Source organism: Aquarana catesbeiana, linkage group LG04 (genome assembly GCF_042186555.1).
Source record: "Aquarana catesbeiana isolate 2022-GZ linkage group LG04, ASM4218655v1, whole genome shotgun sequence".
Classification (NCBI taxonomy): domain Eukaryota; kingdom Metazoa; phylum Chordata; class Amphibia; order Anura; family Ranidae; genus Aquarana; species Aquarana catesbeiana.
Genome location: NC_133327.1, coordinates 225159538 through 225231626, shown reverse-complemented (window position 1 = coordinate 225231626; position 72089 = coordinate 225159538).

Sequence of the window (72089 nt, the reverse complement as noted above, 5' to 3'; positions counted from 1 at the left end):
GGGTTCCCTTGTTAAAGGGGGCTTCCAGATTCTGATAAGCCCCCCGCCCGCAGACTCCCACAACCACCGGCCAGGGTTGTGGGGATGAGGCCCTTGTCCTCATCAACATGGGGACAAGGTGTTTTGGGGGGCTACCCCAAAGCACCCTCCCAATGTTGAGGGCATGTGGCCTGGTCCGGTTCAGGGGGTGGGGGCGCTCTCTAGTCCCCCCTCTTTTCCTGCGGCCTGCCAGGTTACGTACTCGGATAAGGGTCTGGTATGGATTTTTGGGGGGGCCCCACGCCATTTTTTTTTTAAATTTTGGCGTGGGGTTCCCCTTAAATCAGGTCTGGTATGGAATTTAGGGGGACCCCCACGTCATTTTTTAAAAAATTTTGGCCGGGGTTCCCCTTAATATCCATACCAGACCTGAAGGGCCTGGTATGGAATTTAGGAGGACCCCCCACATCATTTTTTTAAAAATTTTGGTTTGGGGTTCCCCTGTGGGGAATTCCCATGCCGTTTTTATCAATGAACTTCTATGTGTATTGTCGGACCTGCAATGCAATAGCCGCAAGTAGTTTTAAATGACTTTTTTTCCTTTGAAATGTCATTTTGCTGTCAGACTGTTCTAAACACGGGAAACATGAGCCCCTTTACAGGCATACTATAGACATCCCCCAGGTACAAAATTTAAAGGGATATTACACTTTAATTGTTTGACTTTAAGCATTATTAAAATCACTGCTCCCGAAAAAACGTCCGTTTTTAAAACTTTGTTTTGCATTGATCCATGTCCCCTGGGGCAGGACCCAGGTCCCCAAAAACTTTTTATGACAATGACTTGCATATAAGCCTTTAAAATTAGCACTTTTGATTATTCATGTTCATGTCCCATAGACTTTTAACGGTGTTCGCGTGTTCGAACAAACTTTTTTCCTGTTTGCATGTTCTGGTGCGAACCGAACAGGGGGGTGTTCGGCTCATCCCTAGTGCCTAACCTTAGCTCTATTAGTCCAAGATTATTCTACATAGAGAGAAAAGATTTGACATAGAGAGAAAAGATTCGACATTATAGAGACAATAGCAAAAAAGGTCGAATGTGCCTGACCTAACTCTATTAGTCCAAGATTATTTGACATAGAGAGAAAAGATTCGACATGAAGATTCAAAGAAGCAGTCGACGTGAGCGAACATTTATGGTCAAATGCTCCACCCATAGGCTATAGAAGAATTCTAATGTTGGTTGAGTAGTAATAATAATTAATAAATATAATTATTACTAGTGTCATACAACATTAGAATTCTACTATAGCTTGTAGGTGGAACAATTGACCGGAAATGTACGATTGCGGCGTCGTACACTGTAGCTGCTCCGTCGAATCTTCTTAGAACCTTCGACAGACACCATAAGCCTTTAATGACAGATTCGAACTTAATTATTTTGGATTTTCGGACGAATGCATTTTTTAATGAAACGAAATAATTAAAAACGACTTTCGGGAGTAACTAAGTAAATGTATTTTTTGGACGAAATTCCGAAACGAAATATTTCAGTGTGCACATGTCTAGTCACTACTGCTCTGCATACTCACTGGGACATTGCCTTTTTTGAGCAGTATCTGTCTGAAAAAATGGTCCCCAGGAGCCTGAGGTGGGAGGCATCCCCCCCAAAGTGACATCCTAGATGTCACAAATGGTCCCAATACTTTAATAAGGTGGGGCTCAGTTTGTTGCAGTTTATGCTGACCATTAAAAAACAAAAACTTTTGAAAATAGATGAGGAAATCAATTCCCTTAGGGATAAGCTTAACCCATCTAGAGCTAATGAAGACTATATTAAAAGGTCAGAAATTTTAAAGAAACATTTATAAAAGGAGGAGGCAGATCAGAAAGTAAAGAAAAAGAAAAAGTACCTAAGGGACATAGATGATTACAGGAATAATAAAGTGTTTAAGTGGCAGAGTAAAGAGGTGACAGTGGGAGTGAATCATCCTAATGGTGAAACAGCTGTTACTATGTCAACGGCATCAGTCCATCCACCTAATACACCTAAACCTCCACACTCCCTCTATCCATCAAATTCTCAACCGGTTAATTCTCAAACCTGAGGATTTTTTAGAGGTAGGGGTGGGAGAAGATGGTAAACGCCCTAACCCACCGAACGTATACCCCGTGAGTACCCATAATAGATATGACCCCTTGGAGGGTGATAAAGGGTATTTTGCTGAAGGTAGATATATGACTGAGGACCCTAGAAATTGAGATTCTCAACCTTATCAAAGGGGTGTTTATTCCCCAAGGATGCATCAATGAAATAACGGGTGGCAACAACCGAACTGCTTACCTGGACCTATGGGTCCTGATAGGCTGAACAATTACAATAGGAGGGGGCAACATTTTTTTCCTGGGGCTCCAAATCTAAAAAGAACAATAGATCCAAAAGAATTGTAGCGCTGGTAGATTTGCGATCTACCATATGTTAGGTAAATTTAGTAACTTGTTCTTTAGGAAGGTTAAGTTTGCCTCTGTTCCAGCTTGGCTGACGTTGTGTGTGTTTCCAGACTGACCGGTGGGTGTCGCTGTTATCACTAGTCAGTGTTGGAAAGGCAAAGTGTCGAAGTGTATGGATGCTCTTCTGTCCCGGAGACAAATCAGTGGAGGTGGTCCTCCGATTTGCATTCTGGGCGAGGGTATTTATGGGACAGACGCCATATTGTGGGGTTCATTTTACAGCCACCTGCTGGCCCTCCTGGCACGACAGGTATGTGTTAGAGAGCAATCTCGTGGTCCTCCCTCCCCGGAGGCCCATGTCGCTGCAGCGCATGGGTGGGCCCAGAAGCTTGTCTGGGGCCTTCCACAGCAGCCGAGGAATGGTCCTGAGCTGTCTATCCCGAGTGAAGAAGCTGGACAACCAAGGAGATCCCAGGGGAGGACCCTTCATGGAAGGATCACGCAGCGTGCTGGTCTGGAGAGGGGCCTGGTGACTCGGTTGGAGGACGTATCCTAGAGTAACTATACAGCATAGTGTTGCCGGCTTGGCTTAAAGGTTCAAGCACTGTGACTGACGGTACAGGTTTATCCCAAACAAGTCTGTGACAGAGACTTTTGTTCGTGCTACGTACTGGCTGCTAGGCAAGTGAGAGAGGCCTATCCAGGCGAGCAAAGAGTGTGTCCCACGAGGGGAGCGCATTCTATTGTAATATCCAAATTCTACCAGGACATTTGTCAAGAATCTTACAAGAAGATATTTGAGTTTCTTCTGCAGTTTCCCTTCTGCCTCTTTCCTGCTACTTCCTTAGTAAATTGTTTAATAAAGCATTGAAAACGTACTCAAGTGTTGGTGCGTGTATCGTCCAGAGATAAACTCAACGGAACCCTAGACCCGGTGTCGGTAAAACAGAGGGAAGCAGAGTGAAGGTAACAAGCTCGCTTAAACCAGCAGCTCTATCAAGAGTTAGTGCTACAGGAAGAAGGTGGGTCTAAAAGGTGCCAGCCTCTTTAATTTGAGTACAGCCACAATTTCAGTAGAAGAAAAACGTGCTGAACCATGGCCTCAAATTGGCCCCTTTTTGACCACTAAATAGATTTCAAACCTTTATTGATCTTCACAGATTTGTCCATAAGATCAATATTAAAAGGTATATGATCACCCTTTAGGTCTACTGGGATGGCATTCTCATTGTCTAATGCATCTTTGTTCAATCCACCAGGGATTCTAGCCCCATCCCTGAAGGTTTTTAGGGAGTTGGTGAGCAATGATTTAGAACAATTACACATTAGAAATGGTAGAAGTGATTATATGTTCAGAAAAGGACTTGATTGTCTAAAAAAGTGGAATGACATTGTGGTCCGACCCGCTGACAAGGGTTTAGGAATTATGATCTTAGATAGGGCAGCCTATCAGACAGAGATGCTTAGATTATTATCGGATGATGAGACCTATATTCCATTTAAGGGAAATCCTACTATCAAATTTAAGAAAGAACTAGTAAGTTTGGTTGATGAGGGTTTTAGCAGAAATGTGGTTTCCAAAAAACTATTTTTGATTCCTGTAGCTCCTAGGGTGCCTGTGATCTATTACCTTCCAAAGGTTCACAAGGATCCAGTGCACCCTCCTGGAAGGCCTATTGTGAGTGGTATCGAATCTATCTCCTCTAGAGTCAGTAGATATATAAACCACTTCTTGCAGCCCTTGGTAGCCCATACTCCTTCTTTCTTAGAGATTCCACTCAGGTTTTAAACATCCTAAAAACCGTCAAATGGAAGGAGAGTTACATACTGGCTACGGCAGATGTAACGTCTCTCTATACCATCATCTCGCATCAACATGGCATTGAGGCTGTGGATCATTTTCTCAGCTCAAGTGACCTGTTGGACGTTCAGAGAGAATTTTTATTAAGGTTCATGGATTTTGCAATGGGCCATAATTTTTTTGGTTCAGAGGCACTTATTATTTACAGAATAGAGGTGTGGTCATGAGGGCTAAGTTTGCCCCGAGCATGGCCAATCTCTTTATGGCCAAGTGGGAGGAGGATGTTGTCTATCAAAGGCTTAGACCGGAGTTGATATTCTGGAAAAGGTATGCAGACCACATCCTCCTCCTATGGGATGGCGACTTTGAATCGCTTGACCTGTAAATGGCCGAACTGAATACCAGTGATAAAGGTATAATCTTAAAACATTAGGCTAGTAAGTCAGAAATTCACTTTTTGGATATTAACATCAAGGCTGTGGATGGTGATATCTCTACATCCACCCATTTCAAAGAAACCGACAGAAATGGTTTTATTAACACCAACAGCTGTCACCATGCAGCTCGGTTAAGGTCAGTGCTCAAAAGCCAATTCTTAAGACTCCAGAGGAATTGCACCAATAGGAGTGACTTTCTCTGGGAGGCTTTCATCTCTCAAGTTGAAATTCCTTGAGAAGGGTTATCAGCTATCAGAATTAGAGGATGCTATCAAAAGTGCTGAGAGGGTTGGAGATGACCTGCTGACCCCTAAGATTAGGGATCAGGATGACTCTTTTAAGTTTGCCCTCTTTACTACCTTGTCAGAACATTTGGGGTTAAAAGAACTTATATTCATATATATATATATATATATATATATATATATATAGGCCTTTATATTGTATATTTTTCAAATGAACATGAGAGGAGCCATTTTGGCTCTAAAGTGGAATCAGAGTTCATAGCCCATGAATAGGCAAAAGTTGCTTTATGTCTTGAGACTGTGTAAAAATACCAGTATCCCAGGTTATATATATTTTGTCTTTGACACTTATAGATAAGGGGAGTTGATACAAACTTACATAGCCTGCAAAACTAAATAGTATTTTCAGAATAAACCATGTAACAAAAAGGGCTTATCCACAAATGATATATTTTAAATAATAATGTTTCTTTTATACATCTTTACAATGTATCTTTATTAGGTAACATTATATAAACCTGTTTACTACATATATATTATTAATAGGGTGCAAATATGGTATCTTATTTAGGAAACCATTCATGAATAACTGGTCGGCTTATCGTAACAAAAGATAACGGACGTGCAGAATCCGAAGACCAAAAGATCTGACATAAACAAATGCTTTATTTTCGTTTTCGTTTCAACAACAGTTTGATATAGATAGGAGATTCAACATGACGCTGACAATAGCGATCTGTGTCCATCGAACCTGTGGTCGAGTGTGCCTAATAGGGATGAGCTTCGAGTTCGAGTCAAACTCATGTTCGACTTGAACATCAGCTGTTCGCAAGTTCGCCGAACAGCGAACAATTTGGGGTGTTCGCGGCAAATTCGAATGCCGCGGAACACCCTTTAAATGTCTATGGGAGAAATCAAAAGTGCTAATTTTAAAGGCTTATATGCAAGTTATTGTCATTAAAAGTGTTTGGGGACCTGGGTCCTGCCCCAGGGGACATGGATCAATGCAAAAAAAAGTTTTAAAAACGGCCGTTTTTTCAGGAGCAGTGATTTTAATAATGCTTAAAGTGAAACAATAAAAGTGTAATATTCCTTTAAATTTCGTAGCTGGGGGGTGTCTATAGTATGCCTGTAAAGGGGTGCATGTTTCCCGTGTTTAGAACAGTCTGACAGCAAAATGACATTTCAAAGGAAAAAAAGTCATTTAAAACTACTCGCGGCTATTGCATTGCCGGTCCGACAATACACATAGAAGTTCATTGATAAAAACAGCATGGGAATTCCCCACAGGGGAACCCCGAACCAAAATTTAAAAAAAAATTACGTGGGGGTCCCCCTAAATTCCATACCAGGCCCTTCAGGTCTGGTATGGATATTAAGGGGAACCCCGGCCAAAATAAAAAAAAAAGACGTGGGGGTTCCCCCTAAATATCATACCAGGCCCTTCAGGTCTGGTATGGATATTAAGGGGAACCCCGGCCAAAATTTTTTTTAAAAATGACGTGGGGGTCCCCCTAAATTCCATACCAGACCATTCAGGTCTGATACGGATATTAAGGGGAATCCCGCGCCAAAATGAAAAAAAAATGGCTTGGGGTCCCCCCAAAAATCCATACCAGACCCTTATACAAGCACGCAACCTGGCAGGCCACAGGAGAAGAGGGGGGGACGAGAGAGCGCCCCCCCCTCCTGAACCGTACCAGTCCACATGCCCTCAACATTGGGAGGGTGCTTTGGGGAAGCCCCCCAAAACACCTTGTCCCCATGTTGATGAGGACAAGGCCCTCATCCCCACAGCCCTGGCCGGTGGTTGTGGGGGTCTGCGGGCGGGGGGCTTATCGGAATCTGGAAGCCCCCTTTAACAAGGGGACTCCCAGATCCCAGCCCTCCCCCATGTGAAATGGTAAGAGGGTACAAAAGTACCCCTACCATTTCACTAAAAAACTGTCAAATATGTTAAAAATGACAAGAGACATTTTTTGACAATTCCTTTATTTAAATGCTTCTTCTTTCTTATTTATTCTATCTTCCTTCATCTTCTTCTTCTTCTTCTGGTTCTTCTGGCTCTTCTGGTTCTTCCTCCAGTGTTCTCGTCCAGCATCTCCTCTGCGGCGTCTTCTATCTTCTTCTCCTCGGGCCGTTCCGCACCCATGGCATGGGGGGAGGCTCCCGCTCTTCTCTTCATCTTCTTCTCTTCTTCATCTTCTTCTCTTCTTCATCTTCTTCTCCGGGCTGCTCCGCATCCATGCCCGCATGGTGGGAGGCTCCCGCTGTATGACATGTCTCCTCTCCTGACGGTTCTTAAATAATGGGGGGCGGGTCCACATGGTGACCCCGCCCCCTCTGACGCACGGGGCATGACGGGACTTCCCTGTGGCATTCCCCGTGACATCACAGGGAAGTCTTGTCAAGTCACCGTGCGTCAGAGGTGGGCGGGGTCACCGGGTGGCCCGCCCCCCGTTATTTAAGAACCGTCAGAAGAGGAGACGCGTCACACAGTGGGAGCCTCCCACCTTGCCAGCATGGATGCGGAGTGGCCTGGAGAAGAAGATGAAGAAGAGAAGAAGATGAAGAAGATGAAGAAGAGAAGAAGATGAAGAGAAGAGCGGGAGCCTCCCCCCATGCCATGGGTGCGGAGTGTCCCGAGGAGAAGATAGAAGACGCCGCGGAGGAGATGCTGGACGATAACACCGGAGGAAGAACCAGAAGAACCAGAAGAATCAGAAGAATAAGAAGATGAAGGAGGATAGAAGAAAGAAGAAAGAAGAAGCATTTAAATAAAGGAATTGTCAAAAAATGTCTCTTGTCATTTTTAATATTTTTGACAGGTTTTTAGTGAAATGGTAGGGGTACCCTTACCATTTCACACAGGGGGGGCTGGGATCTGGGGGTTCCCTTGTTAAAGGGGGCTTCCAGATTCTGATAAGCCCCCCGCCCGCAGACCCCCACAACCACCGGCCAGGGTTGTGGGGATGAGGCCCTTGTCCTCATCAACATGGGGACAAGGTGTTTTGGGGGGCTACCCCAAAGCACCCTCCCAATGTTGAGGGCATGTGGCCTGGTCCGGTTCAGGGGGTGGAGGCGCTCTCTAGTCCCCCCTCTTTTCCTGCGGCCTGCCAGGTTACGTACTCGGATAAGGGTCTGGTATGGATTTTTGGGGGGGCCCCACGCCATTTTTTTTTTAAATTTTGGCGTGGGGTTCCCCTTAAATCAGGTCTGGTATGGAATTTAGGGGGACCCCCACGTCATTTTTTAAAAAATTTTGGCCGGGGTTCCCCTTAATATCCATACCAGACCTGAAGGGCCTGGTATGGAATTTAGGAGGACCCCCCACATCATTTTTTTAAAAATTTTGGTTCGGGGTTCCCCTGTGGGGAATTCCCATGCCGTTTTTATCAATGAACTTCTATGTGTATTGTCGGACCTGCAATGCAATAGCCGCAAGTAGTTTTAAATGACTTTTTTTCCTTTGAAATGTCATTTTGCTGTCAGACTGTTCTAAACACGGGAAACATGAGCCCCTTTACAGGCATACTATAGACATCCCCCAGGTACAAAATTTAAAGGGATATTACACTTTAATTGTTTGACTTTAAGCATTATTAAAATCACTGCTCCCGAAAAAACGTCCGTTTTTAAAACTTTGTTTTGCATTGATCCATGTCCCCTGGGGCAGGACCCAGGTCCCCAAAAACTTTTTATGACAATGACTTGCATATAAGCCTTTAAAATTAGCACTTTTGATTATTCATGTTCATGTCCCATAGACTTTTAACGGTGTTCGCGTGTTCGAACAAACTTTTTTCCTGTTTGCATGTTCTGGTGCGAACCGAACAGGGGGGTGTTCGGCTCATCCCTAGTGCCTAACCTTAGCTCTATTAGTCCAAGATTATTCTACATAGAGAGAAAAGATTTGACATAGAGAGAAAAGATTCAACATTATAGAGACAATAGCAAAAAAGGTCGAATGTGCCTGACCTAACTCTATTAGTCCAAGATTATTTGACATAGAGAGAAAAGATTCGACATGAAGATTCAAAGAAGCAGTCGACGTGAGCGAACATTTATGGTCAAATGCTCCACCCATAGGCTATAGAAGAATTCTAATGTTGGTTGAGTAGTAATAATAATTAATAAATATAATTATTACTAGTGTCATACAACATTAGAATTCTACTATAGCTTGTAGGTGGAACAATTGACCGGAAATGTACGATTGCGGCGTCGTACACTGTAGCTGCTCCGTCGAATCTTCTTAGAACCTTCGACAGACACCATAAGCCTTTAATGACAGATTCGAACTTAATTATTTTGGATTTTCGGACGAATGCATTTTTTAATGAAACGAAATAATTAAAAACGACTTTCGGGAGTAACTAAGTAAATGTATTTTTTGGACGAAATTCCGAAACGAAATATTTCAGTGTGCACATGTCTAGTCACTACTGCTCTGCATACTCACTGGGACATTGCTCCACCCATAGGCTATAGAAGAATTCTAATGTTGGTTGAGTAGTAATAATAATTAATAAATATAATTATTACTAGTGTCATACAACATTAGAATTCTACTATAGCTTGTAGGTGGAACAATTGACCGGAAATGTACGATTGCGGCGTCGTACACTGTAGCTGCTCCGTCGAATCTTCTTAGAACCTTCGACAGACACCATAAGCCTTTAATGACAGATTCGAACTTAATTATTTTGGATTTTCGGACGAATGCATTTTTTAATGAAACGAAATAATTAAAAACGACTTTCGGGAGTAACTAAGTAAATGTATTTTTTGGACGAAATTCCGAAACGAAATATTTCAGTGTGCACATGTCTAGTCACTACTGCTCTGCATACTCACTGGGACATTGCCTTTTTTGAGCAGTATCTGTCTGAAAAAATGGTCCCCAGGAGCCTGAGGTGGGAGGCATCCCCCCAAAGTGACATCCTAGATGTCACAAATGGTCCCAATACTTTAATAAGGTGGGGCTCAGTTTGTTGCAGTTTATGCTGACCGTTAAAAAACAAAAACTTTTGAAAATAGATGAGGAAATCAATTCCCTTAGGGATAAGCTTAACCCATCTAGAGCTAATGAAGACTATATTAAAAGGTCAGAAATTTTAAAGAAACATTTATAAAAGGAGGAGGCAGATCAGAAAGTAAAGAAAAAGAAAAAGTACCTAAGGGACATAGATGATTACAGGAATAATAAAGTGTTTAAGTGGCAGAGTAAAGAGGTGACAGTGGGAGTGAATCATCCTAATGGTGAAACAGCTGTTACTATGTCAACGGCATCAGTCCATCCACCTAATACACCTAAACCTCCACACTCCCTCTATCCATCAAATTCTCAACCGGTTAATTCTCAAACCTGAGGATTTTTTAGAGGTAGGGGTGGGAGAAGATGGTAAACGCCCTAACCCACCGAACGTATACCCCGTGAGTACCCATAATAGATATGACCCCTTGGAGGGTGATAAAGGGTATTTTGCTGAAGGTAGATATATGACTGAGGACCCTAGAAATTGAGATTCTCAACCTTATCAAAGGGGTGTTTATTCCCCAAGGATGCATCAATGAAATAACGGGTGGCAACAACCGAACTGCTTACCTGGACCTATGGGTCCTGATAGGCTGAACAATTACAATAGGAGGGGGCAACATTTTTTTCCTGGGGCTCCAAATCTAAAAAGAACAATAGATCCAAAAGAATTGTAGCGCTGGTAGATTTGCGATCTACCATATGTTAGGTAAATTTAGTAACTTGTTCTTTAGGAAGGTTAAGTTTGCCTCTGTTCCAGCTTGGCTGACGTTGTGTGTGTTTCCAGACTGACCGGTGGGTGTCGCTGTTATCACTAGTCAGTGTTGGAAAGGCAAAGTGTCGAAGTGTATGGATGCTCTTCTGTCCCGGAGACAAATCAGTGGAGGTGGTCCTCCGATTTGCATTCTGGGCGAGGGTATTTATGGGACAGACGCCATATTGTGGGGTTCATTTTACAGCCACCTGCTGGCCCTCCTGGCACGACAGGTATGTGTTAGAGAGCAATCTCGTGGTCCTCCCTCCCCGGAGGCCCATGTCGCTGCAGCGCATGGGTGGGCCCAGAAGCTTGTCTGGGGCCTTCCACAGCAGCCGAGGAATGGTCCTGAGCTGTCTATCCCGAGTGAAGAAGCTGGACAACCAAGGAGATCCCAGGGGAGGACCCTTCATGGAAGGATCACGCAGCGTGCTGGTCTGGAGAGGGGCCTGGTGACTCGGTTGGAGGACGTATCCTAGAGTAACTATACAGCATAGTGTTACCGGCTTGGCTTAAAGGTTCAAGCACTGTGACTGACGGTACAGGTTTATCCCAAACAAGTCTGTGACAGAGACTTTTGTTCGTGCTACGTACTGGCTGCTAGGCAAGTGAGAGAGGCCTATCCAGGCGAGCAAAGAGTGTGTCCCACGAGGGGAGCGCATTCTATTGTAATATCCAAATTCTACCAGGACATTTGTCAAGAATCTTACAAGAAGATATTTGAGTTTCTTCTGCAGTTTCCCTTCTGCCTCTTTCCTGCTACTTCCTTAGTAAATTGTTTAATAAAGCATTGAAAACGTACTCAAGTGTTGGTGCGTGTATCGTCCAGAGATAAACTCAACGGAACCCTAGACCCGGTGTCGGTAAAACAGAGGGAAGCAGAGTGAAGGTAACAAGCTCGCTTAAACCAGCAGCTCTATCGAGAGTTAGTGCTACAGGAAGAAGGTGGGTCTAAAAGGTGCCAGCCTCTTTAATTTGAGTACAGCCACAATTTCAGTAGAAGAAAAACGTGCTGAACCATGGCCTCAAATTGGCCCCTTTTTGACCACTAAATAGATTTCAAACCTTTATTGATCTTCACAGATTTGTCCATAAGATCAATATTAAAAGGTATATGATCACCCTTTAGGTCTACTGGGATGGCATTCTCATTGTCTAATGCATCTTTGTTCAATCCACCAGGGATTCTAGCCCCATCCCTGAAGGTTTTTAGGGAGTTGGTGAGCAATGATTTAGAACAATTACACATTAGAAATGGTAGAAGTGATTATATGTTCAGAAAAGGACTTGATTGTCTAAAAAAGTGGAATGACATTGTGGTCCGACCCGCTGACAAGGGTTTAGGAATTATGATCTTAGATAGGGCAGCCTATCAGACAGAGATGCTTAGATTATTATCGGATGATGAGACCTATATTCCATTTAAGGGAAATCCTACTATCAAATTTAAGAAAGAACTAGTAAGTTTGGTTGATGAGGGTTTTAGCAGAAATGTGGTTTCCAAAAAACTATTTTTGATTCCTGTAGCTCCTAGGGTGCCTGTGATCTATTACCTTCCAAAGGTTCACAAGGATCCAGTGCACCCTCCTGGAAGGCCTATTGTGAGTGGTATCGAATCTATCTCCTCTAGAGTCAGTAGATATATAAACCACTTCTTGCAGCCCTTGGTAGCCCATACTCCTTCTTTCTTAGAGATTCCACTCAGGTTTTAAACATCCTAAAAACCGTCAAATGGAAGGAGAGTTACATACTGGCTACGGCAGATGTAACGTCTCTCTATACCATCATCTCGCATCAACATGGCATTGAGGCTGTGGATCATTTTCTCAGCTCAAGTGACCTGTTGGACGTTCAGAGAGAATTTTTATTAAGGTTCATGGATTTTGCAATGGGCCATACTTTTTTTGGTTCAGAGGCACTTATTATTTACAGAATAGAGGTGTGGTCATGAGGGCTAAGTTTGCCCCGAGCATGGCCAATCTCTTTATGGCCAAGTGGGAGGAGGATGTCGTCTATCAAAGGCTTAGACCGGAGTTGATATTCTGGAAAAGGTATGCAGACCACATCCTCCTCCTATGGGATGGCGACTTTGAATCGCTTGACCTGTAAATGGCCGAACTGAATACCAGTGATAAAGGTATAATCTTAAAACATTAGGCTAGTAAGTCAGAAATTCACTTTTTGGATATTAACATCAAGGCTGTGGATGGTGATATCTCTACATCCACCCATTTCAAAGAAACCGACAGAAATGGTTTTATTAACACCAACAGCTGTCACCATGCAGCTCGGTTAAGGTCAGTGCTCAAAAGCCAATTCTTAAGACTCCAGAGGAATTGCACCAATAGGAGTGACTTTCTCTGGGAGGCTTTCATCTCTCAAGTTGAAATTCCTTGAGAAGGGTTATCAGCTATCAGAATTAGAGGATGCTATCAAAAGTGCTGAGAGGGTTGGAGATGACCTGCTGACCCCTAAGATTAGGGATCAGGATGACTCTTTTAAGTTTGCCCTCTTTACTACCTTGTCAGAACATTTGGGGTTAAAAGAACTTATATTCATATATATATATATATATATATATATATATATATATATATATATATATATATATGTATATATATATAGGCCTTTATATTGTATATTTTTCAAATGAACATGAGAGGAGCCATTTTGGCTCTAAAGTGGAATCAGAGTTCATAGCCCATGAATAGGCAAAAGTTGCTTTATGTCTTGAGACTGTGTAAAAATACCAGTATCCCAGGTTATATATATTTTGTCTTTGACACTTATAGATAAGGGGAGTTGATACAAACTTACATAGCCTGCAAAACTAAATAGTATTTTCAGAATAAACCATGTAACAAAAAGGGCTTATCCACAAATGATATATTTTAAATAATAATGTTTCTTTTATACATCTTTACAATGTATCTTTATTAGGTAACATTATATAAACCTGTTTACTACATATATATTATTAATAGGGTGCAAATATGGTATCTTATTTAGGAAACCATTCATGAATAACTGGTCGGCTTATCGTAAGAATCCTGACTACACTTTCATGGCATTTACAACCCCAGTTAATTGTGTGGGGTATATTTTCTCATACACATATATTTTAAGAAGCGCCAGGATGACTGGGGATATTGACACTTGATTGTCAACTGTGACAGACCTAGCCGGGAAAGAGACTTTTGGAGGGGACTGTATGCTAGCCTCTTGCCGATCGATCGGGGGCCCTTGCATTTGGGGGAACGGTGCTCTTTGTGAGCTGTATGCCTGGGGACCCTTGAGGTGGTATTACTGTGGATTCGGGTCCTGGTCCCCCAGGACACACAGACTCTGGGGACCATGGATTTGCCATATTGGAATAGTGGCTGATTCATAATGCTGGGACAGATACTGTTAGGAGATGCTGATGTAAATTCCAACACCTGTCTGTCTATTGTCTGCTAAAATGTGTATTGTAAATAAGTCTACTATGGGATCTAAGAGTCATTAGATCCCCATTGTTATTTGTGTTAATTAACTCTGCTATTGTGTGAAGAAGAGTCTATGTTGATTGTGATAATGTTGAATGGATTTTCTGAACTACAAGACGGCCAGTCTGGCCTAACGGTCATGTCTGAGTCATCTAGGCTGTCTAAAGGGATTAGTTAGTTAGCTCATGTTAATTAGGTTAATTAGGTTACAGTTGTATTGTTAGAGTAATATGAGCAGGAGGTCTGCACCTCCACTTTTAGTGTATAAAAGCCTGTGTTTTGCAATAAAATGAGATTCCTGTTTGAACTTACATACAGCCTGCCTGGTGTTTGTTCTGAGCTATCACAACTGGGTTAGAACGGCACATAGCTGAAGTTCTAATCCCGGAGCATTGGATGACCGAACCATCAGACGTTGCAATCTGATTCAACAGCTGCAGAGGAGTGTCGGGAGAGTGCAACCGAGCAAGCAAGGGGCTCGTTACATCAACTATTAGACAATTAATGGAGTTTTGCTAAGCCAAGGTCAGAAGGTCATGTTTATCACATTAAAAGTAATTTCTGATCTAACACTGCCCCTAAGAGGCTGAAATTGGTAATTATTCAAAATGGCGTTGGTCTTGGTTGTCAAGGTAACATATATACTCCATCGTCATATGACATCATCAGTTACATAGTAAAGAGACACACACCCACTTTTGGGGGTGAGATAAAAAGGAGAGACAGATAGCAGAAAGGGGAGCTAGGGGAAGATCTGGAGGAGCTCTGAGGATGGCTGGACAGGTCTGTCTCTAAGGTGGGAAGAAGTCTCTTTTGGGACTTTTTTTTTTTTTAACAACAAGGTTGGTCTTTATTGAGATGACATTATATTACAATTGGCATCCAAACATTGGTTGTGTACAGATACGATTTGTATATATACAAGAAAATAAAGACTATAAAAATGAAACAAAAGGTGTATGTCGTATTCAGACTGCTCTTCTCACATAAACTCTTCAATAGCAGAATTAAAATGAATACTTTCTCACTTAACAATAAAGGGAGGAGAGGCATGGGAGAACCGATATACACATCCCCGTTTCAGAGAGCATCCCCCATTCCTGCTTGGCTATATGTTAGAATTGCTCAACCCAAGGCAACCAGATCCGGTCAAACTTCTGTGGGCATCCCCTATTTAAATATGTCACCTTATACATAGGAAGTACTGCATTAATAGATGAGTCCTAGGACTCCACTCTCAGAGGCAAGGGGGATGCCCATTTCCTTAGAACTTCTTTTTTAGCCTAAAAAAGTAGAAGTGAAACCAGGATCTTCGTGTACCTGGGTCTCTGGTCATCCTCGTGAATACCTAATAGGGCTAATTCCGGCGATACAGGTAGTGTAAGCTGAAGTCGAATATTAATACTTTCAAAGACCCCGGTCCAAAATGACACCACTAAGGGACATGTCCAAAACATGTGTATGTATGTACTTTCTGGGGCTTGACATCGAGGGCAGTTTGGTGATCTATGAGGATAGATCCGGTGCAGCCTCTGAGGCGTGTAATATATACGGTGCATAAATTTAGTTTGCAGCAATTTATCTCTAGATGATATCACCAGTTTTTATCCCGCCTCAAAGCACTCCTCCCACGTCTCCCTGTCCAAGCTAGGAACGTCAACCTGCCACTGTTCCCATAACCTATCTATTTTAGGCGAGTCCACTCCCAGTATTGTGAGGTATAATGTAGATAATGTCTTTGTTAGGGTTTCTTGAGCAAGAACACCTTCCACAGGGTCTATTTTTAATATAATAAGTCCGGTGAATTGAGCCCTTATGGCATGCCTTAATTGATAGTACCTGAAAAGCATGTTTCCTGCAAGTCCGTATCTCTCCGTCAGATCCTGAAAGGAAAGCAATACCCCCGTCAGGTTTTGAGGGTTGTTTTAGTAGAACCTGGAAGGGAGGGATATGCCCGAGGTCCTCTATAAACCAGATTACCCAGTTCCTTAAAAGAGCCTAGGATCTCAGCTTCCAGGCACACGGCCGCATTCGTTCGCGATTGCTCAAACCACCATCTCACCGTTACTAATATCGCTGCCCAGTAATACACCTGCCAGTTAGGTAGTGCAAGACCCCCAAACTGTACCGGGAGCTGTAATGTCGTCTTAGCAAGTCTTGGGGAAGACCCTCGCCATAAAAATGAACTTATGCAGGAGTCGAAGTCTCTAAAAAAAGAGCCGGGCAGCCACACCGGGCAGTTGCGGAATATGTAGTTAAATCGAGGTAGGTATAGCATTTTTATCACATTAATACGGCCCATGAGATTGAGCGGTAAATCCCTCCATCTGAGGCAATGTTCCTTAAGTTTCTTGACAATAGGTTGGAGGTTGAAGCCCTTGAAAGCCTGGAGATCCCTAGCCACCCGGATTCCCAAATACTTAAACTCCTCAACCCAGAGCAACGGAGTCTGTGACGCCACTTCTCGGGCTCGGGGATCTATCAGGAATATGACCGACTTGGACCAATTAATCTTAACCCCAGAAAAGCGCCCAAACACATTGAAGGTTTCTAGCGCCGCCTGCAGAGAGCCCTCAGCATCGTGCAGATATAATAAGGCGTCGTCTGCATATAAGGAAATTTTCTCCTCCATAGGGCCAATCCTAAGACCCTGAATGGCGCAGGATTCCCGAATCAGAATGGCTAGTGGCTCAAGGGCCAGAGCGAACAGGCTGGGTGATAACGGACACCCCTGCCTGGTGCCCCTCTGGAGGAGAAAATAATCAGATATTGTATCATTTATGCGAATCCTAGCCCTGGGGGATTTATAAAGTAGACCCAGCCAATGAAGAAACTTAGGGCCAAGACCAAAACACCGCAGGACCTCCCAGAGGTACTCCCACTCCACGGAGTCAAACGCTTTCTCTGCGTCGAGGGAGGCTATGACTCTAGTTCCACTGTTGTCATGGGTCGTGTCTAGATTCAGATACAATCTGCGAATGTTGATATCGGTGCCCTTACCCGGCATGAACCCCGTCTGGTCTTGGTGAACCAGGTCCTCTATCACCGTAGCCAATCTAAGAGTCAGAATTTTAGCCAGAAGCTTGGCGTCGGCATTTATCAGAGATATGGGCCTATACGAGGAACATTCTTCAGGGTCCCTACCGGGTTTGGGCACCAGAACCACCATCGCCTCGGACATAGAGTCCGGCAGAGAGCCTAACTCAGCAAATTGTGAGAGGAGAGAAGTAATCCTGGGGGCCAGTAGTTCTTGAATCCGTCAGGTCCGGGGGCCTTATCAGACTGCATACAGCTCATGGCCTTTTGCACCTCCTCTAACGTTATGTCCTTTTCAAGAGATGTTCTTTTGTCTGGGTCAATTGTAGGGAATGGGATCTGGTCAAGGTAGTCAGTCAATTCTTTGACAGTGTAGGTCGCTGTGGATGAGTATAGGTCTTGGTAAAATTCCAAGAACCTATTCCCAATCATTTCGGGCGTGGTCAAAATTGTACCATCCCCACTCCTCAACCTGCCTACATGAGTGGGCGCGAACTGACCCTTGGCCAACCAAGCCAAGAGCCTACCATTCTTATCGCCATATTCGAACACCCTCTGAGCACTCGCTAGCATAGACTTCTTGGTGAGATCCACCCGCAGTAAAGATAGTTCCTTAAGAGCACATTGCCAGGAAGCATACTTCTCCGGGCTAGGGGTGTGTATATATATTCTTTTTCAGTGTCCTGAGCCTGATTTTCAAGCTGCCTCAGAGTCTGCACCAATGTCCTCCTTTTGTGCACTATTTTATTTATGTATTCCCCCCTAGTACAAGCCTTAAAGGCCTCCCAAAGTGTGAGTGGGTCTGCAGTTTCAGCATTATTGATCCAAAAATTATTTAGTGCCTCAGGTATTACTTCCTGGATCTCTGTGTCACAAATCCAATATTTGGATAGCCTCCACACCCCCCGGCGAACCCGTTCGGATCGTTATCAGCAAAGGGGCATGATCTGAAATGCCTCTAGAAAGAATCTCGGTAGATGCCACCTCTTTTAATAGGCAGTGGGAAGCAAAGGCCAGGTCTATACGGGACAGCGTCCGGTACGTAGTGGATAGGCAAGTGAACTGGGCATCGGAGGGGTGGAAGTGACGCCAGAGATCCGTCAAAGCAAAGGTGGATGCCCATTGGGCTAGGCCAGTGTGAGCAGGGGAGGCAGCATGAAGTCTATCTGCTTTGTTTGACATGACTGAATTAAAGTCACCTACGCATAACACTTTATTAACCTCATATTGTGTAATAGTATGCATAAGGGAATGAAGTAAGGTGACATCAGCAGGTGGGGGCAGATATATTCCCACTATTATATAGGGTGTCCCCCCAATAAGTGCGTTGGACAATAACATACCTCCCTCCAGGATCGGTTTTAACTGTTATAAGCTGGAAGGCCAGGGATCTGTGCACCAACACACTCACTCCCCTGGCATAGCTCGAATATGTGGCATGGTAATGTGCACAGACCCAGGCCCTCTTTAACCCCATAATCTTAGCTCCCACCAGGTGGGTTTCCTGTAGAATACAAATCTTGGGATTATGTTGCTGAATATATTTAAGTACTAGAGATCTTTTAATGGCAGAGTTGAGGCCCCTAACGTTCCACGATAGTACAGTAAAGTCAGCCATATTACCCATAGAACCATAAATATATAATCACAATGTACCACTGAATTCTAGCACCATCTACGGGTGTGCAGCACCACGCCACGCTTCGTGCCCTCGTCACCACTACCACTAGATGGCATGGCTGATACGCACCCGCAGATACTCCTCCCCCACATGCTGTAGACATAATATAAAGACCAACCAAAAACAATAAAACATAGAAATTAAAATTTAACAGTTCCCGTTCTGATGGCACCGGCCATCCAATACCCCCCCCACCCCGTGCACCTCCAACTGTGAGTAGCACATGATCCCAAACAGTAACTGGTAGCAGAGATATAATGCTCGGGAGGCGTGTGCCCGATTAAGCCTTACATCATTAGTGGCAGTTCAAAACAAAAGGAGAAAAAAGTGGGTGAAAAGAAAAACCCAAAAATTATAATCTGCTGAATAGAGTTACTGGATAAGGTAGTGTCTTGTGTCATAAAAGAAATTCTTCTAAGGCAGTCCAACAGGACAATTGTACAGAGCCCAAGTTATTCCTGCAGTTCTGCGACTACGGTTCAGGATTCAATCAAGGGGGTCCCAGTAAGGAAACTCAAACATTTCAAGGTAACCCGGAACACAGCCATCTTACCTCTACAATGTGATACTTGCAAGTCACAACTTTAGACCAACTTAGGTAAACTTAGGAGAGGCAATCATTACGGTGGCAGAGTCTCCAGCCAGGCGCCAGCATCTTTGGGGTTTGTGAAGATCCGCACTGTTTCCCCGTCCACGACTCGTAGCTTTGCTGGGAACAGAATACTATATCGAATTCCTTTCACTCTGAGCCGTGCTTTCACCGCATCGAATGAACGATGCTGGCGTTGTGTCTCCAATGTATAATCCGGAAACATCATAAGTTTCTCTTTTGGGACTTTGCTTCTCAAACTGACAGAATTCTTAAAGACCTGGTAAAGTATTAATCTTTCCAATGTATACCTTTTTAGGTAATTGAAGTTTGGTTGAGCATATTCTTGACTAATCCAATCCATTGTTAGTTCTCCTTTGGAGTGAAGTGAATTCTAACTGCAGTATGAATTTGTTTTGCTTCTAAACCAAGGGAGATACATATATATTGTTATATCTCATAAGACTGACTTCAAAGTTTTAGAATTGGATTGGTTATAGTATGTGTTAAACCATTGTTTCATTCTAAATCTAAAATATAAGCTTTGATCAAATTATCAAGCTGTGCATAATATAACAATTTTTGTTTGTGCATTTAAGAGTGTAATAAGAAGGTCTGTTGGTTTTGAGAAGAGATCACATCATAGTATTAAGGTAAACAATATTTGTTTACACAAGTCCGTGAAGTCACGGAAGGCTATTCACAAGTTACCAGGTTTAAAATGTACAAATATCATTTAAGTATTGAAATGTGGTATTTTGTTATAAGAAATTGAATAAGAGAACTGTGAATATTATCTGAACCATCATTTATCTTTAATATGTAGAAGTATATCCATTTATTTGTTTTATCACGAAATATATCTGATATTATTTTGCACTGTATTTTTAGTTAATAAATATATATTTTTAAGCAACATCATTTGTATCACTTGTCTTCAAAATAGCACGGATAAACAAACTTGAATTTCTTATTGGTAGAAAATTGTAAATCTCCCAAATCAGAGATTTGCATATTTTCATGATTACAATACTATTTTATTATTTCAGTATAAACATTCTGACATAATTGGAGGTCCCACCGAGATTCGTTAATGTTTGAAACAAGTGATATATTTGTGCAAAATTATATATATTTTATTGTCATTTTTTTTTTGAAAAAAAAAAATTAAAAATTATAATTTTTTTTATAATATTGCCATTGTTAGTTGCAATATTGAAAAATGACAGACACTAAAGTTATTTGTAGTGTAGCCGGTCCTGCTGATGCAGAAAATGAAATTGGTCTCCATCACCGGAAAACCGGAGAGTTTGCAAAAAATCAGGTGATGTCTTCTATCAGAGAAATATGTGAACTGAAGACAGAACTTGGTCCCTGTAAGTCAGCTATTGCTGCAAGAAGGACCATGGGCACTTTGAAATGTAAGCCCAATCAAAGTACCAGAGAACTTTTAAAAGTTCTCAAGAAGGCCTTCAGCTTGGCTGAGAAAAACCCAGATTTTGAGAACCATGAATTTTTCTAACTGTTTTATGAGGCTTTGTCAAATAAAATTAAAGTTGTTCTGGAATGGGATTAATAGCCCAAAAATGGTTTGGATTGGCTAACAGAAAGCGCCATCCTTTTTGCTGTTCTATAGAACAGTGTAAAGCCCCAAGATTAATTTAAAAAGCCCGCTCAGATAATAATTGAAACTCCAAAAAGTAATTAGGCTGGAATTATTAAATTCCAGTTCTCCCAATCAGAGAAAAGTTACACCCAGTTTTAAAACTAAAAAAAGTGAAAAGCTAGCTGAGGTGTTAAAATATTTAAATGTCTAAATTTGACCAATAAGAAAAAAAAAACATGAGCAAAGCACGTTTATTTTTTTTTTTCCTCTCTCTCTTTCTAAAAGGAGTTTCTCCCCCTCCGTGGTCCGGTATTTCATAAAAACAGGATACCCTAATAATAAGTTATTGGATAAATATTCAAGCAATTATTTTGTTCAGAAACATTTCTAATAAATCCAAGAATTATCTTCTGAAAAATAACTCAGCTAAAAGTATTTTAAAGCTGACTGAAATATTCTCAGCATTGCCCTGAAGTCATAAAAAAATAAATAAAAATAAAAGGCCCAGTTGAACTTCAACTTAAAGGGAAAGAAGTAATTTGCATTCCCGCATTTATAGTTAATATGCCTTATGATTGATTAATTATTGATATTGATCTCATTAAAAAAAAAATCCTATTGTGATTTTATTAAAATGTTATATGGTCTCAAGTGACAAGGCCATAAATATGAACCTTCACCATTCAATGAGTATCAGTGAGATCCATCTCAGAAATAAATACATTCTAGATGGCACCTTTTGTAAAGGTAACTCCAATTCCCCTAGAAGGGTTAGACAGGAGAATCATACTATATATATCCCCTGAAAAATGGTTCAGAGGTTTGCTTGGAAGGTGATGTTCTCAAAGGTTTACATCCACACAGTATATACTGACTTTAATGAGCTTAGTAATTATACTCAAGTCCTACTTGGATTGTATTGTGAGGTGTTGTTTCTTTTCCTTAACAGGTTGGTGACCTGGGGAATGTTAATAAGGTTCATATTTATGCCAGGAATATAATCACATTAGTAGAAAGTTATTAAAATAATTGAACAGTCCTAAAATAATTATTTAGGTATTCAACCCCTAAGGATAATTGTCCCTGATCTGGATAATGACTCTAATAGTCATGATAAAATTGCTAAATGCATCTTATCCATTTCTATGGAGGGGAAAATAGCCAATCATTTAATCATGGTAATCAATGACCCAAAATATCATGTGTACATTGGCAACGATATATGACATTGCTTTGCTATACACATGAATCTGGTAAATTCCACACTGTGGTCCAGATTAAAGGGAGGCCCTTAAATAATCTTAGTTACTGCCATGTGCAGTAAACATATTAGTACCACATGAGGTCATTATTCATACAGGTACTAATACATTTTTTTTTTTTATTTAAAATTTTAATTATTACACGGCCAGGTATAAATAGGCCAAAATTTCAAGAACCCTGCTGCATTAAAATGTTTTGCAGACAGGATGTATATAGAAAGGATTTAAATAGATCCTATACCCATGGTAAAAAGAGTTTTTCATGGAGTTCAAAAATATGTTTGCAAAAAGATTCCAGTGATGTGGTATAATAGACATACGCATTGCCAGGACACAGTCTGATTCAAGTGTTAACGCCCCTAATGTTTTCAATCAAACATTGCTGTCTTTCCCTAGCTTGCTATGTTTTGCTAGTGGAAATCATTAGGAATTTCAAGGAGAGGAGCGTTGTAAGATCAGTGCATAGTTCTTATGATAATCCTATACTTGATTTTCTTAAACCAAATGCTCATTGCGTTTATATGCTGGTCTGAGACAGCTAAATAAACGAGGATATATGTACAGCTAGCTGTGCCATATATTGATCAATGCTTGATATAAGAAATACAAGGCGCTAAGTACTTCACTACACTAGATGATGCTCAATGATGGTGGAACATTCAGGTAAGTCCTGAAGACCCATACAAGCTGGCATTTAAAGGTGGTAAGAAATAGTACAACTGGAACAGAATGTTAATTGGTTATATAAAATTTGGTTTTAAATTTGATTTTGTTTTTGTTTGTTATTTTACATAAGGCCATTGCCTGATGTACCTGAAAGAGAAAGTCTAACATATGTGGATGATATTTTTGTTGAATAGCATAATGTTTGAAAAGCATATACCAGAGATTAGATATGTTCTTAACCAGTTGAGAGAGGCGGGTGTTTAAAATTTCATTTCAGAAAGACCAATAGTGTCGCTCCAAGGTTCATCTCCTGAGACCTAAGGTTTGCAGCCTAAGTCTCCCACAATAAGAAAATGGAGGCTGTAGTGAAGTCAAAAGTATCTGCCAATATCAGTGAATTGAGGACATGTTTGGGTATGGTATAAAGTATTCATTTGTATGCTTGTCATCCTAGGTTCCAACTAAGAATGCTGGAAGGTAATGTATAAGAAGAGACTTAAAGGATCAAGAGAATGTAAATGTAATAATAGGACATTGTGATAATTCTCTCCTGACTTACAGATCTTCAAATCTTATACTTCAGCATTAATGTTGATCCTGCCAATCGTGGCAGAATACTATCATCATTAGATCATTGATGATTTTAGTCAATTAAAATATAATTAACCAATCGCTATATCATATATATATAGCATAGTTAGAAAATGTAAATATTAATTAATAAGAATATGTAATCATACTGTCTATTTACTTAAATAGAAAAAGATTGACAGTCCAGACCAGATCAATGAGTGGTAAAGGTGAAGTGAACTGCCAAATGATACAGCGATCGTATGGATGATGTTAATCCTTGGCGTCCAGTTCCGGAGGGAACCTGTCACCAAACCACCATCCAGACCAGATCGTTGATTGGTAAAGATGAAGTTCACTACCAAAAGACACAGCGATCGTTTGCATGATGTTAATCTGTGATGCCCAGTTCCGGATGGAACCTGTCACTAAACTGAATCCTTCATCAGGAGTCATGAAGCAATATGCTCCAGGATTCGTATTGTCGGAAAGAAAGATTTGTTGCAGAAGTCCCTTGTGTGCTTGAATCCCAGAATATCCATTGAAAGGAGGAATAATATATCCCATTTTCAGCTTGTAGTAATACAAGAGTGGATTCACTGAAGAGTTTCTTCAATTTCTGGTTTACCAGCTTTGTTTTTATTACATTTGACAAGGGGGGTGCACCACCGCTGCAACAGTTAATTTTATTTTCATAAAGACTTGAACACATCAAGGAAAATCCAAGTCATACAAGAATATTCCTTTATCATATGGATGAAGAGAGAAACGTCCTTCAAGTATGACGAAAAATAATAATATGGCCATATCTTTTAAACAACAATGATATTTCTTTAGACCCGTTTTCTTAGGATGTCCAAGGCTGTTTGCCGGAATTTTAAGAAACGTGGGGGGGATTTGTCAGAACATTTGGGGTTAAAATAACTTATATTCATATATATATATATATATATATATATATATATATATATATATATATATATATATATATATATATATATATATATATATATATATATATATATAGGCCTTTATATTGTATATTTTTCAAATGAACATGAGAGGAGCCATTTTGGCTCTAAAGTTGAATCAGAAATCATAGCCCATGAATAAGCATTGTTGAAAAAGTTGCTTTATGTCTTGAGACTGTGTAAAAATACCAGTATCCCAGGTTATATATCTTTTGTCTTTGCAAAACTAAATAGTATTTTCAGAATAAACCACGTAACAAAAAGGGCTTATCTACAAATGATATATTTTAAATAATAAGGTTTCTTTTATACATCTTTACAATGTATCTTTATTAGGTAACATATAAACCTGTTTACTACATATATATTATTAATAGGGTGCAAATATGGTATCTTATTTAGGAAACCATTCATGAATAACTGGTAGGCTTATCGTAAGAATCCTGACTACACTTTCATGGCATTTACAACCCCAGTTAATTGTGTGGGGTATATTTTCTCATACACATATATTTTAAGAAGCGCCAGGATGACTGGGGATATTGACACTTGATTGTCAACTATTAGACAATTAATGGAGTTTTGCTAAGCCAAGGTCAGAAGGTCATGTTTATCACATTAAAAGTAATTTCTGATCTAACACTGCCCCTAAGAGGCTGAAATTGGTAATTATTCAAAATGACGTTGGTCTTGGTTGTCAAGGTAACATATAAACTCCAACGTCATATGACATCATCAGTTACATAGTAAAGAGACACACACCCACTTTTGGGGGTGAGATAAAAAGGAGAGACAGATAGCAGAAAGGGGAGCTAGGGGAAGATCTGGAGGAGCTCTGAGGATGGCTGGACGGGTCTGTCTCTAAGGTGGAAAGAAGTCTCTTTTGGGACTTTGCTTCTTAAACTGACAGAATTCTTAAAGACCTGGTAAAGTATTAGTCTTTCCAATGTATACCTTTTTAGGTAATTGAAACTTGGTTGAGCATATTCTTGACTAATCCAATCCATTGTTAGTTCTGCTTAGGAGTGAAGTGAATTCTAACTGCAGTATGAATTTGTTTTGCTTCTAAACCAAGGGAGATACATATATATTGTTATATCTCATAAGACTGACTTCAACGTTTTAGAATTGGATTGGTTATAGTATGTGTTAAACCATTGATTCATTCTAAATCTAAAATATAAGCTTTGATCAAATTATCAAGCTGTGCATAATATAACAATTTTTGTTTGTGCATTTAAGAGTGTAATAAGAAGGTCTGTTGGTTTTGAGAAGAGATCACATCATAGTATTAAGGTAAACAATATTTGTTTACACAAGTCCGTGAAGTCACGGAAGGCTATTCACAAGTTACCAGGTTTAAAATGTACAAGTATCATTTAAGTATTGAAATGTGGTATTTTGTTATAAGAAATTGAAAAAGAGAACTGTGAATATTATCTGAACCATCATTTATCTTTGCTATGTAGAAGTATATCCATTTATTTGTTTTATCACGAAATATACCTGATATTATTTTGCACTGTATTTTTAGTTAATAAATATATATTTTTAAGCAACATCATTTGTATCACTTGTCTTCAAAATAGCACGGATAAACGAACTTGAATTTCTTGTTGGTATTGGTAGAAAATTGTAAATCTCCCAAATGAAAGATTTGCATATTTTCATGATTACAATACTATTTTATTATTTCAGCATAAACATTCTGACAACCTATTCTAGCCAACATTTTTCTGTTAAGAAAACAATGAGTAAATACTGGGGCGTACTCCGCAATGATCGAATTCTGGAGCCTCATCTCCCTGAGAAACCTTGTGTGGTGTCCAGAGTGGCCCCCTCACTAAGGTTGAAGAAACTTTTTTTCAGAATATGGGGGGCTTCTTCCCTTGTAGGAAGTGCCCCATATGTAAAATTGACTCACATATGCGCAGAAGGACAGAGTAATTTCAGTCCTCTTCCACCAATGAGGAGTTCCCCATTAAACCCTTTTATTATCTGTACAACTAGGAATGTCATGTATGTTGTCTGGTGTCCATATGGGCTTCAATATATTGGTCACACCATACGGATGCTACACGTGCGATTAAGTGACCATTAGGGATGAGCCAAACACCCCCCGGTTCAGTTTGCACCAGAACATACCGAACAAGCAAAAAATCCGGCAGAACACACGAACACCATTAAAGTCTATGGGACACAAACATGAATAATCAAAAGTGCTCATTTTAAAGGCTTATATGCAAGTTATTGTCATAAAAAGTGTCTGGGGACCTGGGTCCTGCCCCAGGGGACATGTATCAATGCAATTTTTTTTTATAAAATGAACGTTTTTTCAGGAACAGTGATTTTTTTAATGCTTAAAGTGTAACAATAAAAATTAAATATTCCTTTAACCACTTCAATACTGGGCACTTTCACCCCCTTCCTTCCCAGACCAATTTTCAGCTTTCAGTGCCGTCACACTTTGAATGACAATTGCGCGGTCATGTAACACTGTACCCAAATGAAATTTTTATCATTTTTTTCACATAAATAGAGCTTTATTTTTGGTGGTATTTAATCACCACTAGGGTTTTTATTTTTTACGCTACAAATAAAAAAATTTCCAAAAAAATGTTTTTTTCTTAGTTTCTGTTATAAAATTTTACAAATAAGTAATCTCTCTTGATAAATTTTGACCAAAAATGATGCTGCTACCTTTCTTTGGTAAAAATAACCCAAATCAGAGTTTTTTTTTGGTGTTGGCAGTGATGGGGGACAGACAGATTTTTTATTGGGACACTGAAATGTGTATAGGGACAGGGGTAAATCAGTGGTGCTTGGTATACTTTGTGGGGTGATCTGTAACAGCTCTCTGTGTAAAATCATCCTCATACAGAGAGCTGTCACAGATCTGCAGATTCCCCCTCTTCCCCCCCTGCACTGAGCTCTCACTGAGCTCGGCGGGGAGACCTGTCACAGAGACACGCGTCTCTGTTTACATTGTGACGGCTGTGATTGGACACAGCCGTCAGGTGATCGTGAGGGCCAATCACAGCGCCCATATCCCGATCTCTGCTTGGCTGGATCCTGTGATCAGAATGAACTGGCCTGGAACAACAAGACCCTAGTTGCACATTTGGCAAGGACTATCTAATTGTAAAGCTTGTGATCAGAGCACTACCCTGAAAATTGGTATTTATTACCCCTTATCACCCAATAAATAATTCATGTAGTGTATATTGTCAGAGTAATATTATAATCATTTTTATTTTATTTCTTTAGTTGTGACTGCTCCACTGTGAGCAGGTAATTGGGGGTTTAATATATTCTATTGCGAGTTGTGCAGTTCCAGCTTCAACTATGCCCACTTGTAATTTATAACTGAAGACAGTAGTAGATTGGCTAGTTAAAGAGAGAAAGCATGTGAGCAACCAGATCTAATGAACAGGGTCCACCTTTAAAGCCAGTTAGAGGTTATGCATGCTAGAGGCAGTGGCTGCATGCTCTCTAACAGGATCCACTACAGGGACTTCATCTGTGCAGTAAGGACTAAGCAGGTCTGTTCCTGGATGCCATTTTATGTGATAAAGCAAGTTTATAAAGATTGTTTAAGAATATCAGATGTTACTATTTTTTTAATACAGGTTATATAAATGTGTCATATGATTCATGCATGCTTTTGTTTGCTCTACAGCAGAAGGTATACTAAAGAGATATGCAATATACTGTAACTATTGTGACACTTTTATGAAAAAATAGAGTATGAATATTTTTTTTATTCAAATGCTTCTTTTCCAGCATGCCTGAGGAATGGGTCAATGTCAGGACAGGCAGCAAGGAAAGATGGAATATCAAGGAAGCCTAGTCAATAAAGAAAGAGAAATCTAAAAGCATGGCAGGTAGCAAGACACACCTTTGATCAGTCACTGACTGAATGTTAATTTTGGTCCATTTAAGCATTGCTGATTCAGGTCAGGTGTTCAGCTGAAGTGTTGAGTATCAATCATTACATGCGAGCAGTAAATCTTTTCATTTTGAATCTATAAGGTAAATTAAAAGCAAACTGCGCTTAAAGTCATTCTAAAGGTTGTAATTTAAAAAAACAAAAAACAAACATGTCATACTTACCTGCTTTGTGCAATGGTTTTGCATAGAGCAGCCCTGATCCTCTTCTTTTTGGACCCCTCACTGGCGAACCTGGCTCTTCCAAGCCTCTTGCTATGGGGGCACTCCAGCAGGCTCGCTTTAGAGCCACGCTCCTGTGAATGGACATTGTCCATTTACACACAGATCAAGACTCTGTCCCGCCGCCCGTTCTCTCCTCATTGACTCACTGGCTCTGATTGACAGCAGCAGGAGCCAATGGCTCCATCTGCTGTGTGAGCCAATGAGGATAGAGACCTGGGAAAGCCACTGCTCTCATGCACATCACTGGATCAAGATAGTGCTCAGGTAAGTATAAGGTGTGCTGGGTGGGAGTTGCACCCAGAAAGTTTTTTACTTTGATGCATGGAATGCATTAAGGTAGAAAACCTTCTGTCTTAGAACAACTTTAAATTGTATAAGCCTAACACATTGTAAGATTATAATAAAAGTATTTAAATGTTTAAATCTATACAATTTTTTTCCAATATGTACTTCCCACAACCAATAAACTCATATAATATAAAATAGCTCTGTACTTGGCAACTAAAGACAGTCTGGCTTACCAAAAAATTCTAGTCTTTAGTGCTTCAAGAAGGTATTTTGCCATACAAATTGCCTATGAACCATCTGTTTAATTAGGATCACATGTCCATCTTTGACTCACTGGACTAGAACACCTTTAGTGCATTATTTATTTTACTAAAACAAGTTACACATAAAAGCAATGTGGGATATATTGGCAATATAGTAGTGTATGGCACAACAGTTTGGTAGTATAGGTTGTTGTAACCTTTTTTTTTTTTTACAATACCACACTACATTGTTATAAAGGTGTAATAAAATGTCAAAACAGAGTGTATTATTTGAGAGACTGTAGCCACAAATGTTGTACAGTGGCAGTTCCAGAAGCGATATTATAATCACCAGTGTTCTAAGCCACACTCTGTCCAAATTCTTTGTTCTAAATTCCCTTGTATACATGCCAGTGGACATTTCCTGGCCTAGGTTGCCTCAGAGATGCATATTCCCAGCCACAATTTATATTTTGTGTTTTTTACTTATGTTATTTTTATTATTTTTTTAATTTCCATATGTAATTATATATTTTTTTCTTTTATGGGTGTAATGCAGTGGTTGAGCTCCACAAAGCAGAGCTCAGGCATGTGTCTGTAATGCCTCTGCTTGCAAGCATTACCTTTCTCCTCTATAGCCAGGATACTAGAGGCAAAGCTTTAGGGGAACAATTATGGCCATAGGCTACTTGCCCTTTCACAGAGCAGGAGGAAGCATGAGCAGCAGCATATTGAGGAAGAAGATTCTACAGTCAGGGGGAAGGACAGGCAGCAGTAAGAAATTAACCATAGAATCCTACAGCCATAAACTGCCCACTGTACCTTGAAAAATTGAAAGGCAGATGTAAAAGGAGAGGTGGAGATGCTGCTTGTGGAGGTAGTAGATGGTGAGCAATGCTGATATTTCCTCTTATTCCTCCTCCCTCTCCACTACCTTCACCTCCATTTATTCCTTCCCCTCTTCCACCACCTACAGCTCCTCCTCTATTTCCCCTAATCCTGCCATATTACTGCCAAATAGAAGAATACCTTGCTGTATTCACTTCTCTGTAAATTAAATGCTCAAATATCATAGTGTATTTTTTCTTTACCCTGCCAGGGGTGTATTGCTTAGGAAGTAGTGAAGTAGCTGACAAAGCCTTTCTCTTATTTTTCTTCCAAAGTGTTCTGCAGTGTTTTTAGATCCCCTTTTTAATGTATCTTATGCTCTAGTATAGGAAAAGAATGTCCCAGATCAGCCCCATGTTCAGCATTTTAATGCCAGCTTTGCCAAAACAAAAACAGCTTTCCAAGTTTGTGATCTGTGCTACACCACAGTGAAAGGTAATTAACCACCAGTATTTTTTCCAGAAGATTATTTCTGCCCTTCACTAGCATGTGAAATGCCTGGAGGCAGCATGAGACAGAGGAGGAATATGAGGAGGAGGTTGCAGTGCTCTTGGTGAGGAAGAGGGTTGGGATGCTGGCAGTGAGGAGGAAGAAGGTTATGGTACTGGTGGCAAGGAGTAGGGATGAGCTATAGGTTCTGACTGAACCCACTATCGGTCCTAATAGTGTTTTGCTGAGCTGAACCTCTTCCTGCATGCAATGGGGAGCGAAATATCTAGCAGTGGTGTTACTACCATTGCTAAATGTAACAGATTCTTTGTTTTTGGGAAGTCAACGACTGCCCATCGTCTTAACAACCAGTAAGTTATCTTAGCCTGGGCTATGTCCTCTGGAGATTGCAGCTGAGAAGTGATTGTAAACAAAGCGCGCAGGAAAGATGGCTGACATAAAAAAAAACAGTGTGGGATTCCCACCAAAATCTATACCAGATCATGACCTCTGATAGGACTGAGAGACAAATGCTGGTCCAGACCTAGCCATTTTCACATTCACCATTGTAACCAAAATATTTACAAGAGATCCTATTCAGTGGACTACAGGGTGTCAAGGATGTACCATCGGTTGGAGGGGCTGCCCAATATGTGCTTGAGGTACTAGCCTGCAAATAGCCTGCCTGTGTGCCCTCAGCTGCCAGCGGGAGAGGGGGGAAAATGGCAGCACTGTTGGCACACATTTGTCCCAAACAGCAGGGGGAAGGGGGCACAGATACTAGAACCCATCCCCCTGCAGTGCACCCGGAAAAATAAAATAAAATTAGAAACTGTGAGCACTGCACTAGAGTCACAAGTGTCAGTCAGCAATAAGGCAGTATTACTGGCCCCTCTGCTGGGCAGGTGCCCGGGCCCCCCTATTGAATTCATGAGGGCTGGGCCCAGTACAGGAGGGCTGGGTGTACTGCCTTATCAGTGGCCCTGGGCAGAAGGGTCTGCCTCTTTGTACATACTTTGTATTAAACACAAAGTTGGGAGTTATGCATGACAGATACTATTTTCAGTGTAATGTTCCTCCATGGCTATATACAAGCTTAAAACATGTTGATACTTGAAAGCTATTTCAGACATTAGTCACCAAAAGAGACGTAATCTTTTATGAAATATGTTTGTGTAACTTAATTACACAAAAGTCTAAACAATAGTTGAATGAATTAGAACATAATTAATGAGAGGCTATGTGACTTAATCCATGTAGATAAATTTTAGAAGCACTTAAAAAATAAAAAGCCTTAGGAATGTAAACAACCCATATGTCTGTCAAGCCTGTCATTTTGTTAAAGCTTGTAATAGAAAGTAAACATAATTTGCATAGAAGCTCCTATTGCCTCAAAGAAAAATCCTCCCAATGTTCTCTTTCACACACATATCAAAATTACACAATTTCATGCCTGGAGGCCTTCTTGCAACTGTCCCTAAAATATGCTCAATAGTCCATCTACATAATAGAAACATTTGCTGCTACAAAATCTTATGATATAGAAACCGCATTGAATTGTCTGTAATTCGCATGTTTTGAAATGCAGTTGCTTTGTGGTTTAAATGTCACCCTTAATTATCATAAATTGTGTCATTGAATCCCACATTGTTTCCTCTCCTTTTACCTATTTAAAGGTATATCACTGAGATCATGTGATCTCACAGAAAACATTGGCTTATACTAAGCTTTTGTAAAAAAAATTGTCATGTGCTTTAGAAATATAACAAAGTAAAAATGAGGTCCCTGTATCACAATGAAAAAACAATGAATTCAATGTACAATTAGATAATTTGTGTTTGTAATGAAAATGAGGCAACATGGGCATGTGTTGCCTCCTGCAAATCAGTAAAAAAAACCATACTGGGCTCCATTCACTAAAGCATATCGCATGTGATATTTAGTTGATCTGACACATTTTTCCTAAATATCATATGTGATGCTGAAAATGTTGATTCACTATTCCATTTTGTGGTGTTTACCTCAAAATCCTCAAATGCTTGGTAAATCTTGCATAAAACAGTATTAAAGTAAATTCACAAAAGGAAACAAATAATTAAATGCATGCAGTAAGTAAGCAGTGGTCCAGGCATGCAGTATTAAAGGAAATAATGAATTTGGGTACCATACCTCAATGGGAAGGGCATGAAAGTGTTTAAAAGAGGGTGCAAATTCACAATCCAATAAGCATTTGGCTAGTCTTCACTCACATTTGGCAGCTGAAAATAGATTGCTCTCACCTACATCCCTAATGGAGCTTCTGGAGGCTAATTTGTTGGAATTTCAACCCAGTCAAAGAAAGACAGGAGATCGCCCATGGGACTTTAAATGAGGTGTCCATGATGATAACCAGGTAAACAAGATGTATAGGTATAGGTTATGATGGGACGGGAGCATGAGGCCTGAACTAGTAATCCCATACTCACTTGGCAGATGTTTGACCTCAGAGGCTGATCCAAGGCATAGGTAAAACGAAAACATCTCCCCGGGAGTTGAAGGGACGGTGACCACAGCGTGGGGAACCGAGGCCAGACGCAGGGCAGGCATGGTACAGAAAAGGAAAAGGAAATGTGGACCCAAAGATCCCCCATGGATCTTGCAGGGCGTGCTCACTGTAATGAAATGTATAAGTATAAATGCGTTTGGGTATATATGGGTAGGGAATAGTTAATGTAGCAATGTACTGACCATATAAGGTTGTATACTAAGGTACAAAATATTATTAAAATAACAATGTCCTGAAAGTATAAGGTTGTATACTTGGGTACAAAGAATTATTGATGTAACAAAGTCCTGAAGGTATGGAGGTTGTATGTTTGGGTACGAGAAATCCTTAATATGACAATGTCCTGAAAGTATGAGGTTGTATACCTGGGTACAAAGAATTCAGAGAAGTCCTGCAAAGCATGGGAAGAAATAGTGTGAAGGGAAGGAAAGATGTGAAAGGCAAGTGAAGCAGGGGTGAGAAACAAGGTGAGAGGGTGAAGGGATGTTACCGAGTGAAGAGAGTGACCTAGTGTAGAGAGAAAAGGGAAGAAAGAAAATGGGTAGATAAAGGTGTGTGGGAGTGATACCCATGGTGTACATGTAGAGAGTATGCTGGTGAAATAATGTGTATGGATATCAAGAATAGTGCCTACCAGTATAGTTGGACTCTTGCCTGTGTATTGAAGGAACCAAGAGAAGGAAAGGCTTGCCATGCCACAACCCCCGCCTAAATACCCGGACGTCCGCTGCAGGCTCTGCCCCCAAACATCATAGAGCTGGTGGTGAGGGGAGGGATTCACAATGCGCCCACCAAAACGCGGGAAGCAATCGCGATCCCCGCCCATTGCCTAGATGGCACACAGTACCCAGTGGCTGGGGACACCGCTAGAATGCGGTAGTCTCCCGCTGGGCTGAAAGGCATGTCACCAATGCATTGGTGGCGCCGCCCCTCTAGGGAACGGGGACAGCAGGGGAGAAAACTCCCCATTTGTGCATCGCAGCTCCCGGAGGAAGAATGACCGCCATCCCCAAAACGAGGGAGCAGCACAGAGGAGCCAAGTCTGCAAGGGAAAACGGGGTTAATGTTAAACAACCATGTCTGTTGTGGGTTAGTAGTAGGGATGAGCCGAACACCCCCCCTGTTCGGTTCGCACCAGAACTTGCGAACAGGGAAAACATTTGTTGGAACACGCGAACACCGTTAAAGTCTATGGGACACGAACATGAATAATCAAAACTGCTAATTTTAAAGGCTTATATGCAAGTTATTGTCATAAAAAGTATTTGGGGACCTGGGTCCTGCCCAAGGGGACATGTATCAATGCAAAAAAAAGTTTTAAAAACGTCCGTTTTTTCAGGAGCAGTGATTTTAATAATGCTTAAATTCAAACAATAAAAGTGTAATATCCCTTTAAATTTCGTACCTGGGGGGTGTCTATAGTATGCCTGAAAAGGGCGCATGTTTCCCGTGTTTAGAACAGCAAAATGACATTTCAAAGGAAAAAAGTCACATATAAAAGTTCATTGATAGAAACGGCATTGGAATTCCCTACAGGGGAACCCCGAACCAAAATTAAAAAAAAAAACGTGGGGGGTCCCCCTAAATTCCATACCAGGCCCTTCAGGTCTGGTATGGATATTAAGGGGAACCCCGGCCAAAATTAAAAAAAAAAAATGGCGTGGGGTCCCCCTCAAAATCTATACCAGACCCTTCAGGTCTGGTATGGATTTTAAGGGGAACCCCGTGCCAAAATTAAAAAAAAAAACGGCGTGGGGTCCCCCCAAAATTACATACCAGACCCTTGGGGGATGAGAGAGCACCCTCAACATTGGGAGGGTGCTTTGGGGTAGCCCCCCAAAACACCTTGTCCCCATGTTGATGGGGACAAGGGCCTCATCCCCACAACCCTTGCCCGGTGGTTGTGGGGGTTGTGGGGGTCTGCGTGCAGGGAGCTTATCAGAATCTGGAAGCCCCCTTTAACAAGGGGACCCCCAGATCCCGGCCCTCCCCCCTGTGTGAAATGGTAAGGAGTACAAAAGTACCCCTACTATTTCACAAAAAAATTGTCAAAAATGTTAAAAATGACAAGAGACAGTTTTTGACAATTCCTTTATTTAAATGCTTCTTCTTTCTTCTATCTTATATCTTATATCTTCTATCTTCCTTTGGTTTCTTCCTCCATCTTCTTCTTCTACTGGTTCTTCCTCTGGTGTTCTCGTCCGGCATCTTCCTCCGCAGCGTCTTCTTATCTTCTTCTCTTTGGGCCACTCCGCATCCATGATGGTATGGAGGGAGGCTGCCGCTGTGACGATTCTCTTTTCATCTTTTTCTCTTCATCTTTTTCTCTTCATCTTCTTCTCTTCATCTTCTTCTTTTCGGGCCGCTCCGCATCCATGATGGTATGGAGGGAGGCTCCCGCTGGGTGACGCTTCTCTTCTGACGGTTCTTAAATAACGGGGGGAAAAGAGAGAAAAGGGAAGAAAGAAAATAGGAAGTCAAAGAAAGACAAGGAAAAGAAGAAGAGTGGTTATAATGTGTCCACATTATAAAGCATCCACGTTCATTTAAACAGCGCAACTTTATTGATAATTTCGCTGAAGCAGAAGTGCTGACTAGATTTTCCCTGTCTAGGGAACTGATTATGCTGCTGCTTGGGGAATTGCAAACTTTCTGGAGCCCACCACACAGTCACGCAATTCCACCAATGACCAAGTTGTTGGCTATCCTGCACTTTCTTGGTAAGACCTCCTATCAGATGGTACCTGGAGAGGTGGTTGGAGTACCCCAGCCCTCTTTTTCATGTCTACTTACTAAGGCCCTGTGGGTTTCAGGCAAATTTCCCGCAAATATATATACATGCCTACCACATGTCATTAGTGGGATCAAATTAAGAATGATTTCTATGCGGTAGCTGGGATTCCCAATGTCATGGGTGTATTAGATTGCACTTATGTGTCTTTTTTTGCTCTCATAAAGAACCCATATATCATAATAGGAAGCGATACCACTACCTAAACATCCAGGTTGTTTGTGATGCAAATATGATCATCAGAAATGTGGTCACTGGCTTCCCAGGATTTTTCTATGATGCACACATATTAAGACGGTCACAGCTCTCCCAGGATTTTGATGATAACAGAATAACTACAGGCTGCCTTCTTGGTAATGCACTTTTAATTATAAAAAATGTTCCAAAGCATGCAACATACATCATATATGGAAATACAGTATACGTTCATACTGTATGTTCCACTCCTCACACCTTGCAGACAAAAAATACAAATCAGATTTTTTGGCTTACCTCATCTAATGGCTAGTGATAGCTGTTAAACAAATAACTAAACAAGAGGGATAAAAGCCTTGTAGTTTTTGGTGTAATACTTCACACAAGAGATTTGATCAAGGAACTTTCTGCCACCTTCCAGTGTCTTTCTTCCACATCAGCTTGCATCATTCCCTTGCTCCTCATTGTAATGTTAGGGCCCAGGCTGCTAAAGCTACACTTGAGGTGCTCAGCACATGAAGAGTCTCGGTGCAATGCAGGAATTACCAAGACAAGAGGTGTCATTGAGTGTACCTTTGGAGTCCTCAAAAGCAGGTTCTATTATATATCACACTATCTGGTGGTTTTCTGCACTATGCCCAGAAAAAGTTGGCAACGTTTTTGGCCTGCTGTGTCCTTCAAACTTAAATGACAAGAAATAGGATAGATATGTGATTTTAATGGCACCACACCAAAAAGGGTAGATTACAATATATATAATTTATTCAAGTTTTACAACAAAATTCTTAAAACTGCTTAACATGATCTGCTATATAATTGGTAGCACCCCGGATTTACTGAGCTGGTGTCACCGCCACCCCCCCAGACTAAGGATCGGGAGCCCCCAATAAACACACTAAGTTTCTTATCGTCCAGATGTTGGCTGGTAGTTAATGGAGGGATGGTGATGTTCAGCTCAGCATCGTGCTTGAAATGTCTCACATGAATGCGTTAATGCTTCTTCAGGAGCTTAAGGGTTAAGTTATTATAATCTATAATAGAACGAATATAATATCATTAAACATATTTAAACATTCATATAGATATTCATATCTACAACAACATGCAGAGTAACAATGGATACTTACAAAAAACAATTATAGACCACATGCAAGAGGAGGAGGCAAGGTCAAAACCATCAACCCCCAACACAAAAGGTGGATATGAGTCTGCACCTAGGGGATACAGTGCATGGCGATGAAGGGAAGGTGATACCAAAGAGATCATTATAGGGTATACATATTCAGATAAAACATAACTTACTGAAATGTTGGAGATAAATTCTCCTTGAAGACAAAAACAAATAGAACAATAAAAAATGCTGAATAATGGATCCCCAAAGAATTCATAATTGTATGATTAAAATACAGCCAAAAAGCACATATAAAATGGTGTGCAAATCTGGTGAGTCTTACCTTCAACGTGTATAATGCCTTGAACCAATATGGCAAGTGTATAACTGAATTGCATCAACGTTCTGCAGACTGAGCACATACTGTAGACAGTCTGTGGGAGCCAGAATTACTGTTGGAGGTGTGTTACTGGCCAGATCACCAGGTGAAAACAGAGGGAGAAAAGCCAAAGAAAAGAAAACTGATGCAACCACCACATCTAATGATTGTAAACACTGATTGCCATATAGGAAATGCCCCTGGGACTACATCCTTCGAATTGGCTCCCTGTTTGTTGCTGATTAGCCATCCAGGAAGGAGGTTGGTAGGACATCAAACAGAGCTCCCTGCGGGACATTCCCTGAGGTCCGCATATCTCTACTAAGCCTTTTTTTGACCCCCCTGAATAAGGGTGGTCGCAGGCTCTCCGGTAAGCCTCCATTACTTTATCACCAGGTGGTGGGCAGCACTAGCAGTGGAATACTGATCCAGGATTTAGCATTGAACATCATAACTTTGGGACTTTATTCTCACCTTCACTTTATTATATGAACTGTTTCTCACTATATTTATCTTTTACCATGCTTTTTGTAATTATTTATGAACACCTAATTGATTGATTTATATATCAGCCAGTTTTATGGGCTGTCATTCACTGCTGTTGGTGATTTCATTTACTTGACATAACACATTTCACACTTGTGACATTCGTCCAGCGCTGCACTATTCTTTTTACAACGTTCTGCAGATTGCCAGTGTTTAAATAGTTCACGTTGTGGATTTATTATTAGACATGCATATCTCACTATATTCACAAGGTATGAAGTGGTAAATACCCCGTTTCCCCGAAAATAAGACCTAGCGTGATTGTCGGTGATGGCTGCAATATAAGTCCTACCCCCCAAATAAGCCCTAGTTGTAGATCTTATTTTCAGGGTAGGGCTTATTTTCGGGGAAACAGGGTAGGGCTTATTTGGGGGGTAGGGCTTATATTGCAGCCATCGCCGACAATCACGCTAGGTCTTATTTTCGGGGAAACAGGGTAAATCTCCATCACCTATGTCAGCTCTGTAAATAACAAGCACAAAGGTTGCATTAAGTTTTTAAACAGGCAACTCAGTTTATGCACAATATGCTGTAAACACAAAATAAGGAACCAGAACAGCCAATAAATGTAGTTTCTTACCAGATGTATCTCATAACACAGTGCATGTCCGCCCCCTCACCGACACTGCACCACATCCACAGTGCGGCCGTACGGGTCTCCTAAGTCCCGCATGGCCATATGCACCTTTTATAGGACATCCCAGCTAACACACTCATCATGGACGTGTGTCTGCATGTGACATCACTCAACCTGGCCAATGGTATACACCTCCCGCGCATAACACGCCACGCATGTGAATTGAAGGGCGCGGCCACAGGCGAGGAAACATGCATCCAGGGCCACCACAGGGTTGAAGATCAATGCCGAGGAAATCTACATCCAGGCCCGCCACAGGGATGAGGATCACCCCTCCCCATCCCTGTGGCGGCCCTGGATGTATATTTCCTTGCCTGTGGCTGCCCAGTGTTTAATGCGCATGCACAGTGTGCCGTGCACGGGAGGCATACACCATTGGCTGGGCTGAGTGACGTCACATGTGGACACACATCCACGATGAGCATCTCAGCTGGGGTGCCCTACAAAAGGAGCAGACGGCGATCCTGGATACGTATATAATACAATGTCCGCAAGACCACAATGCGTTGACATTTCCTGGATTATTTAGTCCTTTAAACTTAGCCCATTCTGCAAGATTGCTTCATGATATTGAATCCTATTTCACTAATACATAAATCCTATCATGAGATGCATGGCCATGAAGTCCGACAGCGCTTCATACAAAGCTATTTTTAAAGGCATGCATCAACTCTTACTTAAAGCAGAACTCCAGGATTTTAAAAAAATCCCCCATTAGTAAACCCCCCACTCAAAACATTAAACAGTTATTACATTTGTGAAATTTCTTACCGTTTAAGAGATATGACTGATTTAATTTTCAGGAAGTCAGTTTGGTGATTCCAAAAATGCAGCATCTTTTTTGGCAGGTAGGAGGTGTTAGAGGAGTGATTGCATCATATCTTCTTCTCTCTCTCTAACTGTAATCAGCCTACATTTCCCATGAATCCTTGGGATGGGAGTGAATGTGGGAGGTACACAAGGCTTGCACATGTAAATGTGAACTCACCCACTTCCACATAAATCACACCCCTCATTCTGCAGCCAGCAAGCCATACATAACACATGGTATGATAGGTTACAGCCTTATAAATGCAAACCAGTGCAACGTGTCTGTGTCCACCAGTGCCGTATGTCAGGGACCACCAGAGCCAAATGTCAGGGACCACCACTAGTGCCGAATGTCAGGGACCACCACTAGTGCCGAATGTCAGGGACCACCACCAGTGCCAAATGTCAGGGACCAGCAGTGCCAAATGTTAAGGACCACCAGAGCCAAATGTCAGGGACCACCAGAGCCGAATGTCAAGGAACCACCACCAATGCTAAATGTCAGGAACGACCAGAGCCAAATGTCAGGGACCACCAGAGCCGAATGTCAGGGACCACCACCAGTGCCGAATGTCAGGGACCACCAGTTCCAAATGTTAGGGACTACCAGAGCCGAATGTTGGGGACCACCAGAGCCAAATGTCAGGGACCACCAGAGCCAAATGTCAGGAACCACCACCAGTGCCAAATGTCAGGGACCACCGTAGCCAAATGTCAGGGACCACCAGAACCAAATGTCAGGGGCCACCACCAGTTCCGAATGTCAGGGACCACCAGAGCAAAATGTCAGGGACCACCAGAGCCAAATGTCAGGGACCACCAAAGCCAAATGTCAGGGACCACCAGAGCCAAATGTCAGGGACCACAAGTGCAGCATGTCTGTACCACCAGTGCAGCTTGTCAGGGACCACCACCAGTGCAGCTTGTCAGGGACCATCACCAGTGCAGCTTGACAGGGACCATCACCAGTGTAGCCTGACAGGGACCATCACCTTTGCAGCTTGTCAGGGACCACCACCAGTGCAGCTTGTCAGGGACCATCACCAATACAGCTTGTCAGGGACTATCACCAGTGCAGAGTGGGGATTATTATTAGAAATTGCTTGTATGATACAGCAGATCTTCCACGGTGTCAGATATTGTATATCAGAACACCGAGCGCTGATGTCTCGCCTCCCGTTATTGTGATTGACAGCGTACTGTTCCTATACCGGTGGGAGGCAAGACATCAGGGATCGATGTTCTGATATACTATACCTGACACAGCGGGCCGTGGGTGCGGTGGGGGGATGGTGTAGAGGGGCAGATTGCTGGCAGGGAGGAGAAGGAGGGAGGAGAGAGGAGAAGGAGGATACCTCCTCCATGGATGGCACAGACCATGGGCTGTGAGACCCTTTCCTCCCACAACATGTCTGCTTCCTCCCTGCTCAGCTTTCAGAGGACTACAAGGGGGTGTGCCAGACCACTGGCTGAGCTTAGGAGGGATAGAAGCCAGCGGACTTACAAACAGGATGTCAGCAGGCAATAACGGTTTTTCAGCAATTTCAGCAGCCTAATGCAGAGGAACTACAGAACTCAGAAGAACATGGGTGGCAAACTTGGTGAAGGTAGGGGATCAGCAACAAGGACATGGAAAAAAAATTGGCTGGAGTTCTGCTTTAATTTTACTAAGTTGTTTACTCTGTTTTTTTGAAAAAAAAAGGCTTTGGCTGTTAGAAAGGAGCTGCTTCTGTTGAATCTTTGAGCCCTTGGTTGAACATACTGTATGTCACATGTAGTGGCAATACTTTCATTTTACACAAAGATCTTTGGAGATACCTTAGGTGAAGATTTACTCCACACAAAAGCATGCTTGTATGTTTGCTTACAAAAACCTTAATTCAAAGAACTACATAAAACCAATATGTTCTCCGGGCATATTATTATTAGGCCAAAGAACCATTGTTAGACCAGAAATGTGCAAATCTACTGTATTTAGAGGTATTGAGGATGGACAGACTAGGCGGAAATTACTGGAGCCTTCCTAGATCTGTCTAGAAATAAGAGGCCATGAAGTCCTGAGGATAGATGTTCTAACTGGTGTGGATTGGAGCAAAGATTGAAGAGTTTTCTAAATGGAGAGTGCATATAGGCCCACTTAGAAGTAATGGGTCATATAAATCTAAATTTATCTAATAAGTGAGCTGTGTTTCAAGCACTTCTTGGCACAGAAGTGTTGAATGTTATGAAAGGGATGACTCAATAAATGAATCACTTTAGCGAAGGAATTCTCTATAGGAATGTCTTTTATTTATAAATGTGATACTGGACTGAATTTTTGTCACATTGTCACAGGGAATAAGGGTTAGAATATATTTTTGGTTGCAATTTTGTTTATTGCACAAACGTATGTGTTTGTATTTACAGTGTTGATGTTATATTATTTATAAAATTGTTTGCATTATTACCATAGGTGGTAGGAATTCTTTGTGTTTAGCGGTAGGTTTTTGTGTTTCAGCAGAAGGTATTTTATTTTAAATTACATGTATATTTATGATAGTTTAGGCCTTGTTCAGACAGGTGCTGGCACCTTTATGTGTGCAGGAGGCACTTTTTGTGGCATCTGCGTTTGCCCCCAATTGTGGGCAACCTATAGAAGAGGATGCAGATTCAGTGGCTGCACAGGCACAGCTGTGTGTCAAACACCTCCTGCACGCAGTACGGGTGCCATTGCCCATCTGAAAAATGTCTCAATTTTCATAGAATAATTCTAGGGTTTACTTCTACTTTAACCTTTCATATAAACATTTTAATTGCCAATCTTGCACCATGTTTCAAGTGAATAATTAGCTTTTTTATAAGAAAACTCAGCAGTACCTGCTTATCTGTTTACAGTGCTTTTTTTTGAAAATACATACAGTATGGGGCAATATTAACTGAGGGGGGACACTGCCCATTCCTGCCTCTAGACTTATTACCCTAAGCTATGCGAAGCATAGCAGTAGAACAACTCAGTGAAGTGTAAGTAAATGCCTTATGTGCACCAGAATATCAAATTTGTTTTAAAAAAGAAAAAAAGGTGTTTCTAAGTATAAAGATGAAGATTACTCTTCCAGGTAAGCATGGTTGGGTCTAACAATCAATCTCTAGACTTAAACACTGTCACTGCTTTTACAGGAGTGATGTCATTGATACTCCAGGTCAAAGTGACAGTGACACTTTAAAAGGTTCAATACCGGGCATTTTCACCCCCTTCCTTCCCTGGCCAATTTTTAGTTTTCAGCGCTGTCGCACTTTAAACGACAATTGCGCGGTCGTGCAACGTTGTACCCCAAAAAAATTGACGTCCTTTTTTTCCCCACAAATAGAGCTTTCTTTTGGTGGTATTTGATCGCCTCTGCAGTTTTTATTTTTTGCGCTATAAACAAAAGAAGAGCGACAATTTTGAAAAAAACACAATTTTGTTTTTGCTATAATAAATATCCCAATTTTTTTTTTAAAAAACAAATTTTTTCCTCAGTTTCGACTGATACATATTCTTCGACATATTTTTGGTAAAAAAAAAATCGCAATAAGCTTATATTGATTGGTTTGCGCAAAAGTTATAGCGTCTACAAAATACGGGATAGATTTATGGCATTTAAAAAAAAAAAAATTCATTTATTTTTTTTAGCGGCGATCGCGATTTTTTTTCATGACTGCAACATTATGGCGGACACATCGGACACTTTTGACACATTTTTGGGACCATTCACATTTATACAGCGATCAATGCTATAAAATTGCATTGATTACTGTGTAAATGTGAAAGGCAGTGAAGGGGTTAACCACTAGGGGGCGGGGAGGGGTTAATATGTTTCCTAGGGAATGCTTCTAACTGTAGGGGGAGGGGACGTACAAGGAGAGGAGACCGATCAGTGTTCCTCCGTTCTGGGAACACAGATCGGTCTCCTCTCACCTGACAGGCTGTGGATCTGTGTGTTTACACACACAGATCCACGGTCCGGCCCGGTTAACGGGCAATCGCGTGTGCCCGGCAGAAGGCTGGGAATCCCAGGACGTCATATGACGTCCACCCAGGATGGGAGATCCCATCCCAGGACGTCATATGACTATATGTGGGTAGGGAAGTGGTTAAAGTCCAGTCTTACTACAGTAACATTATGTTCTAAAAATAAGTATTTTTACCTAGAAGTATTTGGTTATATTCAACTGGACTTGTTTTTTAATGAAAAAATGAAAATGTTTTGCCACTTTTGGGTGTGTCAGATGCCTTGTCCCACAATGTCTGTCAATCTGCCAGCACCCAAATCTTTAATGGGCCTGGCAGTGAAATAGGGGTCTGCAAATAGGATCACGGCATGTGAGTCGATTCCAGACATTTGACACATCCAGAAGTATGTCTGATGCTGAACATTACTTCAGTCATCAGAGCCCTTGAAGGCAAAAAAGATCCAAGGATTCAAGATCCTTTATATAGGTAATAATAAAGCTTTTTTTTTTTTTTGCAGACTTTTTTTTACATTTATCTTTCTTTTTTTTTTTTTTTTTTTGTAGCAATCACTTTATATTGAAAAGCATTACATTTAATTAAAGGTGGTGCAGTCAGTATCCAGAAAACTTTTATCTTTAGTTAAAATAAACACTTTGGTAAAGCAAAGTTGATAAAGGCAGAGAAAATCATGAAAAAAGGCAGCATATGGAAAGGAACTAATTATGGTTATGATTTTATGCATTTATTGGCTTTATCCTTGTCTGACAAGTCTCTTTTATTGTTTTGGAAGTCCCTTAACAACCGTAACATAGAAAATAATCTTATTGCCTCTTGCTATGAAAAATATATTTTTGAGATGTGTTGTTAGAAATAAGTGCATGTTAAAACAGTGCTAGTATACTAAACAAGAGCTGGAAATTACAAATATAAAACCTGGACATACTTAGCACAACATCCAGAATGCTGCCAAATCCTTCCCAAGGCCCTTAATGGTAATGCAATGCTGGTGTAAAAAGTCTTATAACATACCTAATTACTCTGTGATGAGGGTAAATGAGTTACGATTGCATGTTAGCTTTACCATGAGTGTCATATAATTATATAGAAACAATACTGATATCAAGCTAAGAGCTAAAAGTTATACCAGTAGTTAAATGGACAGCCAATAAACAGTCTTAGATACAATAGATATTTCAGAAAAAGAATAAGTCAAAACTCAGCATAGATAGAACGACAGACAGAAAGAGAGGGAGGAAGAGAATAAGGGAGAAGGAGAGAGTGAAAAGAATGAGACAGACAGACAGACAGACAGACAGACAGACAGACAGACAGACAGATTGTGTGTGGGAGAGCTCCGATGTCGCATCCTACAATTATCCTGCCACAGGCCCTGTTGTTGCAATTATTAGTTCTATCTTATCCCTCTAGCATTCTGTGATTTCTACTCTAAAGCCTGAAAGGGGTGTTCATTTATTCCTGTGGCATGATGAAAAGAAAACATGGTGAGGGCCCCCTGAACATGGAGCACAACATGAAGGCAGCAGCACTCCGGTGGAGGAAGAGAGAAGGGAAAGACCCCTGAGCTTTCACTTAAAGATGTTTAAGTGATGAACAGTTTTATGGGCCAGATTCAGGGTATCAGGGAAAACCTGTCCCTACTCAGACATGATTTACAAAGGGTGCATTTGCACACTTTGTCCCTGGAGTGACATGGAAGATATTGTCTATCCCCCTAAACCAGAAGTGAAGGTAGCCTTACGCTATACAAAAATCTGAGATAAAATAAAATTAGACTAATTGGCCTCTTTAAGTGTGCTGAAGGTACAAATCCTGCTGATTTGCTGAGCACTACAAGATACATTTATATATGCAGCATTGTAATAGGGTTTTGCACTGCTCTTACACTAACCCAAACTTACTAATAACTGCACTTAAAAAAAATGCACTGGTGCACAGTCATGTTGGAATGGGAAGGTGCCATCCCCAAACTGCTCCCACAAAGTTGAGAGCATGAAATTGTCAAAAATGTCTTGGTATGCTGACGCCTTAAGAGTTCCCTTCACAGGAACTAAGGGGCCAAGCCCAACTCCTGAAAAACAACCCCACACCATAATTCTCCCTCCACCAAATGATTTGGACCAGTGCACAAAGCAAGGTCCACAAAGACATGGATAAGCGAGTTTGGGGTGGAGGAACTTGACTGGCCTGCACAGAGTCCTGACCTCAACCCGATATAACTCCTTTGGGATGAATTAAAGCAGAGACTGCAAGCCAGGACTTCTCATCCACATCAGTGCTTGACCTTACAAATGCTCTTCTGGAAGAATGGTCAAACATTCCCATAGACACACTCCTTGTGGACAGCCTTTCCAGAAAAGTGGAAGCTGTTATAGCTGCAAAGGGAGGGTCAACTCAATATTGAACCCTATGGACTAAGACTGGGATTCCATTAAAGTTCATGTGCGTGTAAAGGCAGGAGTCCCAATACTTTTGACTATATAATGTATATGAGTGCACAAAAATAATTTACGCTATTCAACCAATGCACAAACATAAAATAAATCACCAATAAATTGACACTTAATATATATATATATATATATATATATATATATATATATATATATATATATATATATATATATATATATACAGTATCTCACAAAAGTGAGTACACCCCTCACATTTTTGTAAATATTTTATTATATCTTTTCATGTGACAACACTGAAGAAATGACACTTTTTTACAATGTAAAGTAGTGAGTGTACAGCTTGTATAACAGTGTAAATTTGCTGTCCCCTCAAAATAACTCAACACACAACCATTAATGTCTAAACCGCTAGCGACAAAAGTGAGTACACCCCTAAGTGCAAATGTCCAAATTGGGCCCAAATTGTCAATATTTTGTGTGGCCACCATTATTTTCCAGCACTGCCTTAACCCTCTTGGGCATGGAGTTCACAAGAGCTTCACAGGTTGCCCATGGAGTCCTCTTCCACTCCTCCATGACGACATCACAGAGCTGGTGGATGTTAGAGACCTTGCACTCCTCCACCTTCCATTTGAGGATGCCCCACAGATGCTCAATAGGGGTTTAGGTCTGGAGACATGCTTGGCCAGTCCATTACCTTTACCCTCAGCTTCTTTAGCAAGGCAGCGGTTGTCTTTGAGGTGTGTTTGGGGTCATTATCATGTTGGAATACTGCCCTGCGGCCCAGTCTCTGAAGGGAGGGGATCATGCTCTGCTTCAGTTTGTCACAGTATGTGTTGGCATTCATAGTTCTCCAGCGTCAGCAGCACTCATGCAGCCTCAGACCATGACACTCCCACCACCATGCTTGACTGTAGACACACTTGTCTATGTCTACTCCTTACCTGGTTGGTGCCACACACGCTTAAAATCATCTGAACCAAATAAGTTTATCTTGGTCTCATCAGACCACAGGACAAGGTTCCAGTAATTCATGTCCTTGGTCTGCTTTTCTTCAGCAAACTGTGTGCGGGCTTTCTTGTGCATCATTTTTAGAAGATGACGACAGCAATGCAGACCAATTTGATGCAGTGTGCGGCGTATGGTCTGAGCAATGATAGGCTGACTCCCCACCCTTTCAATCTCTGCAGCAATGCTGGCAGCTCTCATACATCTATTTCCCAAAGACAACCTCTGGATATCTTGCTGAGAACGTGCACTCAACTTCTTTGGTCAACCATGGCAAGGCCTGTTCTGAGTGGACCCTGTCCTGTTAAACCACTGTATTGTCTTGGCCACCGTGTTGCAGCTAATTTTCAGGGTTTTGGTAATCTTCTTATAGCCTAGGCAATCTTTATGTAGAGCAAAATTCTTATTTTCAGATCCTCAGAGAGTTCTTTGCCATGAGGTGCCATGTTGAACTTCCAGTGACCAGTATGAGAAAGTGAGAGCGATAACACCAAATTTAACACACCTGCTCAACATTCACACCTGAGACCTTGTAACACTAATGAGTCACATGACACCGGGAAGGGAAAATGGCTAATTGTGCCCAATTTGGACATTTTCACTTAGGGTGTACTCACTTTTGTTGCCAGCGGTTTAGACATTAATGGCTGTGAGTTGAGTTCTTTTGAAGGGACAGCAAATTTACACTGTTATACAAGCTGTACAATCACTACTTTGTGAGTGTCTACTTCATCTGTTTTTAAATTAGTGTAAAGAGATTACTGAGCAGTGACAGCTTTCTTTTCTTTTTGAGCACCATAACATCGGTATGACTCACTTTTGTGAGATATTGTACATATAGGCGATCACACACAGCTTACATATTATTTGTTACCACTTTTGGCCAGCACAGGACTATTTTTCACCTTTTTACTAGATACCTTTGCTAAGGAACACCTTTCTACATTGCTTGCAGTGAAGAGGGCTCACTGAGTCCCCACCTGCCCCCCACCTCCAGGAAACCCCCAGAGACATTTTTGTATAACTCTCCTGAACTACAGGGGCAAAGAAAATATTTTCTAAAGATGTAGTGAATTGAAAGACATCTCCTTTAATGGCGCTACAGTCATGATGTTGACATGAACATTTTAACTGAAGTCCTAAAAAAAATTTCAAGAAGTCAAGAGGTATCTGCAATGTCTACATCTTCATTACCCAAATATTTTTTCTGCTAAACTGCAGGTAGTTACTAATGATAATGTCTAGTTCTTTGAAACACCTGGGGCTGTCACTGAATTTCTGGATAAGCCTTACAACAAACAAGTTCTGCTTGTGGTTGTTCTACTCCCAAGTTGCTTTTCCTCTTTACATCTGGTGCCATCTTCCAGGAGATGCCTGAACTGTCCCTGAACTGGGACTTCCATCCACCTTTTCCACAGTATTAACCCTTGGATAGATTAATTTGGATACTGTGACTATAGCCCTAAGCCTACTCTTGAGCTGCATTTACTATTCAAACCCTGCTGTCTCCTTTTCAAGTGCACCATGCATTGCCTTCTCAGCATTGTTCTTGCTGTAATAAGCCACATCAAGCTCACCCAATTATTTAGTTTATAATCCCCTCCACCCTCCTGTCATATGGAGTCAGTGGTCTTCTTTGTCCAGGGTGTTTGGGGATCTATTGCTCTACATAACCCTTGGTTGCTGGGCTTTTGTTATATATAGTGTATTTTTTTCCCTTAATAGGTTTAATATAAATGGAATTTGTTGGTATGTATTCTGTATGGGCTGTTTAAACCCATGATGCCAGGCTCCATTTTTTAAAAATATCATTACAAATTAAGGAAAACAAATGGCACAAGGAATATAACTACTAATACCTAGTTAAAACAAAAATATTTGAAAGTGTCCAATACCTTGAAATATTTCCAACAATTTCATTTGGATCTCCAACTGGACCAGAAACGGTGTTAATACCTACAGATTCGCCATGTGCTTCATTTACAGAACAAAACACATCCTATGTCTTTGCCTCCTACCTCACTGTTTGATTATATGGTTGAAGCTGAAAGTACTAAATTACGTATCTGATCCATATATAATACATATTTGCAAATCAACCACTTCCTGAATTACTTTTTATCCAACACACAGAAATGTTGCTTAAACATTGGATTACTTAGACAACATCAATGAGGGTGAGGATTTCAATCATTCTAACAACCTAAGAAAGAATTCAAACTACCCAAGGCTATACTCTTTTGTTATTTTCAAATTACACACTACCCAAAAATAATACTCTATCAAAAATATCCTTGCAGGTAATCCCCTTACCATTACCCTAACACAGCCCTCTCTTAGGAAAACCAATACCCACATTGCATCAACAACTATTGACCCCACTGATTTGTACAGTAGCTTAAAGTAAGAATTTTTCCTGGGAGGGTGATATTGCCCATTTAGATTAAAAGGTTAAATTAAAATGTCCTGACAGAGCACAGGCAAGTATCCCCTAACTGCCATATACGAGTACCCATATATATATAATAAACTGTACATCTCTTATACCTATAAGCATAGATAGGTTTGAACCCTCTTATAATCCAACAGGAGCCTGGTACCTTCCTCCATAATACTAAAATCAATTAGCGCAACCACAATATACATACATATCCTGTGCTCAAATATAAGAAATAAAAATAATAATAATGCAGCCAGCTGACACCAATTAAGTGAAATCACAACACTTATCACTACCATAAATAAAAAGAAAACAAACAAACATACGTTTGGCAACCAAAATAAGTCTCTTGAACTGAATATCAACACCAAAATATAAATATCAAATTTGGGATCAAGCGTGGAAACACGTACAGCCTACCAGCCGTACATGTTTCCACGCTTGACCCCAAATTTGGCATTTCATTTCCTTCTTGTATTTTGTCTACTTGACTGGTACGTTTGTTTTTACTCGGCCTCAACGATGCTCATTTCTGTAACCATGAATATGAATTTTATGTGTGATTTTGTCTCATTGTAGAATACCAATATAGCAATACTACTTCATACGACATGCCCCTGAAGAAAGGACTTTCCACAGATCCAGAAACGCTTTGGGATTAGTATTGAAGGATCTGCTCTTTTATACTCATATCTGTCACGTGATTTTGTTTATGCTGTATATGTAAATCTTCTTCTGGTGTTGTATGCACCTTATATCAATGTTTCTCAACTCCAGTCCTCAAGGCGCACCAACAGGTCATGTTTTCAGGATTTCCCTCAGATGAAACAGCTGTGGTAATTACTAAGGCAGTAATACTGATCAAATCACCTGTGCAAAATAGTGGAAATCCTGAAAACATGACCTGTTGGTGTGCCCTGAGGACTGGAGTTGAGAAACACTGCCTTATATTTTTATAATAATACACCTTATATCAATGTTTCTCAACTCCAGTCCTCAAGGCGCACCAACAGGTCATGTTTTCAGGATTTCCCTCAGATGAAACAGCTGTGGTAATTACTAAGGCAGTAATACTGATCAAATCACCTGTGCAAAATAGTGGAAATCCTGAAAACATGACCTGTTGGTGTGCCCTGAGGACTGGAGTTGAGAAACACTGCCTTATATTTTTATAATAATACATTTCTATGCTTTTTTCATCAATTGTTGATCAGTTGCCTTAAAAGTCCCTTAGTATTCTTTGGGGGGTACTTTCTTTATAATATCCCTCAGGGATAATAGCTGGGCTCTGACAGACTCTTGGCAGATCCTCACTCCTCTTTTCTCATAGGAAGGGTACACAGGTCCTCAGGCACTCAGGAACACCCGATGTATATGAGAAAAAAGGGAAATCACACAAGATCTAATGCTCTCCATTTAACCACTTAACAACCGGCCCATAGCCAAATGGCGGCTACAGGGCGGTTGTTTAACTCTGGGAGGACGTCCAGGGACGTCCTCCCAGAATTCTGCTCTCGCGCGCCCCCTAGGGCGCGCACTCGAGAGCATCCGTGATCGCCGGGTCCACAGGACCCGGCGCATCACAGATCCCGGTAAATGGCCGCTGATCGCGGCCGTTTACCATGTGATCGCTCCGTCAAATGACTGAGCGATCACATGTAAACAAACCGGCGTCATCTGATGACGCCGGTTCCTCTCCTCCCCCTCTCCTCCCCTCCTGTGTACCGATCGGTACACAGTGACCGAAGAGGCGGATGGATGGATGGCTGCAGCGTTGTGGGCTGCATCTGTAGTGCCCACAGCGCTGCACAGAGACATCCAGCCATCCATCCATCCATGCTCAGCCATCCCTACTACTCTGCATGCCCTGCAATGCTGTGCAATACTCTGCAATTCCCTCTGCAATACCCCGCAATACTCTGCCATACCCTGCAATACCCCGAAATACTCTGCCATACCCTGCAATACCCCGCAATACTCTGCCATACCCCGCAATACTCTGCCATACCCCGCAATACTCTGCCATACCCTGCAATACCCCGCAATACTCTGCCATACCCCGCAATACTCTGCCATACCCTGCAATACCTCGCAATACTCTGCCATACCCTGCAATACCCCAAAATACTCTGCCATACCCCGCAATACTCTGCCATACCCTGGAATACCCCGCAATACTCTGCCATACCCCGCAATACTCTGCCATACCCTGGAATACCCCACAATACTCTGCCATACCCTGGAATACCCCACAATACTCTGCCATACCCTGCAATACCCCGCAATACTCTGCCATACCCTGCAATACCCCGAAATACTCTGCCATACCCTGCAATACCCTGAAATACCCCGCAATACTCTGCCATACCCCGCAATACTCTGCCATACCCCGCAATACTTTGCCATACCCTGCGATACTCTGCCATACCCTGCAATACCCCGCAATACTCTGCCATACCCTGGAATACCCCGCAATACTCTGCCATACCCTGCAATACCCCGCAATACTCTGCCATACCCTGGAATACCCCGCAATACTCTGCCATACCCTGCAATACCCTGAAATACCCTGAAATATCCCGCAATACCCAGCCATACTCTGCAATACTCAGTGATACCCAGCCATACTCTGCCATACCCAGCCATGCTCTGCAATACCCCACAAAAATCTGCAATACTCTGCCATAACCCGCAATACTCTGCCATACCCAGCCATACTCTGCCATACCCAGCCATACTCTGCAATACTCGGTGATACCCAGCCATACTCTGCCATACCCAGCCATACTCTGCCATACCCAGCCATACTCTGCAATAGGGATGAGCCGAACACCCCCCGGTTCGGTTCGCACCAGAACCCGCGAACGGACCGAAAGTTCGCACGAACGTTAGAACCCCATTGACGTCTATGGGACTCGAACGTTCGAAATCAAAAGTGCTCATTTTAAAGGCTAATTTGCATGGTATTGTCCTAAAAAGGGTTTGGGGACCCGGGTCCTACCCCAGGGGACATGTATCAATGCAAAAAAAACTTTTAAAAACGGCCGTTTTTTCGGGAGCAGTGATTTTAATGATGCTTAAAGTAAAAAAAAAAAAAAGTGAAATATTCCTTTAAATATCATACCTGGGGGGTGTCTATAGTATGCCTGTAAAGTGACGCGTGTTTCCCATGTTTAGAACAGTCCCTGCACCAAATGTCATTTTTAAAGGAAAAAATCTCATTTAAAACTGCTTGCGGGTTTAATGTCATGTCGGGTCATGGCAATATGGATGAAAATCAGTGAGACAAACGGCATGGGTACCCCCCAGTCCATTACCAGGCCCTTTGGGTCTTGTATGGATATTAAGGGGAACCCCGCACCCAAATTAAAATAAGGAAAGGTGTGGGGCCACCAGGCCCTATATACTCTGAACAGCAGTATACAGGCGGTGCAAACAAGACAGGGACTGTAGGTTTGTTGTTAAGTAGAATCTGTTTGTAATTTTGAACATTTTTAACGTGTTTAGCTCCAGCCAAAAAATCTTTTCTAAGCTTTTTGGAAAACATAGGGAAGGGTTATCACCCCTGTGACATTTGTTTTGCTGTCTTTCCTCCTCTTCAGAAGATTTCACCTCACTTTTTTGTCCCTCTCCTTCTTGGCCTTCCAGACATACTAATGGCCTGTAGCTGCACTAAGCTGGGATAGAACACCTGTAATTTTCTTCAAGTAGCTTTATATACTGTAACCAGACAAGCCTGCCTGTCAGTAGGAAGATAACAGGAACGGATCTAGCTGAACACTGTGAGCAGGACGCACTGTACTAAATGTAAATAGTCTAGCTGCCTGACCGTGGTACTAATAGGATCAAATAGAACATCTGTAATTTTCTTCAGGTAGCTTTATATACTGTAACCAGACAAGCCTGCCTGTCAGTAGGAAGATAACAGGAACGGATCTAGCTGTACACTGTGAGCAGGACGCACTGTACTAAATGTAAATAGTCTAGCTGCCTGACCGTGGTACTAATAGGATCAAATAGAACACCTGTAATTTTCTTCAGGTAGCTTTATATACTGTAACCAGACAAGCCTGCCTGTCAGTAGGAAGATAACAGGAACGGATCTAGCTGAACACTGTGAGCAGGACGCACTGCACTAAATGTAAATTGCAGGAACGGATCTAGCTGAACACTGTGAGCAGGACGCACTGCACTAAATGTAAATAGTCTAGAAGATAACAGGAACGGATCTAGCTGAACACTGTGAGCAGGACGCACTGCACTAAATGTAAATAGCAGGAACGGATCTAGCTGAACACTGTGAGCAGGACGCACTGCATTAAATGTAAATAGTCTAGATAGAAGATAACAGGAACGGATCTAGCTAAACTGAATACAGTGTATATATATATATGCAACACCTGGGTTGCATATATATACACAATACACTGTAAGTGCAGCTAACTGACTGACTGTTCTGCCTAATCTATCTAACTCAAATCAAATGACACTGTCTCTCTCTCTCTCTATCTCTCAGCACACCGGAACACACACTACACAGGGCCGCCGTGCAGGCGGCCTTATATAGTGTGGGGTGTGTACTAAATCCCCTGAGCCATAATTGGCCAAAGCCACCCTGGCTTTGGCCAATTACAGCTCTCTCTACTGACGGCGCTGTGATTGGCCAAGCATGCGGGTCATAGTGCATGCTTGGCCAATCATCAGCCAGCAATGCACTGCGATGCCGCAGTGAATTATGGGCCGTGACGCGCCACACGAATTTAGCGCGAACGGCCCATAACGTTCGCAATTCGGCGAACGATCGAACAGCCGATGTTCGAGTCGAACATGGGTTCGACTCGAACACGAAGCTCATCCCTACTCTGCAATACTCGGTGATACCCAGCCATACTCTGCCATACCCAGCCATACTCTGCAATACCCAGCCATACTCTGCAATACTCGGTGATACCCAGCCATACTCTGCAATACCCAGCCATACTCTGCAATACTCGGTGATACCCAGCCATACTCTGCAATACTCGGTGATACCCAGCCATACTCTGCCATACCCAGTCATACTCGGCGATACTCTGCAATACCCAGCCATGCTCAGCCGTACCCAGCCTCTGTATGTGGCCAGGCTGTGGAAGTCTCACACGTGGTATCGCCGTACTCAGGAGGAGAAGGAGAATCTATTTTGGGGGGTCATTTTTGGTATGTACATGCTATGTGTTAGAAATATTGTATAAATGGACAACTTTGTGTTAAAAAAAAAAAAAGCGTTTTAACCACTTCCCGCCTTCCATCATACGACGTCCTTGACTTTGTGCGGGGATATCTGAATGATGGGTGCAGCTACAGGCATCATTCAGATATCATCTTTTTCAGCCGGCGATTCCCTACACCATAAGAATGATTGTAGTGGCTGTTACACTGCTTGATCGTTCTTACGGGAGGCGAGAGGGGACGCCCCCCCTCCCGCCGCCCTCCGGTGCTTCTACCGACTCACCGCTATGATCGAAGCCAGGATCTTTTTTTTTTTTTTTTTATTTCAGGAACAGCCTAGAGGTGAGATGTGGGGTCTTATTGACCCCATATCTCACTGTAAAGAGGTCCTGTCATGCCATATTCCTATTACAAGGGATGTTTACATTCCTTGTAATAGGAATAAAAGTGATCAAAAAATTTTTTTTTTTGGAAAAAAGTGTCAAACTAAAATAAATAAAGTAAAATGAACAATAAAAAAAAATAAAATTTTTTTAAAGCGCCCCTGTCCGTGTGCTCGCATGCAGAAGCAAACGCATACGTAAGTCCCGCCCACATATGAAAACGGTGTTCAAACCACACATGTGAGGTATCGCTGCGATCGGTAGAGCGAGAGCAATAATTATGGCCCTAGACCTCCTCTGTAACTCAAAATTTGTAACCAGTAAAAAATTTTAAAGCGTCGCCTATGGGGATTTTTAAGTGGTGAAGTTTGGCGCCATTCCACAAGCGTGTGCAATTTTGAAAGGTGACATGTTAGGTATCTATTAACTCGGCGTAACTTCATCTTTCATATTATGCAAAAACATTGGGCTAACCTTACTGTTTTGTTTTTTTTTAAAGCAAAAAACAGTTTTTTTTCCAAAAAAAAGCGTTCCAAAAATTGCTGCGCAAATATCGTGCGAGATAAAAAGTTGCAATGACCACTATTGTATTCTCTAGGGTCTTTGCTAAAAAAACATATATAATGTTTTGGGGTTCTATGTAATTTTCTAGCAAATAAATGATGATTTTTACATGTAGGAGAGAAATGTCAGAATTGGCATGGGTGCTCCAGAACGCCTGAAGGTGCTCCCCTGCATGTTGGGCCTCTGTATGTGGCCACGCTGTGTAAAAGTCTCACACAGGTGGTATCGCCATACTCGGGAGTAATAGCAGAATGTGTTTTGGGGTGTAATTTGTGGTATGCATATGCTGTGTGTGAGAAATAACCTGCTAATATGACAATTTTGTGAAAAAAAAAAAAAAGAAAAAAAAAAAACTTGATTTTGCAAAGAATTGTGGGAAAAAATGACAACTTCAAAAAACTCATCATGCATCTTTCTAAATACCTTGAAATGTCTTCTTTCCAAAAAGGGGTCATTTGGGGGGTATTTGTACTTTTCTGGCATGTTAGGGTCTCAAGAAATGAGATAGGCCGTCAGTACTTCAGGTGTGATCAATTTTCAGATATTGGTACCATAGCTTGTGGACGCTATAACTTTCACAAAGACCAAATAATATACACTAATTTGGGTTATTTTTACCAAAGATATGTAGCGGTATAAATTTTGGCCAAAATATATGAAGAAAAATTACTAATTTTCAAAATTTTATAACAGAAACGAAGAAAAATTAATTTTTTTACAGATTTTTCGGTCTTTTTTCTTTTATAGCGCAAAAAATAAAGAACCCAGCGGTGATTAAATACCACCAAAAGAAAGCTCTATTTGTGTGAAAAAAAGGACAAAAAATTCATATAGATACAGTGTTGCATGACTGAGTAATTGTCATTCAAAATGTGAGAGCACCAAAAGCTGAAAATTGGTCTGGTTATTAAGGGGGTTTAAGTGCCCAGTGGTCAAGTGGTTAAAAGGTTTAATAAGTAAGAGAAGAATATTGCACTTACAAAATAGAGCACCGCTGCCAGTGCTAGCTCAAATGCACATATCAAACACATATGCAGACTCTCTGCTCAATGGTAAGATGGCCATGGGACGACGTGACACCCAAGGATCAGTCCCCCCTATACACTCTACGTCCAAAGCCAGGGACTTCTTCAGTAGAAGTGGAGCCGCGCCATCTACCCCTCATTAAATACCTCCACTGCTGCTGGCATCAAAACGACATGCAGCTGCAAAATCTCAATCAATTGAGCCAAAATACTGCTGAAGGACAACAATGCCCAGCAACACCAATGCAAAACTATACCTAAACTAATTTACCAAAACAACGGGGTACATTCTTACACAGCCATCTGTTACAATAACAAATGCAATTTACAAACAAGACAGTAATATAATACTTTATTTGAATAACACCAATAGCTAAATACATCCAAAAAATCTTCCATTGTACCAGGCATACACATAGATAAATATCTAGAATGTACCAATTGAATGCCTGAAATGTATACCATTATAAAAAGTCATTATACAAAAATAAATAACAAATATATACCGAATGTATAAAAAAATTATATACAAAAATGTATTCATAAAAGGTATATATATTTAAACCTAGCGTGACCTCTCTCTATGTTTAAATAAGGAGGTGCATTGCTAGTTTTAAGATGAAAGTACCCTAGGAGAATATAAATGCAAAAAAGTAAAATCTATACAGGGGGGATAACACCATCAACAAAAGAAGCCTATCTATCACTACATCGCTAGTTTTAAGATGAAAGTACCCTAGGAGAATATAAATGCAAAATAGTTAAAGTGATGCTAAAGTCTCGTTTTGTTTCTATAAAAATAACAAACATGTTATACTTACCTGCTCTGTGTAGTGGATTTGCACAGAGCAGCACGGATCCTCCTCTTCTCTGGTCCCTGGCCGGCGCTCCTGGCCCCTCCCTCCTGTCAAGTGCCTCCACGGCAAGCGGCTTGCTATGGGAGCACCTGAGCAGAGCTACTGCTCTGCGTGTACATTCAGACACGGGGATGCGGTTCGGCCCCATCCCCTCTCTATCCTCATTGGCTAACTGACTTTGATTGACAGCAGCAGGAGCCAATGTCGCTGCTGCTGTTTCTCAGCCAATCAGGAGGGAGAGTCCCGGATGGTAGAGGCACTCTTGCACATCGCTGGATTGAGATGGGGCTCAGGTAAGTATTAGGGGGGCTGAGGGGAGAGTTGCATACAGAAGCTTTTTTATCTTAATGCATAGAAAGAAGCCTATCACTACATCGCTAGTTTTAAGATGAAAGTACTCTAGGAGAATATAAATGCAAAAAAGTCAAAACTTTACAGGGGTGATAACCCCATCACCAAAAGAATCTTAACTAAGTTTATAGAATTAACATACAAAGGTGATAACACCTTATTCACTGATTTACTTAGAGGGGGGAATAAAGTTACGGCATCTATCACTAATGAATAATATATTATTATTTTATATACAGAAGTCCAAAATTTGCTTGACATGCTTAACATGTTTAAGAGTCTCTGCAGCTTGCAACATACTGTTCTAAAAATAAAATGTTTTAAAAAGAATATCCTTGTACATCTGTTTCTGTGGGTATTGATTCCTACTGCCATCAGCACAGTATCGCCATTTTAGATGAGCCTAACCATCCTTAACTTGAAATAAATGCAAGCTTTGTCTGTGCTGTTAAAATTATGCTAATGTGCCTTGGATTTATGCTTTTTGTAATGATATCACATTATTGATTACAGCTATTCTGAAATAGAAACAGCACATAACTGAATGACTTATATTTTGCTGTTCTTGATTACCACAATTTAAATGTATTACTACAGGCACACATCTTTATCTTTGTCCAGTTACACATAATAATATTGCTGAAATTGAATCTTTCTTGGTTATTCATAATCTTGTTGCTTACTTAAACATTGCTGGATTTTTCTTCTGAAAATAAAAGAAAAACATTATGATGACATCTGCAGATGGCTAGAAATTATGTGGTATTAATTATTTTTGGATTCCAAATATAGGCTTGCTAAGAAAGGTTTACTGTAACTTTTTTATATATGCATATTTTAGGTATATTTCAATAAGTAAAATGAACATGCACTATTAAGTGACATTCATATGGGCAGTTAGATGCAGCCACCGAATTCCGGCAGCAAGAATCAGCAGATTCTTGTGGCTGGAATGACTGAGGAATGTAAATAGCAGCGGCCACTCAGCCTACTTAAACCAATGACAAACTAACAGTGGTCACGGTTGTTTGCATGTAGTCGCACACAGAGCGGTTAGCTGGGGTTACGGATAGATGTCCGAGCATGGATGTAGCCAGTTGCATCTAGGCTCAGACATCTGTCTCCAACTGCAGGTAACTGCTCTGAGTGTGGTTACAGTATATTCAAACAGTGGCAGTTGCTTTCAGCCTGTCATTAGTTTAAATAGGCTGAATTAATGCTTCTATTAACATGCCCCAGTCATTCCAGCCACAAGAATCTGCTGATTCTTGTGGCTGGAATCAGGTGGAAAGAGGCCATGGGAAAGAGGCTTAATGTGAAACTGAAGCCTTCTGATCAAGTGAGCCCCCAAATAAATTCCAATCTTTAAAAGATGGAAGAATATACTTACTTACATGTTTATACACCACATGGAGATGGGAGGGAAAAATCAGACACAGATAAGGCAGTGCTATAGTGCCAAAAGTAGATGTCACAGATAGTGTCTTTTAATACATTTAATGTTCATATTTAAATGCAAAAACTGTACTGGTTAAAGCAAGATACAATGATGTAAGTATGCTATAAACAAACAATAAATATCAGCATCAAGACTTCCAAGGCAGCTCAACAGATCAGAGCATTCACAGAGTGACAAGTTCCAAGGCGTACAGAATATTTTTAACTGGGAGAGCATATTGGTAAGTAGCTCCAAAGTTCCCTGCCTATATAGATAGCTCTAACGTAATAATGCAACCCTGTAGGATAGAGAGTGAAGGATAGAGAGTGATCAAGTAAGCCCCCAAATAAATTCCAATCTTTAACAAATGGAAGAATATACTTATTTACATGTTTATACACCACATGGAGATGGGAGGGAAAAATCAGACACAGATAAGGCAGTGCTATAGTGCCAAAAGTGGATGTCACAGATAGTGTCTTTTAATACATTTAATGTTCATATTCATATGCAAAAACTGTAATGATGCTATACAACTAACCAGATTTAAAAAAAAGCACAAACTTGCAAACATGCCAGCAAAATGGGCCCAAATAATGTTAGCATCAATCCCTCATGATTTATGAGTTTCAAGTTAAAACACTGCAAGTTCTGACTTGTATGACTGTAATCACTGGTGCCTAGTTACAGATTATTTGATAGTACTGTATAAGAGAAACAACCAGACACTTGAACAGTACAGCAAACTGTAGTCTTAGTGTGGACAATTTTTACATTATTACAACCATGCACACCTTGGACCCCATCTTCAGGGAAAAATAAATCCTCTTATCTTTCTTACCCCCTTCCCTGCTCCAATCATGCTGCAATATATATTTTTAAGGGTTTCTAAAGCATTTTTTTCACCTGAATCCCCCATTATGTGTCTCTTGCTGCCACCTCTTTCGAGAATAGAAACTGGTTCAGCTATGCAGTCTGGACACACAGCTAGCAGACCTTTGGTATGTCTGATCTTGTCGTAGTCCCTCCTTTTAACCTCATCATAATGCTGCAGTGTTCTGGAGTATGAGAGAACCCTTCTCATCACAATGCAACACTGTTCTGGAGTAGGGATGAGCTTCGAGTCGAACCCATGTTCGACTCGATCATCGCCTGTTCAACAAATTGCGAATGATATGGGCCGTTCGCGCCAAATTCGAGTGGTGCGTCACGGCCCATAATTCACTGTGGTATTGCAGTGCATTGCTGGCTGATGATTGGCCAAGCATGCACTATGACCCGCATGCTTGGCCAATCACAGCGCCATGTGTACAGAGAGCCGTAATTGGCCAAAGCCAGGGTGGCTTTGTCCAATTATGGCTCAGAGGGTTTAGTACATGCCCCACACTATATAAGGCTGCGTGGCGGCCTTGTGTAGCGTGTTGCAGCGGCAGAGAGAGATAGATAGACAGAGAGACAGTGTCATTTGATTTAAGTTAGATAGAGTAGGCAGGTCGAGTCAGTTAGCTGCAATTACAGTGTATTGTGCATATATATGCATCCCAGGTGTTGTATATATATATATATATATATATATATATATATATATATTTAGACTGTATTCAGTTTAGCTAGATCCATTCCTGTTATTCTCTTCCTAATATACTGACAGGCAGGCAGGCGTTTTTACAGTATTTACAGTTAGTGTACTGTGTACCCTGGACCTACAGTATAGCTACCTAAAGACAAGTGCTTGTGTTCTTCTTCTGATCCTAATAATAGCACAGGCAGGCTCTTGAAGTATTTAGAGTTAGTGTACTGTGTACCCTGCACAGTTGCACCTATAGCTACCTGAAGACAAGTGCTTGTGTGCTTCTTCTGATCCTATTAATAGCACAGTCAGGCTCTTGAAGTATTTACAGTTAGTGTACTGTGTACCCTGCACAGTTGCACCTACAGTATAGCTACCTAAAGACAAGTGCTTGTGTTCTTCTTCTGATCCTAATAATAGCACAGGCAGGCTCTTGAAGTATTTAGAGTTAGTGTACTGTGTACCCTGCACAGTTGCACCTATAGCTACCTGAAGACAAGTGCTTGTGTGCTTCTTCTGATCCTATTAATAGCACAGGCAGGCTCTTGAAGTATTTACAGTTAGTGTACTGTGTACCCTGCACAGTTGCACCTACAGTATAGCTACCTGAAGACAAGTGCTTGTGTTCTTCTTCTTATCCTATTAATAGCACAGGCAGGCTCTTGAAGTATTTAGAGTTAGTGTACTGTGTACCCTGCACAGTTGCACCTATAGCTACCTGAAGACAAGTGCTTGTGTGCTTCTTCTGATCCTATTAATAGCACAGGCAGGCTCTTGAAGTATTTACAGTTAGTGTACTGTGTACCCTGCACAGTTGCACCTACAGTATAGCTACCTGAAGACAAGTGCTTGTGTTCTTCTTCTTATCCTATTAATAGCACAGGCAGGCTCTTGAAGTATTTAGAGTTAGTGTACTGTGTACCCTGCACAGTTGCACCTATAGCTACCTGAAGACAAGTGCTTGTGTGCTTCTTCTGATCCTATTAATAGCACAGGCAGGCTCTTGAAGTATTTACAGTTAGTGTACTGTGTACCCTGCACAGTTGCACCTACAGTATAGCTACCTGAAGACAAGTGCGTGTGTTCTTCTTCTTATCCTATTAATAGCACAGGCAGGCTCTTGAAGTATTTAGAGTTAGTGTACTGTGTACCCTGCACAGTTGCACCTATAGCTACCTGAAGACAAGTGCTTGTGTGCTTCTTCTGATCCTATTAATAGCACAGGCAGGCTCTTGAAGTATTTACAGTTAGTGTACTGTGTACCCTGCACAGTTGCACCTACAGTATAGCTACCTGAAGACAAGTGCGTGTGTTCTTCTTCTTATCCTATTAATAGCACAGGCAGGCTCTTGAAGTATTTAGAGTTAGTGTACTGTGTACCCTGCACAGTTGCACCTATAGCTACCTGAAGACAAGTGCTTGTGTGCTTCTTCTGATCCTATTAATACCACAGGCAGGCATTCTGCTAGCTGCTGTATAATCAGTATATACATCCCAGTTTTGTGGAGCTACATCTCACTGCAGTGCAGGCCATTAGTATGTCTGGAAGGCCAACAAGGGGAGGCAGACAGTCACAAGCCAATAAAAGAGAGCAAGCAGGCTCTGTGTCTAGAGGCAACAGTGCTGGTCATGGACACGGTGCATCCTCATCAGCACATGGCTGTGGGACACGCTTGTCCTTTTTTTTGGCAGCTGCCCGTGTTGAGCCGCAACATGCGGAAGACTTGGTAGAGTGGATGACCAAGCCATCCTCATCCTCCTCATCCTCTCTCACTGAGGCTCAGGGTACATTGTCTGGCAAAGAAGCTGCCAACGCGGCCTCTTCCCTCAGCTCAATGGCATCAGTCACTCCTTCCCTAGCCCCACCATGTCCTCCTGAGGAGTCCCCCGAACTGTTTGACCACAGTGTTGGGTACATGCTCCAGGAGGATGCCCAGCGTTTTGAAGGCTCCGATGATGGTATTCAGCTAGAGGAAGGCAGTAATGTGAGCCCAGACAGAGGGGGTGCCCAAGAAGGACAGCAGTCTGGCAATCGTGTTCCCCCAGCTGCATACTGCCAGGTTTGCTCCAGTGATGAGGAGGGAGGGGATGATGAGGTCACTGACTCCACGTGGGTGCCTGATAGGAGAGAGGAGAAGGAGGAGGAGGCACATCATCAACGAGGCAGGATGCCCTCCAGGGGCCAGCTTAAGGGCAGCACACTGACTGCATCACACCGCAGAGCTCTGCATGTGCAGGGCGCTGCTGTCTCTGCGCGTTATTCCAAAAGTTCTTTGGTGTGGGCCTTTTTTGAGACGAGTGCATCAGATCCCACCACTGCTATTTGAAACATATGTCTCAAGAGTATCTTGCGTGGCCAAAACATCAATCGCTTCGGCACCACATGCTTGACCAGACATATGTTGACCTGCCATGCAGTTCGTTGGCAAGCGTACCTAAAAGACCCACACCAAAGAACAAGGAGGACCTCTCCTTGCTCCTCATCAGCTGGGATCTCCAACCCCACTATACCTTCAGTCCTCTCTGAGACCTGCTCTGAGAGGAATGAAGGTGTAGAATTAGGTGTGTCACAGCCAAGTACTTGCAGGCAATCTGCTATCGGTACACCAATGTCAGATTGTACCAGGCAAATTTCCCTGCCCCAGCTGCTGCACCACCGAAAGAAGTTCGCTCCTAGCCATCCACATGCCCAGCAGTTGAATGCTAGCTTGGCTAAATTGCTAGCACATCAACTGCTGCCTTTTCAGTTGGTAGACTCTGCCCCCATCCGTGAGTTTGTGGAATGTGCGATTCCTCAGTGGCAGGTTCCTAAACGCCACTTTTTCTCACAGAAGGCGATTCTGGCTCTCTACCGGCATGTGGAAGGCAATGTCTTGGCCTCACTGGACAGGGCAGTTAGCGGTAAGGTGCATATTACCGCTGACTAGGGATGAGCCAAACACCCCCTGTTTGGTTCGCACCAGAACATGCGAACAGGCAAAAAATTCGTTTGAACACGCGAACACCGTTAAAGTCTATGGGATACAAACATGAATAATCAAAATTCCTAATTTTAAAGGCTTATATGCAAGTTATTGTCATAAAAAGTGTTTGGGGACATGGGTCCTGCCCCAGGGGACATGCATCAATGCAAAAAAAAGTTTTTTTTTTTAAAAACAGCCGTTTTTTCAGGAGCAGTGATTTTAATAATGCTTAAAGTGAAACAATAAAAGTGTAATATTACTTTAAATTTCGTACCTGGGGGGGTGTCTATAGTATGCCTGTAAAGGGGCGCATGTTTCCCGTGTTTAGAACAGTCTGACAGCAAAATGACATTTCAAAGGAAAAAAGTCATTTAAAACTACTCGCGGCTATTAATGAATTGCTGGTCCAACAATGCACATAAAAGTTCATTGATAAAAACGGCATGGGAATTCCCCACAGGGGAACCCCGAACCAAAATTTTAAAAAAAATGGCGTGGGGTCCCCCTAAATTCCATACCAAGCCCTTCAGGTCTGGTATGGATATTAAGGGGAACCCCAGCCAAAAAAAAAAATGATGTGGGGTCCCCCTCAAAATCTATACCAGACCCTTCAGGTCTGGTATGGATTTTAGGGGGAACCTCGGGCCAAAATTTTAAAAAAAAATGGCGTGGGGTCCCCCCAAAAATCCATAGCAGACCCTTATCCGAGCACGCAACCTGACAGGCTGCAGGAAAAGAGGGGGGGCGAGAGAGTGGCTCCCTCCTGAACCATACCAGGCCACATGCCCTCAACATTGGGAAGGTGCTTTGGGGTAGCCCCCCAAAGCACCCTGTCCTCATGCTAATGGGGACAAGGGCCTCATCCCACAACCCTTGCCCGGTGGTTTTGGGGGTCTGCGGGCAGGGGGCTTATCGGAATCTGGAAGCCCCCTTTAACAAGGGGACCCCCTTCATTTTCTTCTTCTTCTGGTTCTTCTGGTTCTTCCTCCGGTGTTCTCGCCGGGTATCTTCCTCCGCGGCGTCTTCTTTCCTTCTTCTTCTTGGGCCACTCCACATCCATGATGGGAGGCTCCCGCTGTGTGACGCTTCTCGTCTTCTGACGGTTCTTAAATAACAGAGTGTGCGTCAGAGGGGGTGGGGTCACCGGGTGGCCCCACCCTCCATTTTTTAAGAACCGTCAGAAGACGAGAAGCGTCACACAGCGGGAGCCTCCCATCATGGATGCAGAGTGGCCTGAGAAGAAGAAGGGAAAGAGACGCCGTGGAGGAAGATGCCGGACAAGAACATCGAAGGAAGAACCAGAAGAACCAGAAGAAGAAGAAGATGGAGGAAGAAACTGAAGGAAGATAGAAGATAGAGGATAGAAGAAAGAAGATAGAAGATAGAAGAAAGAAGAAGCATTTAAATAAAGGAATTGTCAAAAACTGTCTCTTGTCATTTTTAACATTTTTGACACTTTTTTTGTGAAATGGTAGGGGTACTTTTAAGGTACCCCTTACCATTTAACACAGGGGGAAGGCCTGGGATTCGGGGGTCCCCTTGTTAAAGGGGGCTTCCAGATTCCGATAAGCCCCCGCCCGCAGACCCCCACAACCACCGGGCAAGGGTTGTGGGGATGAGGCCCTTGTCCCCATCAACATGAGGACAAGGTGCTTTGGGGACTACCCCAAAGCACCCTCCCAATGTTGAGGGCATGTGGCCTGGTACGGTTCAGGAGGGGGGATGCTCTCTCATCCCTCCTCTTTTCCTGCGGCCTGCCAGGTTGCGTGCTCGGATAAGGGTCTGGTATGGATTTTTGGGGGGACCTCATGCCATTTTTTAAAAAAATTTGGTGCGGGGTTCCCCTTAAAATCCATACCAGACCCGAAGTGTCTGGTATAGATTTTGAGGGGGACCCCACACCATGTTTTTTTAAATTTTGGCCGGGGTTCCCCTTAATATCCATTCCAGACCTGAAGGGCCTGGTATGGAATTTAGGGGGACCCCCACATCTTTTTTTTTTTAATTTTGGTTCGGGGTTCCCCTGTGGGGAATTCCCATGCCGTTTTTATCAATGAACTCTTATGTGTATTGTCAAACCGGCAATTCATTAACCACTTCAATACAGGGCACTTAGACACCTTCCTGCCCAGACCAATTTTCAGCTTTCAGTGCTGTTGCAGTTTGAATGACAATTGCGCGGTCATGCTACACTGTACCCAAACTAAATTTTTATCATTTTGTTCCCACGAATAGAGCTTTCTTTTGGTGGTATTTGATCACCTCTGTGGTTTTTATTTTTTGCGAAACAAATAAAAAAAGACCGAAAATTTTGAAAAAAATAAAAGTTTTGCTTTTGTTTCTGTTAAAAAATTTTGTAAATAAGTAAGTTTTCTCTTTCACTGATGGGCACTGATAAGGCAGCACTGACAGGCACTGATAAGGTGGCACGATAAGGTGGCACCAATGAGCGGGCACTGACGGGCACTGACGATGGGCACTGATATGCGGCACTGATGGGCACTGGTAGGCGGCACTGATGGGTGGCACTGATATGCAGCACTGATGGGCATTGATAGGCGGCACTGATGGGCACTCATGGGTGGCACTGGGTGGCACTGGTGGGCACTGATAGGCGACACTGATGGGCACTGAAAGGCTGCAAAGATGGGTTCTTATGGGTGGCACTGATGGGTACTGATGGGTGGCACTGCTGGGCACTGATGGGCACTGATACGCAGCACTGCTGGGCACTGATACGTGGCACTGATGGGCACTGATACGTGGCACTGATGGGCACTGATACGCGGCACTGATACACGGCACTGATAGGCATCCCTGGTGGCACTGGCAGTGGTAGGCATTGGAGTGGGCACTGATTGGCAGCTGCCTGGGCATTGATTGGCAGCTGCCTGGGCACTGATTAGTATTTCCCTGGGGGTCTAGGGGGCATACCTGGTGGTCCAGTGTAGATGGTTTCCCTGGTGGTCCTGGGCGGCTTCCCTGGTGATCCTGGGTGGGATCCGAGGGGGGGGCTGCGCTGATAATCAATCAGCACAGACCCCCCCTGTCAGGAGAGCAGCTGATCAGCTCTCCTCTACTCGCGTTTGTCAGACCCGAGTGAGGAAAAGCCGATCACCGGCTCTTCCTATTAACATCGTGATCAGCTGTGAGTGGACACGGCTGATCACGTGGTAAAGAGTCTCCATCAGAGACTCTTTACCTAGATCGGTGTTGCGGGGTGTCAGACTGACACCTCGCAACAGCAATCGCCGCGATGCGCACCCCCAGGGGCGCGCAGTGGCTCAATATCCTGCGGACATCATATGACGCCCAGTCAGGATATTGAAACCACTTTGACGCTGTCATTCTGCTATATGGCAGGTGACAAGTGGCTAATAGCCGCGAGTAGATTTAAATGACATTTTTTTCTTTGAAATGTCATTTTGCTGTCAGACTGTTCTAAACACGGGAAACATGCGCCCCTTTACAGGCATACTATAGACACCCCCAGGTATGAAATTTAAAGGAATATTACACTTTTATTGTTTCACTTTAAGCATTATTAAAATCACTGCTCCCATTTTTAAAACTTTTTTTTTGCATTGATCCATGTCCCCTGGGGCAGGACCCAGGTCCCCAAACACTTTTTATGACAATACCATGCATATAAGCCTTTAAAATTAGCACTTTTGATTTCTCCCATAGACTTTTAAAGGGTGTTCCGCGGTTTTCGAATTTGCCGCGAACACCCCAAATTGTTCGCTGTTCGGCTGGCGAACAGCCGATGTTCAAGTCCAACATGAGTTCAACTCGAACTCGAAGCTCATCCCTACCACTGACTCGTGGTCCAGCAGGCTTGGACAGGGACGTTACCTATCTTTCACGGCGCATTGGGTGACTCTTCTGGCAGCTGGGAAGGATGCAGGACAAGGTGCAGTAGTGTTGGAGGTTGTTCCGCCACAATGCCTCCAAAATGCTTCTACTGGTGATTCTGACACACCTCTCTCCTCCACCCCCTCCTCTTCTTCTTCCTCCATGGCCTCTTCCTGTGCTTTGTCCTCGGTACCAGCGGTGCTCCGTAGGCATTCAAGGGGCTAAAAAATAAAAAGAAAAACTGCGCTGCAGAGCAAAAAAGGTCAAAGGTAAAAGCTGCACACAAAATACACCAATATCTGTGTATACCATGAAAAATAAAAAATAAATAAAGTGCGCTAATTATATGAAAATACACACATAGATGTGAATACATGTGGGTGGTAGTAAAAACCCCAATCTACTGAGAGCAAGTAAATGACTCCATGAGTGGTAGAAATATATAAGTGAAAAACATAAAAACTCAAAGAAGAAACAAAAAATGTGTACATGTGAAGTACAATGATATTAATAGCGTGAAAATCTGAAAATCAAACAAACTCAGTCCATGGGTGCAAACATAAAAATTTCATCAGTGAAAAAAAGCTTCCATCCACTATACAGCTCAGCAGCAACTAATCCCCCTATGAGTGGATTGACAAAGGAGAGAGATGTGCAGGATGGTGCAAATCCACTGACGGTGACTCCAATAAGTGAGAAAGTGATAAAGGTGGACTCTCACCCTCCGTGTTGGACCCCCTCCTTGGCAGGGTCTATCAGGCATGCAGATTTTTGCCCTCTGCAGGGACCGTGTAATGAGAAGATCTCCCCAGCTGCTGTCAGGAAAGGGAGAGACAGGAGACAGCTGCTGGGGAGATCTTTTCATTACACGGTCCCTGCAGAGGGCAAAAATCTGCATGCCTGATAGACCCTGCCAAGGAGGGGGTCCAACACGGAGGGTAAGAGTCCACCTTTATCACTTTCTCACTTATTGGAGTCACCGTCAGTGGATTTGCACCATCCTGCACATCTCTCTCCTTTGTCAATCCACTCATAGGGGGATTAGTTGCTGCTGAGCTGTATAGTGGATGGAAGCTTTTTTTCACTGATGAAATTTTTATGTTTGAACCCATGGACTGAGTTTGTTTGATTTTCAGATTTTCACGCTATTAATATCATGGGCAGGTACCCGGGCTTACAGAATGTCCTGAGGCAAGCCAGGAAAGTCTGTGTGCATTTCTGCCAATCATATAATGCCAGTGCTCGGCTGGCTGACCTCCAAGAGGATTTTAACTTACCCAAGAACCACCTAATCTGTGACATGCCCACCAGGTGGAACTCAACGTTGGCCATGCTGCAGTGGCTGCACACACAGCAGAGGGCCATCAATGAGTACCTGTGTGACTATGGCACCAGGACAGGGTCAGGGGAGCTTGTTTTTTTTCCCCACGCCAGTGGGCCATGATCAGGGATGCATGCACTGTCCTGTCACCATTTGAGGATGCCACGAGGATGGTGAGCAGTGACAGTGCATGCATCAGTGACACTGTCCCCCTTGTCCACCTGTTGGAGCACACGCTGCATGGAATAATGGACAGGGCACTTGAGGCAGAACAGAGGCAGGAAGAGGAGGACTTCCTTAGCTCTCAAGGCCCCCTTTATCCAGACAGTGTTCCTGCATGCCCGCCGATCACACATGAAGAGGATGAGGAGGAGGAGGAATGTGCCAGCATGGAGGTGGAGCCTAGCACTCAGCATCAGCAGCAGTCTTCAAGGGATCATTTACATTCCCAAGAAACCCATGAACTTGTACGTGTCTGGGAGGAGGTGGCTGCGGATCATGTCGTCTTTAGTGACCCAGAGGACTCTGGACCGAATGCCTCAGCAAACCTACACTGCATGGCCTCCCTGATCCTGCAAAGCCTGCGGAAGGATCCTCGTATTCGTGGTATCAAGGAGAGGGATCGTTACTGGCTGGCAACCCTCCTTGATCCACATTACAAGGGTAAGGTTGCGGACCTTATCTTGCCGTCGCAGAGGGAACAGAGGATAAAACATCTTCGGGAGGCCTTGCAGAAAGGTCTGTGCAAAGCGTTCCCAGAGACTGGGTGGTTACAAACTTCTGTTCCTGGACAACGTGTTGCTGAGGCTGCGGTCAGTCAAAGAAGGAGCGGTGGAGAAGGTGGCCGTCTGACCGATGCGTTCAGACAATTTTTTAGTCCGCAGCCCCAAGGTATGATCGGTTCCAGCAACCAACGCCAGCAACTGTTTTACATGGTGCAGGAATACCCAAGGGCAAGATCTGACTTGGACACCTTTCCCACCGAATATCCTCTGGGTTATTGGGTCTTGAGGATGGATCACTGGCCAGAGCTTGCACAGTGTGCAATTGAGCTACTAGCCTGTCCTGCATCCAGCGTTCTTTTGGAGCGCACATTCAGTGCTGCTGGAGGCTTTGTAACCGATCACAGGGTGCGCCTGTCCACCGACTCGGTTGATCGACTGACCTTCAAAAAAATGAATCAGTCTTGGATCACCACCAGCTACCAAGCACCTGATGCTGATGTAACCGAATAATTTTTTTTTAAATGTCAGATCCCTTCAAGACTGCCTATGCTGATGCTGAGTGACTATCCTGTTATGCTGAGTGACTATCCTCTTCCTCCTCAATGATCATGCTCATAGCTTGTAAGAAAATTTTAGGTTCTGCCTGCCGCCACCAGTGGCTAAGGCCCAATTTTTCAGCTCCTGTTTAACAGGGCCATGTAATTACAATTTTTGATGCAATACTTTGCAGCAGGTCCCGTTCCTGTGCTCCAACTAGAGTATCTGTGAGAGGTTGCAGTGTTGTGGCACCTGCACCAGTGCCTAAGTCCCAATTTTTCAGCCCCTGTTTAGTAGGGGAGTGTAATAACAATTTTTGATGCAATATTTTGCAGGAGGGTTCGTTGCTGCGCTCAACTAGAGTATTTGCGAGGTGTTGCAGTGTTGTGGCACCAGCACCATTGCCTAAGGCCCAATTTTTCAGCCCCTGTTTAACAGGGGCGTGTAATTACAATTTTTGATGCAATATTTTGCAGGAGGGCTCATTCCTGCGCTCCAACTAGAGTATCTGTGAGGGGTTGCAGTGTTGTGGCACCAGTGCCTAAGGCTCAATTTTTCTGCCCCTGTTCAACAGGGACATGTAATTACAATTCTTGATCTAATATTTCACAGCAGGGCCTATTCCAGCGCCCACCATGAGTAACTGTGAGGACTTACAATGTTATGGCAACACCACCACCACCACCACCACCACCACCAAAGGCTCAATTTTTCTGCCCCTGTTCAACAGGTGCATGTAATTACAATTCTTGATCTAATATTTCACAGCAGGGCCCATTCCTGCGCCCACCAAGCGTAACTGTGAGGGCTTACAGTGTTCTGGCAACACCAACATCTAAGGCCCAAATTTCTGCAGAGTATATAGGGCAGGACCCTACTTTCAAACATCTAACTTACAAACGACTCCTACTTGCAAACAGAAGGAGACAACAGGTAGTGGGATGAAATCTACCCCTAGAAAGGGAAATTCTCTCCTGTAAGAGTTAATATGGGAAAAACGTGTCTCCTCTCCACTGATGCTTTATTACCAATCCTTGTTTCACTAAAAACCCCAAATTTTCAAAAAACATTTGTCATTTGGACAGAAAGTGAGGTGAAATCTTCTGAAGAGATGCACGGACAGCAAAACAAATGTTACAGGGGTGATAACAATTCCCTATGTTTTCCAAAAAGCTTAAAAATATTTTTTTTGGCTGGAGCTACAATTTAAAAATGTACCAGTTCCAAATTACAAACAGATTCTACTTAACAACAAACCTACAGTCCCTGTCTTTTTTGCACCGCCTGTATACTGCTGTTCAGAGTATATAGGGCCTGGGGGCCCCACGCCTTTCCTTTTTTTAATTTGGGTGCGGGGTTCCCCTTAATAACCATACAAGACCCAAAGGGCCTGGTAATGGACTGGGGGGGGTACCCATGCCATTTGTCTCACTGATTTTCATTCATATTGCCAGGACCCGACATTACATTAAAGGAATATTTCACTTTTTTTCACTTTAAGCATCATTAAAATCACTGCTCGCGAAAAAACCGTCTGTTTTTAAAACTTTTTTTTGCATTGATACATGTCCCCTGGGGCAGGGTCCGGGTCCCAAAAACCTTTTTAGGACAATACCATGCAAATTAGCCTTTAAAATTAGCACTTTTGATTTTGAACGTTCGAGTCCCATAGACTTCAATGGGGTTCTAAAGTTTGCGCAAATTTTCGGTCCGTTCGCAGGTTCTGGTGCGAACCGAACCGAGGGGCGTTTGGCTCATCCCTATTCTGGAGTATGAGAGAACCTTTTATACTGGACAGCCAGTAAGATGTGTACATTTAACCAAGGCAGCA